General features: G+C 46.5%; 2 long non-coding RNA genes across 2 annotated transcripts; both read left to right on the forward strand.

Moving 5' to 3' along the window:
- Positions 1 to 658: 658 nt before the first annotated feature.
- On the forward strand, positions 659 to 7,105 carry LOC112075637 (uncharacterized). Its single transcript, XR_002895018.2, has 4 exons — positions 659 to 1,092; positions 2,676 to 2,797; positions 6,918 to 6,972; positions 7,053 to 7,105. It is a non-coding gene; the product is annotated as an uncharacterized lncRNA (long non-coding RNA).
- Positions 7,106 to 11,250: 4,145 nt separating this feature from the next.
- LOC112075639 (uncharacterized) lies at positions 11,251 to 59,049 on the forward strand. Its single transcript, XR_011477446.1, has 7 exons — positions 11,251 to 11,343; positions 11,629 to 11,792; positions 13,291 to 13,383; positions 24,892 to 24,940; positions 31,774 to 31,879; positions 47,610 to 47,775; positions 58,987 to 59,049. It is a non-coding gene; the product is annotated as an uncharacterized lncRNA (long non-coding RNA).
- The last annotated feature ends 7,809 nt before the right edge of the window (positions 59,050 to 66,858 follow it).

Below are 66,858 nucleotides of genomic sequence, written 5' to 3' on the forward strand. Positions count from 1 at the left end.
GTACTGGACCTGCTAGACATCACATCTGGTCTCTCTGTCCAGTGGTGTACTGACCTGTTAGACTCACATCTGTCTCTCTGTCCAGTGGGTACTGACCTGTAAGACTCACATCTGTCTCTCTGTCCAGTGGTGTTACTGAACCTGTAGACATCACATCTGTCTCTGTCACATGGTGTACTGACCGTAACATCACATCTGTCTCTGTCCAGTTGGTGTACTGACCTGTAGACATCACATCTGTCTCTGTACAGTGGTGTACTGACCTGTAGACATCACATCTGTCTCTGTACAGTGGTTTACTGTATCCTACTCGCTGTGTTCATGGTTATTAATGAAAGTGTTTGGCAGGTTTTTTTCTGAATCTTCAGCTAATTATTATCCACTTGCCTGTGAGGGTTGTCTTGTTTCAACTTGCAGGCTGTGTGTTTGAGTTCAAGAGTCTTGTTTCAACTTGCAGGCTGTGTGTTTGAGTTCAAGAGTCTTGTTTCAACTTGCAGGCTGTGTGTTTGAGTTTTCAAGAGTCTTGTTTCAACTTGCAGGCTGTGTGTTTTGAGTTCAAGAGTCTTGTTTTCAACTGCAGGCGTTGTTTGAGTTCAAGTCTTGTCAACTTGCAGGCTGTGTTTGAGTCAAGAGACTTGTTTCAACTTGCAGCTGTGTTTTGAGTTCAGAGTCTTGTTTCAACTTGCAGGCTATGTGTTTGAGTTCAGAGTCTTGTTTCAACTTGCAGGCTGTGTGTTTGAGTTTCAAGAGTCTTGTTGCAAGCTTGAGGCTGATTTGATGCTCCTCATTGATCTCTGAAATCTATTAGCCTTTATTTTTAACCCTAATTGTGTAATGAATATCATTTATTTGCTATAATACGTCTTACTAATTCTGTTTTCAATGGCTTGTATTGATCCCGGCTCCGTCCGGCTCCAGGGTAGATTGGAGGCTGTAGGTGAATGATAAATGTTTTGCAGGCTGGTGATGTACATTGAAAGAGACATCAGGCAGGCCCACGCCAGGAAGAGCTACAAAGCAGCAATGAATACCTGTCAAAATGCCTCGATCTGCTCATCCGTCACGTCGTGCTGCAGCTGCCAGCCATTCTGGGTAAATCAATCACAATAACACAAAAACCACAAGCACTAAGAGGAGATGAGGAGAGGAGAGGGGAGGGGAGGGAGAAGAGAGGAGGGAGGGAGATGAGAAGAGGGAGGGGAGAGGAGAGAGAAGAGGGGAGGGAGAAGAGAGGAGGAGGGGAGATGAGAAGAGGGGAGGGGAGGGGAGAGGAGTGAAGTGAAGTGGGGTGAGGGAACTTGCATCAATGGCTGGATGGAGCAAGCCAATTTGATTCTCCCTCTTTTTAATTACCTTTCTGATTGAATTTTAAATCACCCAGCCAGGTATTGTACCTTTCCTGACGTTTAATTTGTTAAATCAGTGCTGCTAACATGGCACGTCTCCCCATCAGAGGGCCGGAAGCCGAACCCAACTGGTTCAAACCGGTCCGGGCTCATTCTCCTCTAAGATCACTGGAGGGAGAGGAGAGAGAGGAGAGGAGAGGAGAGAGAGGAGAGGAGAGAGGAGGAGAGGTATGGGGACGGATGGGGAGATCACAGGGAGAGGAGGAGATAGGAGAGGGGGAAGGGTGGGGTGGGTGGGGAGAGAGACTGAAGGGGAGGAGAGGTGATGAAAAGGGAGAGGAAAGGGCGGGGGAGAGAGAACCCTCTCTCTGTACTCTGTAGATGACATTGCTGTCTGTCTGTCACCCCTCTGTACTGTGTAGATGACATGCTGTTGTTCTGTCACCCCTCTGTTACTGTGTAAATGATGTGCAGTCTGTCACCCCTCTGTCCTCTGTACTGTGTAGATGACATGCTGTCTGTCTGTCTGTCTGTCACCCTCTCTCCTCTGTACTGTGTAGATGACATGCTGTCTGTCTCTCACCCCTCTCTCCTCTGTCCTCTGTACTGTGTAATGACATGCTGTCTGTCTGTCTCTCACCCCTCTCTCCTCTGTCCTCTCTACTGTGTAGATGACATGCTGTCTGTCTGTCTCTCACCCCTCTCTCCTCTGTCCTCTGTACTGTGTAGATGACATGCTGTCTGTCTCTCACCCCTCTCTTCTCTGTCCTCTGTACTGTGTAGATGACATGCTGTTCTGTCTGTCTGTCCTCTGTACTGTGTAGATGACATGCTGTCTGTCCTCTGTACTGTGTAGATGACATGCTGTCTGTCTCTCACCCCTCTCTTCTCAGTCCTCTGTACTGTGTAGATGACATGCTGTCTGTCACCCTCTCTTCTCTGTCCTCTGTACTGTGTAGATGACATGCTGTCTGTCTGTCTCTCACCCTCTCTCCTCTGTCCTCTGTACTGTGTAGATGACATGCTGTCTGTCTGTCTCTCACCCCTCTCTTCTCTGTCCTCTGTACTGTGTAGATGACATGCTGTCTGTCTGTCTCTCACCCCTCTCTCCTCTGTACTGTGTATATGACATGCTGTCGTCTCTCACCCCTCTGTCCTCTACTGTGTGGATGACATGCTGTCTGTCTCTCACCCTCTCTCCTCTGTCCTCTGTACTGTGTAGATGACATGCTGTCTGTCTGTCTCTCACCCTCTCTCTCCTCTGTCCTCTGTACTGTGTAGATGACATGCTGTCTGTCTTCTCTCTCCTCTGTCCTCTGTACTGTGTAGATGACATGCTGTCCGCGCTGGGCAGTATAGTGGGCAGGAAGCATCCCTCCACTGTTCAGGCCAAGCAGCTGAAACAGAGTGTACCCATGATGACTGTGATGCTCCACCTCCTCACCTCTCAGGTAACCCTTCCTACTGTACACAGGTATGTCACGAAACTGTCTGTTAGGGCTGGCCACTATACCGTATTCTACCATATACCGCTATTGATGCACGGACCGGTTTGGGTTTTTACTTAAGCAGTAATGCACCTCGGGGTTTGTGGTATATGGCCAAATAACCACAGCTAAAAAATGTTCTTATACACGACGCATCGCGGAGTACAGCCTGGACACAGCCCTTAGCCGTGTATATTGGCCATATACCACAAACCCCGTAGGTACTTTATTGCTATTATAAACTGGTTACCAATGGAATTAGAGCAGTAAAAATACATGTTTTGTCATACCTGTGGTATACGGTCTGATATACCATGGCTGTCAGCCAATCGGTATTCAGGGCTCGAACCACCCAGTTTATAATTTAACTTATATAACGGTATTTGAATGTTTGTTTGTTAAATGTTAAACGCAGTGTGTAACATCCCTTTTTATAGTTTACTTCGCTACTTGAGTCATCTCCTCTACTCTCTCTCTCTCCATGCAGCTTTCCACACAGACCTAGCCCCGCCCCACACAGACCTAGCCCCGCCCCACACAGACCTAGCCCCGCCCCACACAGCCATAGCCCGCCCCACACAGACATAGCCCCGCCCCACACAGACCTAGCCCCCCCCACACAGACATAGCCCCGCCCCACACAGACCTAACCCCGCCCCTGTCACTTAAGGAGCACATTTGTTGTTCCTCGACCAGGGGACACTGGTTCAGTCTGCATGGTCACTGCAGCACATACAACAATGTTGATGACAACGACGCTGTTTTCACTTTGCTTCTTAATATAAATCCACTAGTGTTTTATAATTACACTATTATTTTTGTTTCTTATATCTGCAAACAGCTAGTTTGTATTTTTATTAGCAAGTTGGCCTAAATTGTGTTAGCCTCTAATGCTAATCGCTCTTTAGCTGGCTAGCTAGCTATTAATAAATGTACTGAATCAGAGCAAACGTAATTAGCTATACTGCCTGATAATACCAGTGATGGTTTAGACCTAAATCAGCCTGCTGTCTAAATCAGAGGACTACGCGAAGCATGAATATGTTAGCTACATGAAGTAGCTAAGAGAAAACATTAAATGTAGCCAAAGATGATATTGTCTCCCTTAGGAAACCCTTAGGTTCCTACCCTGTCACAATAACTCCTCCCTGCACTTTCATTCATTGTCACGTCAAACAACACTGTATCATTATATTCTAACTATATAATTAGAATAATCATTATATTCCATGATTCCAACGGTTCACCCAACTTTTTTGCTCTAAATGCAAGCCAAATCACAATTGGAACATTTGGTTAAAAATAAGGCCTAGATTGTTTGCCCATACTGTTCAGCCCTACAGTACGTGGCAGTGTGGAAATGATCTCAAAAGAGTGCAGGAAATGCAGAAATTTATGAAAATGCTGAATTTTGGGGGGTTTGAATTGAACAGGATAAAACAATTAGAATGGAGAAAGACCCATTGAAATCACAAAATAGCACTGCGTTCGGCCACCCCCCCTTCTGTGCGTTCGGCCAACCCCCCCTTCTGTGCGTTCGGCCACCCCCCACCCCCCCTTCTGTGCGTTCGGCCACCCCCCACCCCCCCTTCTGGCGTTCGGCCACCCCCCCTTCTGTGCGTTCGGCCACCCCCCACCCCCCCTTCTGTGCGTTCGGCCACCCCCCACCCCCTTCTGTGCGTTCGGCCACCCCCCCACCCCCCCTTCTGTGCGTTCGGCCACCCCCCCCCCCCCTTCTGGTGCGGTGCGGCACGGCGCCACCCCCCCACCCCCCCTTCTGTGCGTTCGGCCTCCCCCCCTTCTGAACCAACAGTTGCATCTTCAGATGAATGCACTGACTGTAAGTCACTCTGGATAAGTGCTTCTGCTAAATGACTCAAATGTAAAAAAAAAAATAAAAAAAATAAAGCACATTTACAACTTCTATTATTCAAAACCATAAGATACTTTCATGTCGTCCATTTTTTTTTTTAATGACCATGATATTATTGTTTGGTCATATCGCCCAGCCCTGCTTTGTGTGTGTGTGTGTACAGATCAAGTACGGTACGTGCGTGATTGCGAAATGAGATCACTTGTTTAATAAGATGGGACCTCAGTCAGTTATAATTGATTCACAAGCTAATGTCCAGGATGGGTCAGGATCTCTGACACTATTGAATAACTCCCAATTGTCTGTTTGAACATCTTATAGCATCTCTCCATCATAAAACATACAGCACACTGCCTAGAGGCTTCAACTGATGCTTATTGATACATTTCTGAAACCCTTCTGCGGTTATGTCCACTCCTACCACCTAGAGCCAATGAATCAGGGGGTTAGCTTTAAGAGCTGTGAGTCTCTCTCCTCATGCAAACCAACAGAGATCATAATCAACTTTATCACAGGCAGAGTAGAGCAGGGAACTGTGCCAGAGACCACGGCTCATCTGAGCACTGCCGCAGCTAATTGGATTAGAATGCTGCAGTCGAACAGTCACACACACACACACGCACACACACACACACACACGCATCAAGTACTGTGTGCAATGAGCGTCAATAACCTTGATACGTAATTGAAGTTGCTTGGTTTTATGCTTACATACAGTATCTGAGCTGTTTGGAGTGGTGAAACTGATGTGGTTGTTTACCAATATGCTTCTGGTTCACCTGGATACCTGTCGGCTGGCCAACACTGAGAGGGTGTCAAATAATAAACCAGCTTAACAAGGAGAAGTTGAAATATTCACACCCCACCTACTGTACATCTGACGTCAAAGTGTGTTTTCTATGTTACTGTGGCAAAACAGATTTAGATATCAAAGTCATAGCTGATGCACTATTGAAGTTTACATTTAGGCTAAACTTTTAATCATCTTTTCCAAAGCCATGATTACTAATAGATAATATATCCAGAGATGTCACATAAACGTCTAGAAAATGCATTAAAGGTTGTTATTTTCATCCCACTCTGCCTCACAGACAGATTATTGCCAGTTGCCAATAGACATGGTGTGGAGATTGGATTTAGTGGTGACTGTTTCAATTGAGCAGAAATGATTAATATGACTAAATCTTAGCGAGAGAGATGCTTGTCAACAAGCAGCCTGCTGGATGAAACCATGCAGTGATTAAATATCGCTCCTTCATTTCCCTGCCATTCTTCACGGAGACTAGACAACACCACCACAGCCTTGAGCGTCTCATTAGAAAAGTAATAACTTGTCACTCTCATAGATCCCCCCTCTGCCATTGCCTCATTTTACAAGGTAACGCATTTACTAGTCTGTTAAATGGGGTCACTGTGTTATTTATCTGTGATGTGACAGATAGCTGTCCCTAATAGCGGTGGTCCTTGCCATGCGTGGGTATTAACATGGTGATATTAAAACTAACTGTAGCTGGACTCTGATGTGAGTCTGGTCTTACTGATGATATTAAAACTAACTGTAGCTGGACTCTGATGTGAGTCTGGTTTACTGTATGATATTAAAACTAACTGTAGCTGGCTCTGATGTGAGTTCTGGTCTTACTGATGATATTAAAACTAACTGTAGCTGGGCTCTGATGTGGACTGATGCTCTGGTTTACATCTATGTGTCAGTCACTTTACTACAGGCCACGTCTGCCCTGGAGCTCGTTATCAATACATGTATGGAGCAGTCCTTTAATGTTGTTTGGAGTGTTTGTTTTAGTGGATGCACTCTCTCCTCTCTCTCGTGTGTGTGTGTGTGTGTGTGTGTGTGTGTGTGTGTGTGTGTGTGTGTGTGTGTGTGTGTGTGTGGTGTGTGTGTGTGTGTGTGTGTGTGTGGTGTGTGGTGTGTGTGTGTGTGTGTGTGTGTGTGTGTGTTTGTGGTGTTGCACTGCTGGACCTGGTGAGAAAGAGAAAACGACGCTCTACTGTGGGTTGACAGCTCAGTGGGGCTTACGAAGCCTCTGCTTACAGGAGCAGAGAAAGTAGGCAGGGAATTAAGAGTTAGAGAGGAGGACAGGTTGGCTGAGGTCAGAGAGACAGAACTTACTGTAACTGGGACACAAGTGTAATATCTATCTCCCTTTCCCTCTCTCTCTCTCTCTCTCTCTCTGTCTCTCTGTTTTTTAGATATTCAGGCCACAGGTGTGACTGAGGAGTTTTCTTCAAATTTGGAGCACTGCTGGTAAGTCATTGAGACAGCGATTGTAGTGGTTATAGTCCCATGGCCTTCTGCACCCTCATTTCTTATGTTTTGTCTTCCAGAATCACATAACATCTATTGATGCCAGTGAGACCAGTTTGGGCAGTGCAATAGGTGAGTGAATATCACGCTTGCTTTATCACTGGTTATTAGTAGTATAGGTTTCATCTGGAGAACTGCCCATATAAGTCCATACTGTAGGTGTAACCTGCTGCTTGATTCCCAGACAAGCAGGTTCAGAGAGCTGATCAGGAAACACTCTGTCAGCTGTGGAGGCCATCACCCAGCACCCAGCCCTGCTGATGCCCCATCACTGTACTGTGAGTAGGATCCTAGTCCCTAACCTCTTAGCCCCTTAGCCCAAACTCCTTAGCCCCTAGTCCCTAACCCCCTAGTTCCTAGCCCTAGTCCTAATCTCATAGTCCCTGGCCCTTAGCCCCTAACCCCTAACCCCCTAGTTCCTAACCTCTTAGCCCTAACCCCTTAGCTCCTAAACCCTGGCCCCTTAGCCCCAAACCCTTAGCACCTAACCTCTTAGCCCCTAGTCCCTAACCTCTTAGCCACTAACCCTTACCCCCTAACCCCTTAGCCCCTAGCCACTAACCCCCTCACCCCTTAGCCCCAACCCTTAGCCCTAACCTCTTAGCCCCTAACCTCTTAGCCCCTAGTCCCTAACCTCTTAGCCACTAACCCTTACCCCCTAACCCCTTAGCCCCTAGCCACTAACCCCTCACCCATACCCCAACCCTTAGCCCCTAACTCTTAGCCCTATCCATTAACCCCTTAGCTCCTAACCTCTTAGTCCCTAACCTCTTAGCCCTAGTCCCTAACCTCTTAGCCCCAACCCCTTACCCCCTAACCCCTTAGCCCCTAGCCATTAACCCTTAGCTCCTAACCTCTAGTCCCTAACCTCTTAGCCCTAGTCCCTACCTCTTAGCCACTAACCCTTACCCCTAACCTCTTAGCCCCTAGCCACTAACCCCCTTAGCCCCAACCCCTTACCCCTAACCCCTTAGCCCTAGCCATTAACCCTTAGCCCTAACCCTTAGCCCCTAACCTCTTAGCCCCGTAACCTCTTAGCCCTAACCCCTTAGCCACTAACCTCTTAGCCCCTAACCTCTTAGCCCCTAACCTCTTAGCCCCTAGCCACTAGCCTCTTAGCCCCGATCCCCCAACTCCTTCGCTCCTAACCCCTTAGCCCCTAGTCCCTAACCTCTTAGCCACTATCCCCTAACCACTAGCCCCTAACTCCCTAGCACAACAGTCTCTTTTCACCCTCTAGGCTCTATTAACGCCCCATCACTGTACTGTGAGTCTGGCCCTGTGGTCTGCAAGGCGCCTGCAGCAACAGCAGCTCCCTAAGCCCTAGGCACTGCAGCCTGCAGCAACACTGGCCTCGTCCAGAAACAACCCTTGACCCCTAACCCCTAGGCACTGGTCCACTCAGATGTCCACTCAGCTTCTCGACACTTATGTAGATCTAAGGACTAGTGGTTAGGGGTTGTCTACCAGCCCTGTACTTCCCTCCCCAACACAGGGCCCTGGCATGGGGGGTTGACTTGGAGTAGTCATGTATGGTGTTGGAGAGAGACTGTCAGTCCAGCAGACCATCAGTTGTGCTGTCTCAGAGGAACTCCAGCAGAGTGCAGCTGGGCCTTGGTCTGGTCTGAGGAGACTGTGTAATGAATATTGACATACAGGAAGGAGCTGGGCCAGGCACGGCCTGAGTCCTAAATGGAGCGCTATTCCCAATATACTATTGGCCATGGTCAAAAGTAGTGCACTATAAAGGGAATAGGGTGCCATTTGGGACGCAGACAGGAAGTAATGAGTTGAAGAGGCTTGATGTTCCTGTGAAGAAGAAGAGCAGCTCCTCTGATACTAAGAAGAAGAAGAAGCACAGCTCCTCTCATACTGAGTAACATGAGAAGAAACTTGAATTACATGTCTGACACTAGTCATTAGATTCCGCTGAGCGTTGTCTGTCAGCGGTGGGGTTTTGGGAAGGGAGCAGTACACACACACACACACACATGCATGAGTACACACACATACACACACAGTTTAATGTTTCCTTTTGTTCCCGAGTGGCGCAGTGGTCTAAGGCACTGCATCTCAGTGCAAGAGGCGTCACTACAGTTCCTGGTTCGAATCCAGGCTGTATCACATCCGGCCGGTATTTGGAGTCCCATAGGGCGGCGCACAATTGGCCCAGCGTCGTCCGGATTTGGCCGGGGTAGGGAGTCATTGTAAATAAGAATTTGTTCTTAACTGACTTGCCTAGTTAAATAAAGGTTAAATAAATTGTTGGAACAAGCTCTCTGCAGAGGTGAACCACAGCAATATCGGATCTAGTCATCTGTTTTTAGTTTGATCTATTTATACTCTTGACTGGCTGTTGCCTGATAGAAAAGCTTCTTCTGAGTCAGACAGACACTTAAAAACAGTTTGCACGGCGGAGGGAGAATGTGTGCTAAACAGAATATAATGGGAAATAGGCGACAGCAAAGCACAACAGTCTCTTCTGATGGATATATTCTAATAAACAACAAAGGTGCTCAATGGATCCATCCCAAATGGCACCCCAATCCCCTTATACAGTAGTGCACTGCTTTTGTCCAGGGCGCATAGGGCTCTGGTCGAGGGTAGTGCACTATATAGGGAATAGGCTGCCATTTGGGATGGATCCATCAAGACACAGTACATCCTTTATACCCACCTCAGGCTTCTTATTCTAATGTTGTCTCCTGTTTAGATTACATCCTCGTTGAGACTAGAACAGAACAGAGCGTTTACTGTTGTTTCTATGGAAATAGTCCTCATCATAATAGACGAGAACAAAACAGAGCGTTTACTGTTGTTTCTAATGGAAATAGTCCTCATCATAATAGACGAGAACAAAACAGAGCGTTTACTGTTGTTTCTATGGAAATAGTCCTCTCATATAGACGAGAACAAAACAGAGCGTTTACTGTTGTTTCTATGGAAATAGTCCTCATCATAATAGACGAGAACAAAACAGAGCGTTTACTGTTGTTTCTATGGAAATAGTCCTCTCATAATAGACGAGAACAAACAGAGCGTTTACTGTTGTTTCTATGGAAATAGTCCTCATCATAATAGACGAGAACAGAACAGAGCGTTTACTGTTGTTTCTATGGAAATAGTCCTCCTCATAATAGACGAGAACAAAACAGAGCGTTTACTGTTGTTTCTATGGAAATAGTCCTCATCATAATAGACGAGAACAAAACAGAGCGTTTACTGTTGTTTCTATGGAAATAGTCCTCATCATAATAGACGAGAACAAAACAGAGCGTTTACTGTTGTTTCTATGGAAATAGTCCTCATCATAATAGACGAGAACAAAACAGAGCGTTTACTGTTGTTTCTATGGAAATAGTCCTCATCATAATAGACGAGAACAAAACAGAGCGTTTACTGTTGTTTCTATGGAAATAGTCCTCATCATAATAGGGATGGATCCAATTGTTATTTAAAAGCGCTCACATCAGGTGTTTATGATCGAAGGACAGGGGCAACATGATATTTACATCGAGATTGGGAGTGCTCACATCAGGTGTTTATGATCGAAGGACAGGGGCAACATGATATTTACATCGAGATTGGGAGTGCTCACATCAGGTGTTTATGATCGAAGGACAGGGGCAACATGATATTTACATCGAGATTGGGAGTGCTCACATCAGGTGTTTATGATCGAAGGACAGGGGCAACATGATATTTACATCGAGATTGGGAGTGCTCACATCAGGTGTTTATGATCGAAGGACAGGGCAACATGATATTTACATCGAGATTGGGAGTGCTCACATCAGGTGTTTATGATCGAAGGACAGGGGCAACATGATATTTACATCGAGATTGGGAGTGCTCACATCAGGTGTTTATGATCGAAGGACAGGGGCAACATGATATTTACATCGAGATTGGGAGTGCTCACATCAGGTGTTTATGATCGAAGGACAGGGGCAACATGATATTTACATCGAGATTGGGAGTGCTCACATCAGGTGTTTATGATCGAAGGACAGGGGCAACATGATATTTACATCAGAGTTGGAGTGCTCACACAAGTGCTCGATTTCATTGCTCCTCCCTTTAATAGACAACATGTTTTAAAGAAAAGACGTGATTATACATTTGCATGTGATGAATAAATGACTTGTAGGTGATGTATAATAGGAGTCAAATGGAAATACTGTCTTATATTAGGTTTATGTGTTGTTTATTTGATGTTTATGGTTTATTTGGTTTAAGAAAATGTTTTATCTCTTCAAGGTTGTTGTTGCATTCTTCCTCCACTGACTTCTCTTGCCTTCAGTAAAAACGGTAAGGAACGGCTGGGTCATGTGCTCTCCATGCTTAACATCTCAGGACATAGATAGGCAGTCTGGAACGTGCCCATTCTGCAATGTTCCTATCTAGCATGGCACACAGCAAGGCCCTTGGTCTAAAGTTAACCACAACTGCATGTGCTTGGTATTGTAGTAAATGTTTTGATTTGTATGTAAGGTAATATCAGCTCTCTCACTGCAGAGGGTCTGCATGGATCAATAATGCTGTGTGTGTGTGTGTGTGTGTGTTACATGCTCTGTGCTCTGTGTTGTGTTGTAGTGGAGTGGCGTATCGTCAGCTTGCGGGTTCTGTCAGAGATCACACTGCTGCTGCTGAGCCAAGAGGCCGTGGAGGAGGGGAGAGGAAGGAGGAGAGGAGAGAGAGAGAGTGCAACTCTTCAACTGGCAGACTACTGACTCTCATTACAGAGCCCTTCTTCCACAGTGAGTATGCTCTCTCCGCATCTCTCTTCTCTACCCTCTCTATCACTCTGCTCTCCCCTACCCTCTCTATCACTCTGCTCTCCTCTACCCTCTCTATCACTCTGCTCTTCTCTACCCTCTCTATCACTCTGCTCTTCTCTACCTCTCTCTCCTGCATCTCTCTCCTCTACCCTCTCTATCACTCTGCTCTCTCTACCTCTCTCCTGCATCTCTCTCCTCTACCCTCTCTATCACTCTGCTCTTCTCTACCCTCTCTCCTGCATCTCTCTCCTCTACCCTCTCTATCACTCTGTCTTCTCTACATTTTCCCTCTCTCTCCTGCATCTCTCTCCTCTACCCTCTCTATCACTCTGCTCTTCTCTAACTTTTCCCTCTCTCTCCTGCATCCTCTCCTCTACCCTCTCTATCACTCTGCTCTTCTCTACATTTTCCCCTCTCTCTCCTGCATCTCTCTCCTCTACCCTCTCTATCACTCTGCTCTTCTCTACATTTTCCCTCTCTCTCCTGCATCTCTCTCCTCTACCCTCTCTATCACTCTGCTCTTCTCTACATTTTCCCTCTCTCTCCTGCATCTCTCTCTCTACCCTCTCTATCACTCTGCTCTTCTCTACATTTTCCCTCTCTCTCCTGCATCTCTCTCTCTACCCTCTCTATCACTCTGCTCTTCTCTACATTTTCCCTCTCTCTCTCCTCCCCTCTTAACTCCCCTACCCTCTCTCCCTGCTCTCTCTCTCCGCTCTCCTCATCCTCTCCCCTCTCTCTTATCTCCCCTACACTTTCTTTCATCTCCCCTCTCCTACCCCCCCCTCTCTCCTCTCCTCTACCCTCTCTCTCTCCGCTCTCCTTTACCCTCTCCTCTCCTCTCCTCTCCTCTCTGCTCTCTCCTCTACCCTTTCTCTCTCTACTCTCCTCTACCCTCTCTCTTCTCTACTCTCCTCTCACCCTCTCTCCTCTCCTCTACCTCTCTCCTCTCTCTCTCTACTCTTCCTCTACCTCTCTCTCTCTCTTCTCTCTACTCTCCTCTACCCTCTCCCTTTGTGCCTCCCTGTCTTCAGCTGCTTCTGCAGACTTCTCAACTTTAGCTCATTTAAAAGCTCTGATGACATGGATGAATGAATGACCAGAAACTGAGAGGCAGCCCAGCTCCACTGTTCATCTGGGCCTGTGTGTGTGGAGTGCAGTCAAAGTAGTGAACCTTCTTGTTTTGGCAACTTTATTTGGCCAGTTCCCTAGTGGAGAAATAAACGTTTGAAATAAACGTTTTAGATTTATTGAAATGTTTTTTTCGTTAGTAATTTAGATTTATTGAATTCAATATTTAAGCCAGTCCCCATATGTGTTTGCCAGTGCTCTGCAGAGGATTTCTAGATAGTTAGTAAAACATCTATACACCTATCAACAATCTGTTGAACTAACTAGACCCTAAACCTTTCTGTAGGGGACTACCCAAATAGCTATCCATATAAAGTGTGGCTGATGTCTCTCCTGTGTTGTACAGGTATGAATCTCTCCTGTTGGAGCCAGACCCAATCCCAGTCTACGCTCTCAAGCTGCTGGTGGCCCTCACAGAACACAGCAGCCCCGTCAACAGGTAAAACCTTCTAAACCGGCCTCCCGAGTGGCGCAGCGGTCTAGTCACTGCGTCGCAGTGCTTGAGGCGTCATTACAGACCGACCGTGACCGGGAGACCCATAGCCGACCGTGACCGGGAAACCCATGAGGCGGCGCACAATTGGCCCAGCGTCGTCCGGGTTAAGGGAAGGGTTCGGCCGGCCCGGGATTTCATTGTCTCATCGCGTTCTAGCGACTCCTTGTTGCGGGCCGGGCGCCTGAAAGCTGACTTTGAGCGCCTGCTGGACGGTGTTTCCTCTGACACATTGGTGCGACTGGCTTCCGGGTTAAGCGAGCAGTGTGTCAAGAAGCCGTGCGGCTTGGCAGGGTCGTGTTTCGCAGGACGCACGGCTCTCTAGGGGAGTTGCAGCGATGGGACAAGACTGGAACTACCAATTGGATATCACGATATTGGGGTGAAAAAGGGGTAAAATAAAATAAATAAATAACTTCTAAACCAGGGATCATCAACTAGATTCCGCCGTGGGACGTTTTGTTTCTGGAGTGGATGGTCGGGGGTCCGGAACATAATTACTAATCATTTGTAGACTGCAAACTGACCGCAAGAAGCCCAAACAGATATAATATTAGACTAAACATAATCATTTCAAACCTTGTTTACATTTGTATATAATCACGTATCTCTCTATTATGTGTGGGAATACTTGGGAACAGATTTCAAAATGAAAATAGCTTGGAGCTGATTTCCTGGTGTTTTTACAGTCTTTTATGTCCTACCATGGAAAAAAATATATATATTTTGTGCTCAGAACATTTTAGTTGCCAAATAAAACCATTCAGCCCCGCGGGTTGCCAGCTGGGGAACCATGTTCTAAACCATCTCCAGATAGACAGACTAGGACTGTCATCTTGATGAAAACCAAAGAGTCTAACGAACACAATGTCATCTTGATGAAAACCAAAGAGTCTATCCAACACAATGTCATCTTGATGAAAACCAAAGAGTCTATCCAACACAATGTCATCTTGCTTGATGAAAAAACCAAGAGAGTCTATCCAACACAATGTCATCTTGATGAAAACCAAAGAGTCTATCCAACACAATGTCATCTTGATGAAAACCAAAGAGTCTATCCAACACAATGTCATCTTGAAGAAAACCAAAGAGTCTAACCGACACAATGTCATCTTGAAGAAAACCAAAGAGTCTAACGAACACAATGTCATCAGCCCTTTTCTTGTGGCAACAGGTTACACATCTTGCTGTTGTGATGGCACACTGGTACATTAAGTTGGTAAAAAGTCTCTCCTTCCCTCCCTTGAAGCTGTAAACCAGAAGCTGGTTTTGGACACATCAGATCATTCATGTTATTATTACTACCAGAGAAAACAAAATCATTAAGTCAATAATTGTATTATTTATCAGTATTCTAATACATAGTTTAATATGCTTGACCTTTCTGCAGCATCAGCATGTTGAGGGGTGTTCCAGAGTTGTGGCCTCATGTAGGGAGCAGTGTGGAGCTCAGGCCCAACACTGTGCACTGTTTACCTATTAACACACTGTAGATCCCCCTCCTCCCTCTGTAGCTGCCTGCCTGCGGGGCACAAACTCACAGTACATGGCACATTTAGAATTCAGCTCACACCACGTTTCCTTGGCTTGTCAGAGCCGTTTCCCCCCCTCCTCCGTTCAGTTATCTGAATCATAGGGGAAAGTAGAGCATAAATAAGTGCAAACTTAAGAGAAATACTCACATAGAGACATTATTTAATTGCAGTAGTTGATGCATAAGCACACAGACACGAGGCATTGGCTTGTGCTTATTGAAAGAAAGCTACACTGGTAATGTGATGTTAAAGAGATTCTCAGGAGGTAGGACTCCACTGATATGCTGCAGCAGTAACACACTCACACATGTAAACACGGTCGCATGCAAGGTCACACACACGCGCACACTCACACACACTGGGCTGAAGGAGGGGGAACCGTTCCCTGGGAAAGGAAAGTCATTGATTGATTGATGATTGGGTGTGTCCAACTAGAACCAGCCTACAGGAGAGGTGTGATGTCAGCGCCATGTCGCTGCTGTTCAGGGGAGAACAGTGGAGCTGATAGAAGGAGAACAGGAGAACAGAACAGGGGGGTTAACAGCTCCCGGGGGAGTTTAAAGGAGTCTTTCACCAGCTGGTGGCAACACACACCTCAGCAGTATGTCTGTCATCCTGCTCAATGGCTTTCAGATCATACTGAACCTGGAGCACAAAGAGGAAGACGTAATGTCACTTTTCAACGGGAAATCTGAGAATGTCCTTAAACAACCCGTCCACTCGCTCCCTCTTTGAAGACTTTGTCTGGATCTCAAATGGAACTCTATTCCCTATATAGGGCACTACGTTAGAACAGGACCCATAGGGCTCTAGTCAAAAGTAGTGCTCTATGTAGGGAATAGGGTGCCATTTGGGATGTATAGTATGTTGTAGGTTGCTATAGCTAGCTAGCTAGCTGCTGCAGTTGTATGAGTTTCCTGCGTAGTGTTTAGTATTAACCATGGATATTCCAGTGTTCATCAGAGAGCCAGACTGTCCTCTAACCTAATGGCATGCAGCAGGCAGGCAGACAGGTCCTTTGTGTGCTTGGGTTTTGTAAGGAATATTGATCTGTTACAGAGGAAAGGTCAGACTAAGCCTAAGTTAGGGACTGCTCTGCTTAGCAGAGGTGGGAACGTGATGTTACTGAAAGATGCAGAAGAAGTCGTTAGAATGAATAAGATTTCACTCTGCTGCATAATAAACTGTGAACACCACCACTGCACCATAGTAAGGCGATAGCAGCTTGGTCTGTATACTAAGTAAGGTATTATACGGGTTTACCAATGAATGAAGCCATGTAGGATGATGAAATAGTTGAAGAGCAGTAGATGTCAGGCTGGTCTGGTGCTGGTAGTATACTGTATCTAAAGCATGTTGCCATTGCCTCCCCTCCTCCTCTAGGCCCTCTCATCTGGGTCGATCCTTAGGATGATGAAATAGTTGAAGAGCAGTAGATGTCAGGCTGGTCTGGTGCTGGTAGTATACTGTATCTAAAGCATGTTGCCATTGCCTCCCTCCTCTAGCCCTCTCGTCTGGGTGATCCTCATGAAACAAGGGTACTCTGTTCCCTACATAGTACACTACTATGGACCAGGGGCATGTGGGAGCCACTGTCTGTGATGAATTGAGAGCTGATTTCTCTGTGTTTCTGTACTGCCTGCCTGGTCGTTGAGAAGGTGATGATGGACACCAGCTGGGTGCGCTTACATAGTTTTATCTCTGATCTCCAACACATCCCAGACTGACTGCCATTTCTGTCAAGGCTCTGAACACAAGCCAGCCCCCACACCTCCCTCTGTCTATCTGGCACTGAGAGAGCCAACTGAACTATTCAAATTGATGTCAGCAATCTGCTACACATTCCTGTTGGTTGTATTTCCCTTGTCTGAGACGAGCTATTACATTTACAATGAGAAATTAAATTGCATTTACCACTGCTTGATAAAGTCCTAAAAAAGTGCAGAGCTTTCTCCTTGATGGGTTCTTGCCTAAATTAGATTGCAAATTGGGACATTAACGGGGCTTCATACAAGTATGTCTTTCCCCCTCATTATCAGGTTTGATACAGAGTTCAAACTTTCCAATTATCTGAACCTTTGGCCGTTGTTGCCTTTGTGTGGGCTCAGTCAGTCTGCCTAGCTGTGCCCGCTTTAGCAAGTGAAGCAAAATCAGTTCTATCTGCGGGAACGCTTTTACACCCTGATTAGCAGGAATTTGAAAAATGCTTTTATCCCAGCGGATGCCAGCCTCACAGCTACAGGAAGCCGGCATGCTACCGCTAATAAAAAGCTGATCCTTTCTAATGAGCAGGTTAACGGAGGTTACACGCTGACTACATCAAGGCTACGCTCATCCTGGTATTTTTATTTGATTTGACTGAAGTTTGATATCGTGCTATTGGTCAACGCGGTACCGTTGCCTGGTAGTCTGTGCAGACACAATGAGTGATTGGTCAGTGGGATGAACAGGCATGGGTGTTGCTTTGAATGTGTCGCAAATGGCAGCCTATCGTGCAGTACTTTGGACCAGAGGCCTATGGGCCCTGTTCAAACGTAGGGCACTCTAAAAGGCACAGGGTGCCATTTTGGTCACAGACATTGTTAAAAGCCTGGGATCCCCAGGTGTCCTCTCCTCCCTCCTTTCCTCTCCTCTGTCTGCCACCTGTGCTGCCTGCATGGAGACCTCTGCTCCTCTCTGTTGATTGGAGTGGACAGCAGAGTTGAGTGCGGTCAGAGGAATAGAGCAAAACCTCATCCCTGACTGGGTGTGTTCGTGGGTGTGTTCGTGTGTGTGTTTGTGTGTGCGTTCGTGTGTGTGTAATCAGCTCTGACAGCTGGTGTGTGTAATGGAGGAATGGGAGTGTTACCTCGTACTATCAGTGTCACTGGCCGGTCTGAAGAGCTGACTGGGCTTGAGCTGTATTGGTTTGACATGGCTCAGTGGCAGGCAGCAGCTCTGTTCATTCAGCCTCAGCTTCTCCCTCTGACAGGCAGCAGAGATGACCTGCAGGACTGTCTGTGTCACACTCTCTGACAGTCAGGGGAGCCATGTGTAGCAAAGTGGATGGGAACAGTGCAAAGTAAAGGATAGAGACGGCCTCACAATGTTTCCAGAGTGAGGTTGGAAGATGTTTTACTGGCACGAATGTACACTATTACTGTACACTCCACCTTTCAGACTTTAAATGATTACATCACTATATACAGTGCCTTCAGAAAGTATTCATACCTCTTGACTTCTCCCACATTTTGTGTTACATTTTAAATTCCGTCTGTATCACAATACCCGATAATTACAAAGTGTCACCCCCTGACCTTAGAGAGCCTTTTTTATTCTCTATTAGGTTAGGTCAGGGTGTGACTTGGGTGGGCAAATCTATGTTTCTATTTCTTTGTTGGCCTAGTATGGTTCCCAATCAGAGGCAGCTGTTTATCATTGTCTCTGATTGGGGATCATACTTAGGCAGCCCTTTTTCCCACCTTAGATTGTGGGATCTTGATTTTGTATAGTTACTGGGTAGCCAGCAGAACGTTACGTTCGTTTATATTTTGGTGTTTTTTTGGTGTTCATCAAATAAAGAAAGATGTACGCTTACCACGCTGCACCTTGGTCTCTTCATTCCATCAACGAACACGACACGAAGTGCAAAGCCAGAATTTGTTCTTAACTGACTTGCCTAGTTAAGATAAAGGTAAAAATCTCAAATCTAAATTAACATGTTTTAGACATTTTAGCAAATTTATGGCAAATGAAATACAGATATCTAATTTACATAAGTATTCACACCCTGAGTCAATACTTTGTAGAAGCACCTTTGGTGGCGATTACAGTTTAATTCTTCGTTGCAGATTTTCTCAAGCTTTGTTAAGTTAGATGGGGAGTTGCGGTGACCAGCATCTTCAAGTCTTCCCACAGATTTTCAATGGAAATCAAGTCTGGGCTTTGGCTGGGCCACTCAAGGACTTTCACATTATAGTTCTGAAGCCATTCCAGTGTGGCTTTGCTGTATTCTTGGGGTCCTGTTGGAACGTACATCTTCGCACCCAGTCTAAGGTCTTTGCACTCTGAAGTGGGTTCTCATCAAGGATTTGCCTGTATTTTGTTCCCTCTGTCCTTACCAGTCTCCCAGTCCCTGCCGCTGAAAGCATCCTCATAGCATGATGCTGCCACCATGCTTCAGGGTAGGGATGGTGTTAGAGGGGTGTGAACTATGCATGGTTTTCTCCAGACATATCGCTTTGCATTCAGGCAAAATAGTTACATTTTTGTCTCATCAGACCATAGGATATTTTGTCTTTATGAGTCATGTGCCTTTTTGCAAACTGCAGGTGTGCTGTCATGTGCCTTTTTCTTAGGAGTGGCTTCTGTTTGGCCACTCTCTCATAAAGCCCMGATTGGTGAAGTGCTATAGAGACTGTTGTCCTTCTGGCAGGTTCTCCCATCTCAGCCAAGGAACTCTGTTGTTCTGTCAGAGTGGTCATTGGGTTCTTGGTCACCTCCCTGATCAAGGTCCTCATTGCCCTGTTGCTCAGTTTGGTCAGATGGCCAGCTCTAGGCAGGGTCTGGGTAGTTCCATTTTTTGTTGTTTTTACATTTCTCAATGATGGAGACCACTGTGCTCTTGGAAACTTAACACTCTAGAACTTGTTTTATACTCTTCCCCAGATATATGCCTCATCACAATTCTATCTCGGAGAGATACGGACAGTTCCTTGGTATAGTTTCTGCACTGTCAACTGTAGGACCTTGTATAGACAGGTGTGTTTCTTTCTAAATCATGGCCAAACAATTGAATTGGCCACAGGTGGACTCCAATCAAGTTGTAGTGGCATCTCAAGGATGATCAAAGGAAATTGGATGCACCTGAGCTCAGTTTGGAGTGTCATAGCAAAGGGGTGTGAATACTTATGTAAATGAAATGTTTCTGTATTTCATTTACAATACATTTGCAAACATTTCAAAAAACATGTTTTCACTTTGTCATTATGGGGTATTGTGTAGATAGGTGAGAGAAAAATATATATAAAGGAATAATCCGCCCCCAGAAATAAAATCATGAAACTCCTGTCAATTTGGTGAAAGCCTATGTTCTATCGCTGGGTAAAATAACAGATATCCCCGTGATTTAACTTCTATTTGGTCCGTCTTAGGAAATCGTGTAGAAATGCGTCTTCACTACATCATTCTCGTCATAAGGGTTAACACACTATCAGATTTAATAACGCCTTTAAAACAATGACCTGCTCTCCAGATTGCCAAATCAGTATATAGAACACATACATCCATCTATATACTCATGACAAAGTAGAGATTTTGCTTAGATGTACCCAATCTAAACAGTGTAGCAAATTATTCAACTTCAAGTACCATGTCGCAATGCCCCCTGTGTGTCTGTGGGAAGCAGAGATATTACAGAAAGGAGGAGATAGGAATCCCACTGGGCAATGAATGGAGAAACGCCCCACCCAACTGACTGTCGAGCTAGCTAGCTAGCTGGCCAGCCAGCCCAGAGAGAGAGAGCATTGCATTGAGGGTTTTGTAGTAGACTTGAGCTGCAACAGATTTCCAAAAACTATTTTCACATGTTTCTACCAACCGTGTTATAATGACCAAATTATTATAACTTGTTCCCAAAAAATATATTCAAATATGAGTGTTATTTAACACTTAATCAATATGAATCAGTGGTTTGGGCTGGATTATCCCTTTAATCCATTTTGAATTCAGGCTGTAACACAACAAAATGTGGAATAAGTCAAGGGGTAAGAATACCTTCTGAAGGCACTGTCTGTACCTAATCTTAAAGCTAGAATCCTTAATTGAAACAATAACAAAGCGATCACCAGCCTCTGTTTTGGGAAAAAGCTTAGAGATGGTCCTGGAGAAATATAACCACACTCAAATTCATAGACAGAGCTATGGATGCAAGGACTGACCATCCATGATATCAGAATTATAGATTTAACCATGTTTTGAGGCTATACAGTCGTTATTAACATTTGCATTGTTAACATTGGGGTAAATTAAGCTTATTTTGGGTTCTGATGGGGTATGACAGTTGAACTAAGCACATGAGGCATTTATGAGTTATATTCTTCAAGAATCAATGGGGACATATCATTGATTTACATTTTAATGTATGTAGTATCTAAGGATTCTGTCTTTAAATACTCAGCATAATGGTAGTGGCAAAACAAGACACCATCGGATGTTCGTTTTGAGAGAGAGAGAGAGAAAAAAGGGCTTTTTAATATAAAAATCCAAATCCCAACCAGGCAGCTGCCGGAGGATCTGTGATAGCAGACAGACTGTGTTAAATGTCATCCACACATTGTGCCATTATTAAGGAAGCGTGACAGGTTGAATCAGAGCTGTACTCAGGCACACTCTCAACTTCATCAGATTGTAAATAAGATCAGAAGGTTGTCTGCAGCCGTGGAGAATGTGTGCAGAGCGTATCTTATTATTTTGCCCTATAGCCACTCCAGCCTGGCTGGGCAAATGCCACTTCATCCACGCAATCTGCGTCTACATGAAAAGGAGAGTTTTTATCCCCTAACGTTAAGGACAGTCTGTAGATTCTGTATGGCACAGAGATGTATTAAAGTTGAGAAATGAGGTGTACTGTACACGCATACTGTGTGATGCATTAGTTGTCATTAGCCCAAAACTTGTGTAGGATAGTGTTTAGAGAGCCATGGCTTTGACCCAGATAGTGTCCACTGCTGTTGATATGGTTTCAGTTCAGTTCTTCCTTCTCTATAATAAGTCTTCAACAGGCCTGTATCAGTATTACTGGCTGCCTTGACAGGAACTGATTTTGGTACTTCAGTTTCTCTTAACGTGACAGTGATGCAGGGTGCTATCGATTTAGAATGATGTGGAACTGGGAATGCTAACCATGCAGGCTGGGGGTGAGACACTACCACCCTACAGATGGACCTGATTTGTCTCAAGAAATATCCCTCCATTTCTCTGATTTAATGGCTGAAAGCTATGTGAGTCATCACGACACAGGGAAAGGGTTTTCGTTGGCTGGGCCCCCGATGTAGCCTAAGTTGGGCTATAATTTAATGTCACTTCGCACACAGGATGCCTTCAGTTCAATGTAGATGCGTCCCAATTAGCACCCTATCTCCTATATAGTGCTATATAGGGTGTACTTTGGGATGCAGGCTCGGCAATCTGTGAGGCTTGGAGAAGAAGCCTGGCTATTTACACTCCTCTGTCACCCCGTCAGGGAGATAAAGCTTGGCCATTCATCAGTTCTGGTTACACCTCTGTCTAGTTTACTCTCTGGGAGTAAAGTGGAATTACGACCCAGGTCCTCTGCTCACCTTTAACTCTCCATATTTGTTCCTGTTTTGTTTTATGAGCACAATTTAATGTTAATGACGTGTCATCACTCAGGTTCACACGGAGATCGATGGGAGAGGGTTGTTTCTGAACTACAATAATGGAGGAGGTCAGGGAAGAGTGGAGGGAGGTCAGGGAAGAGTGGAGGGAGTGGAGGGAGAGAGGAAAGAGTGGAGGGAGAGAGGAAAGAGTGGAGGGAGAGAGGGCAAGAGTAGAGGGAGAAGCGGAAAGTGGAGGGAGGAGAGGGAAGAGTGGAGGGAGAGAGGGTGGAGAGGAGAGAGGAGGAGAGGGTGGGGCGAGAGAGGAGAGGGTGGAGGGAGAGAGGAGAGGTGGAGGGAGAGAGGAAGAGTGGAGGGAGAGAGGGAAGGGTGGAGGAGAGAGGCAAGAGTGGAGGAAGAGAGGCAAGAGTGGAGGGAGAGAGGGAAGAGTGGAGGGAGAGAGGAAGAGTGGAGGGAGAGAGGAGAGTGGAGGGAAGAGGGTGGAGGGAGAGAGGAGAGGGTGGGGCAAAGGAGGAGAGGGTGGAGGGAGAGAGGGAAGAGTGGAGGAGAGAGGGAAGGGTGGAGGGAGAGAGAGGCAAGAGTGGAGGAAGAGAGGAAGAGTGAGAGAGCAAGAGTGGAGGAGAGAGGCAAGAGTGGAGGAGAGAGGAAGAGTGGAGGGAGAGAGGGAAGAGTGGAGGAGAGAGGAAGAGTGGAGGAGAGAGGATGGAGGAGAGAGGAGAGGGTGGAGGAGAGAGGGAAGAGTGGAGGGAGAGAGGAAGAGTGGAGGAGAGAGGGAAGAGTGGAGGGAGAGAGGGAAGAGTGGAGGAGGAGAGGGGAGAGTGGAGGAGAGAGTGGAGGGAGAAGTGGAGGGAGAGAGTGGAGGGAGAGAGGAAGAGTGGAAGGAGAGAGGAGAGAGTGGAGGGGTGGAAGGAGAGAGGGAAAGAGTGGAGTGTGAGAGGGGAGAGTGGAGGGTGAGTGGGAAGGAGAGAGGGAAGAGTGGAGAAGGAGAGGGAAGAGTGAGAAGGAGAGGGGAGAGTGGAAGGAGAAGAGGGAGAGTGGAAGGAGAGAGGAAGAGTGGAAGGAGAGAGGGAAGAGTGGAGGTAGAGAGGAGAGGAGATGGAGAAGGAGAGGGAGAGTGGAAGGAAGAGGGGGAGAGTGGAGAGGAGAGGGGGAAGAGTGGAGTGTGAGAGGGCAGAGGGGAGAGTGGAAGGAGAGAGGGGAGAGTGGAAGGAGAGAGGGAAGAGTGGAGTGTGAGAGGGGAGAGTGGAAGGAGAGAGGGGAGAGTGGAGGAGAGAGGGAAGGTGGTGCAGATAAGTGGAGATATGGATGGGGGGACAGTTTGTATCTCATATAAGTATGTCTGTTATATAGTACACTGCATATATACAGGTGTAGCATCTTAATTTGATCACTCTTTTGTTACAGAAATGTTCCTGCACCACAGGAAATGCAGATGAGCTTCGGGATTTACATACATTCACTGAAAGCCCACACTAACATACGCTTATATTAACAGTATTGCACTTTTCATGTAGCCTAATAACCTAACCACCAATCAAGCAACATTATAGATTAAGGTTAAAATCCTGTTGCTGCAATATTATTTTGCTGTGACAATTCAGGTCAAATTAAAATCCTACATCTGTAGGCAAACTAATGTAGGCCCCTACAACAAACTTGATATTGTGTAGTTAGTATGAAAGCAGATTGGACAACAACTAGGCCTGGTCAATTTGTGTGTTGTCATCTGTATTTCATGTTCTAGTTTTCTCCTTTCTCAGTATGTTCAGGTTTCCTGCTGACTTCTATGTGACTTTCAACCTCAAGAGGATGTCTCTCTGGTTAATCACAGGCTTGTGTTGTCCCTCTGCACTTTATTGGGAGATTTACTCCTAGCGGCAGTGCTATTTACTCTTATCTGGTGTTCTGCACAATGGCTTAGCTGCCTCACATAAGCTACACTACTTTAGAAACATTTGATGGAATTCTCTTTGGAGGACTGAGGACACCATATATGGAAAACTGGGAAATAAATGTTTCCCAGCCGTGCAATACATCATTGTTATGTAAAAACTCCCTCTAATACGTTTTCTATGGGTGACCTCTAGTCTTGTTTAAATGTGTCTAGCCTGCCTGCCACAATGTTTTCTTCCTTTGAGCACCTCTACACACAAGCTGTAATTGGTTGTGAATCAAAAGGCTTAATCAATAAGGGAGCTGTGGAGAGTCATTTTCAATAAAGATGTACATTACTCCTGGGTGCCGAGGTGTCAGAAGGCTCCTTTCTCCCCGCAGAAGATTAGTCAGAGGTCCTTTTCTCACATGACTGATCTTAGAGGCGAGGCACGCTGCGTTGCCTTCACGCACACACAAACACACACTGAAATACTCACATAGGTTCAGTAGGCCTCAGATTCAAAGGCAATGCATGGACCCTAATGAAGATGAAACGTCTCTCTGTGCTATGAAGGTACCTAAACCTGCCTCTGTGTTTCTCTCACTCTCTTTCTCTCTCTTTGTCTCTCTCTCTTCTCCCCCACTCTCTCCATCTTTCTATCTCTCTCTTTCTCCCTCTCCTCTCTCTCTCTCTCCCTCCACAGCCTGGTCAGAGACAGCAGGATCCTACCTGTTGTCTTTCAACTCATGGCGGTAAGTTAAGAGCCCCACTTAAAATGCTGCTTTTTTTCTCTATACTAAAATCATGTGTTCCAGGAAACTGCTTTGGTGTGCGGTTTTATTTATCACTTGTGTTTCCTGCCCGACTTTTCATTTCCAGGCTCAAGAAAAAAGCTATCTCCTAAAAATATAAGTGGTTTGTCAAATTCCCACCTCCACTCTACTCTGAGTCTGTGTCTCTCTCCGTCTTTTAGATGGCCCGAGGTGGAAACTAGTGGAAAGGAATGTTAGGATGAAAGCCATATTACAAACCACCTTGCTTCCTCCTCCCCCACCCCACCTCGCTTTTTTATCCTCTGTCATGAAAATATACGAGTCCCATTGGGTGGAGAAGACTTTGGGCTATTGGAACATAATTCAAAGGCTGTTATGTGGGGGAATTCTGCTGGGCCAGACATTTTAGCTCGTAAAAACGCCTCCCATCCACCCCACCCCCATCCCACCGCCTGCCTACTTCTCTCTCTCTCTCTGTCATTTCAGGCCGAGCCCGTTTTGCACCAGCAGCGCTCGTTTGCCAGGGTTCTTTATTGATTTATTATGCAAATGAGTGTGCTGTGCGGTGGTGACCCATCACAGTACGTTGTGTAATTGAGTGGCGGAGGGAGCGGAACAGCCTTTTGAGGGGCTGTGCTTAATGGAGTGAGAATATGAAGTGGTCGTCGTCCCCCAGCTCCTACAACAGGTTACATATTCATCAGACCAGAACGCTTATTTCCAGTAAACAGCCAATTCCCCCTTGACCTCAATCCGCCAGTAACTGCTCTGCACTCTTTAATGAACTTATCGCTTGGGTGACTTCTCAGACAAGTTGCCACTGCATGTAAGAACACTTTGAGAAACATCACACAGACGGAATCAGTTAGCTGTTAGGTTGATTGTCTTCACGTGTTGTGTTGCTTTCCACGGGTCTCTTCTTCTATGTTTTGGAGGTATTGTTGTGTTGCTTTCCACCGGTCTCTTCTTCTATGTTTTGGAGGTATTATTGTGTTGCTTTCCACGGGTCTCTTCTTCTATGTTTTGGAGGTATAGTTGTGTTGCTTTCCACGGGTCTCTTCTTCTATGTTTTGGATTCATAATAGGTTGTGTTGCTTTCCGGACGGTCTCTTCTATGTTTTGGAGGTTTAGTTGTGTTGCTTTCACGGGTCTCTTCTTCTTGTTTGGAGGTATTGTTGTGTGTTGCTTTCCACGGTCTCTTCTTCTATGTTTTGGGGTATTGTTGTGTTGCTTTCCACGGTCTCTTCTTCTATGTTTTGGAGGTATTGTTGTGTTGCTTTCCACGGGTCTCTTCTTCTATGTTTGGAGGTATTGTTGTGTTGCTTTCCACAGGTCTCTTTTTCTTGTTTAGGAGGTATAGTTGTGTTGCTTTCCACGGGTCTTCTCTTCTATGTTTTGGAGTATTTGTGTGTTGCTTTCCACGGGTCTCTTCTATGTTTTGGAGGTATAGCGTGTGTTGCTTTCCACGGGTCTCTTCTTCTATGTTTTAGAGTATAGTTGTGTTGCTTTCCACGGTCTCTTCTTCTATGTTTTGGAGGTATTGTTGTGTTGCTTTCCACGGGTCTCTTCTATGTTTTTGAGGTATAAGCCTGTGTTGCTTTCCACGGGTCTCTTCTTCTATGTTTTAGAGGTATAGCTGTGTTGCTTTCCACGGGTCTCTTCTTCTATGTTTTGGAGGTATAGGCCAGGCCTAACCATGATAGTACCAACTAGGACGTATGTAGACTTTCTCACATGTATGTCATCATTACATTTGGAGGACCTAATGTTCTGAATTAGTGATTCAACGAATAAGTTCTGGAATGCGTTAGAAAAGCCTCCATCCACACAGTTTAACACTATACAATGCAGTGTTACATACGCAGCCATACAGGAAGGAGAGCCATTTAGTGTGCATTACCAGCCGATCAGTGTCATGCAGGTCAACCACTTAACCACTGCTCTATCCAATATAGACCCAGTCTGGACTCTATCACACACTGTAATCCTCCTCTCCTCTCCACCGCTGGAGGGTTACAATTCATATAGTGCCTAGTTCTTATACCTACAGGACAGACACTATGGCCAGTCCATTACAGGCTTTACAGATACATAGTGACAGGATTAAATCAGCTCTTCTCACTCTCACTTGACTGTAGTCACCATGTGTGTGTAGTGAGTGTACCAAATGGAAGCCTATTCCCTATCTGGTGCACGACTTTTGACCTATGGGCCCTGGTCAAAAGTAGTGCACTACATAGGGAATAGGGTGCACTTTTGGGATGCATACCATACCTTTTAACTTTACTCTGAACTTGGCTTGCCTTCTCCAATCCAATGGAAGCTGATATGCGGGTTAGGTCGGGATCGTATCAAATTGCCTTTTCGCGACACAGTTAGTGCAGACTGCAGTAGTAATGGCTGTCTACTTATTTACTTTTAAGGCCAGCTCAGCAGTTTCACGGACTGACATTGATTCGGGCCAGAGACGGCATGAAAGTGGTCCGCGGACAGAGCCGTAATGCACATCACTAATGAGTGTGGCGAGGAAGCCAGTGGGGATTGACAGTGGCATTGATTGAGTTTGGTCCAACATCAGCAGACTGATCCTTAAGCAAGTGTTTAGGGAGCTTGACTCTGGTTACAACAAGAGCCCCAAGTAACACTGCTAGGTTCTAGCCTTCCTTTCCTGCTATCCTGAATCTAATGTCTGGAGACTGAAGCTCACGCCTAGTTTGTTGTGGCTGCTGCAATGCATCATGGTCTTTTACTGATGATCATGATTGATTGTGTTAAGCAGAATGCTTGAGACTGCTCAATTGTCTCTATTTGAACAGCTTTGTTTTAAAGGTTAATGTCGGCATAGAAGTAAATGAACACAGATGTTCGGTGGCGTGGAGCCCCTCACTGTTGCAGGATGGCTTTATCTCTCCCTTCCCCTGATTGTCGTGCCTCTGCCCCATATTCAATTTCATGTCATCTGACAGTGTAAATCTAATTGGAAGAAAATCCATTTTGCCTGTGTGTGGGGGGGAGGTAGGTAGGAATGTACAGTCGGTGGACTCTGAGTTTGTGAGCTCTAAGAGAGAAAGGAGAATCTAATAGAATCAGAGGTTTATACAGCTAGCTCTGATTGCTGTTGCTGGTATTAGGAGAATAGTTGTGCTCCCCTCTGCCATTCTCATTAACAACAGCAGAGAAGAAAAGTCTGCATTGCGACAAATATTGATCTGGAGACCAAATTACAGCTTGAAAGAAAGTCAAATAGCAGACATAAACACTGCCTTTTGTTGTACTGCAAAGTTGCTTTTCAGAGCTTGTTTTACATTGTGGGACATACTGAAGAAGAAGAATCCTTTTTTAATCCATTTTCCTTGCAATCAACAGAAATTCATTGACTGCTTATCCCCTCGCAAAGACACAAACACACACACACACACACACACACACACACACAACAGCACCCCCCACACAACCACACACACACACCACACACACACACACACACACACACACACACACACACACACACACACAGCACACACACACACACACGATTGAAGTTAGTTCAGAAGAGGCAGCCAAGCCAGCTACATAGGAGTTTGAGGTTCGTGATTGGGCCTGTGATTAGTGAGGCTCCAGTCTAGTTCCATGCTAAACCAACACTGAGAGACATACGTTGAGTTGAGAACTGAAGTGATTGTTGGTTCAGACTGTGTGAGGCCAGGGACAGCCAATGGTTGGTATGTTTGGGATTGTTGATGAATGGATCTAAGTTAGCATTATAGATGGATACAAGTCAAGTGCAGGCAGACAGCACAATTCCATTTACCATCTGATAAAAGAAACAGAAATTGAGGCACTGCTTTTTCGGAGGTGATTAAAAGTAGTTTTTCTTTCCGTCCTTATTTTTTCAGTATTGTTCTATCTCCTGCTTTGGATTCAATCTCGTATCTGTCAGAAAATGACGCAGCCATACATCCATATACGTTTCTCCTATTTGTGTTCTCTTATTTCTATCAATCAAACGCACTTTGTGTTAACAAACAGTTTTAGGAATTAGTGAGTCAATCATTTTGACGCCATCAGTGTTAGTTCTCTAGGCCACCCATGTATCTCTTCATTAAGGGCTGTTGATATCTGCATGACCCCTGCTCTTCTCAAGTGGCCTAGCAGAGAAATCAGGTGGAAAAGCGAGTTCTGGCCTTGAGATTCCATGGCTAATTTATCCAGGAGACTGAGAGAATCCCTGAGCCACTGGCCCAACTCTGTTGCTTCCTCTCTGCCTTCCTGTCAGCTGTAAACTGTGGAAGCCCCTTGAACAATAATTATGGCGCATGGAGTGTTGTGTGTGTGTGTGTTGTGTGTGTGTGTGTGTGTGTGTGTGTGTTGTGTGTGTGTGTGTGTGTGTGCGTGTGTGTGGTGTGTGTGTGTGTGTGTTGTGTGTTGTGTGTGTGTGTTGTGTATGTGTGTGTTTACTCTGGCTAGATCTACAGCCCAGACATAGCTCAGGCCTTCATTGCCTACCTACTTTTATGTTCCTAATCCCCTGCACCCTGCTCACCAGATAATTACACACCATTCACCAGGCTCATCCCCTGCACACTGCTCACCATTAATTACACAACCTTCACCAGGCTCCTCCCTGCACCCTGCTTCACCAGATAATTACACAACCTTCACCAAGGCTCGTCCCTGCACACTGCTCACCAGATATTACACAACCTTCACCAAGGCTCAATCCCTGCCCTGCGAGCAGATAATTACACAACCTTCACCAAGGCTCATTCCCTGCACCCTGCGAAGCAGATAATTACACAACCTTCACCAAGGCTCATCCCCTGCACCCTGCTCACCAGATAATTACACAACCTTCACCAAGGCTCACCCCTGCACCCTGCTCACCAGATAATTACACAACCTTCACCAAGGCTCCTCCTGCACCTGCTCCCAGATAATTACACAACCTTCACCAAGGCTCTCCCTGCCCCTGCTCACCAGATAATTACACAACCTTCACCAAGGCTCATTCCCTGCACCCTGCTCACCAGTATACAACAACCTTCACCTAGGTCATCCTCCCCTGCACCCTGCTCACCAGTATAATTACACAACCTTCACCAAGGCTCATCCCTGCACCCTGCTCACCAGATAATTACACAACCTCACCAGGCTCATTCCCTGCACCCTGCTCACCAGATAATTACACAACCTTCACCAAGGCTCATCCCCTGCACCCTGCTCACCTAATTACACAACCTTCACCGAGGCTCATCCCCTTACCCTGCTCACCAGTAATACACAACCTTCCACCAGCGTCATCCCTGCCCTGCCACAGTAATTCACCCTTCACCAAGGCTCATCCCCTGCCCTGTTCACCAGATAATTACAACCCTTCACCAAGCTCATCCCCTGCACCCTGCTCACAGATAATTACACAAACTTCACCGACTCATCCCCTGCACCCTGCTCACCAGATATTACACAACTTCACCAAGGCTCATCCCCTGCACCCTGCTCACCAGATAATTACACAACCTTCACCAAGCTCACACCCTGCACCCTGCTCACCAGATAATTACACACCTTCACCAAGGCTCCCCCGCACCCGCCACCAGATAATTACACAACTTACCTAGCTCTCCCCCTGCACCCTGCTCACCAGATAATACACAACTTCACCAGCGCTCTCCCCTGCACCCTGCTCACCAGATAATTTACAACAACTCTCCCAGGCTCATCCCCTGCACCCTGCTCACCAGATAATTACACAACCTTCACCAAGGCTCATCCCCTGCACCCTGCTCACCAGATAATTACAACCTTCACCAAGGCTCATCCCACTGTACCCTGCTCACCAATAATTACACAACCTTCACCAAGGCTCATCCCCTGCACCCTGCTCACCAATAATTACAACCTTCACCAAGGTCGATCCCCTCCCTGCTCACAGAATTCCACAACCTTCACCAGGCTCATCCCCTGCACCCGCTCACCAGATAATTCACAACCTTCACCAAGGCTCATCCCCTGCACCCTCTCACCAGTAATTCTACAACCTTCACCAAGGCTCATTCCTGCACCCTGCACCAGATAATTACACAACCTTCACCAAGGCTCATTCCCTGCACCCTGTCACCAATAATTACACCACCTCACGACAAGCTCTCCCGACCCCTTCTCACCGATAATTACACAACCTTCACCAAGGCTCATCCCCTGCACCCTGCTCACCAGATAATTACACACCCTTCACCAAGGCTCATCCTCCCCCACATCCCAAAGTAACCTCTACCTCCTCCATCTCCCTCCTCCCTCTCCCCAAGCTCCCCCATCTCCCTCCTCCCTCTCCCCAAGCTCCCCTGCTCCTCTCCTGTCCTTCATCTAGCCCTCAGCCAGGTCCTGAAGATGCTTCCCCTCTCAAAAGTTAAGATGCTAATGACTATTCTTCATTCAAGCTCAGCTATTTCTTCAGTCATCATCAGATCTCGGCCCTTACGATGGCACACACAGGTGTATCTAGACCCTGTGAAGGAGAAAGGGATAATGTAAGCAGCAGATGATAATGTAGTCAATACAAATGCAGAATGTTAGCTACTGTGCTTCAGTTTTCAGAATAAGACAAGTACTGTGGGTGCATGGGACATTAGTTGTGAAAACAAGAGTACTGCAGAAGCATTGCTAAGGCAGATTTGCTCAAATCCATCCCTAAGGCTCTCAATATTTGAGGATTGCCCTGAAAGACTGTGTGCTTCCATGGGTTTTTGCCCTTCCTTTCCCTCGCCCCCTATTCATTTCTCCTGTGTGTTTATTCCATGTTTTGTTCTTTCCAGGAGCACCAGGACAATATCCTGGGTGGAACCATGCAGAAGGCCATGGCTCTCCTCAGCAACCTGACTGGACAGAAAGACGTGGACCTACAACCCTTCTACCAACAAGGTACGGTGCACTGCCTCACACAAATGAATGCATTGTACTGTATCTAGGCCTAACAGTTTCCGCCCCATTTACAAAGAACACCGTGCACACGTCCCATGTGGTTCCGTGTGACTTAGTTGGTAGAACATGGCGCTCGCAACGCCAGGGTTGTGGGTTCAATTCCCACAGGGGACCAGTATGAAAATGTATGCACTCACTACTGTAAGTCTCTCTGGATAAGAGCATCTACTAAATGACTAAAATGTAAATGTAAAGTGAGGACTCAGACCTTCAACCGCTCTATCAGCAAGGTACGGTGACTGACATAAACACATGTCTTTGATGGGTTAGTGCAGCACTGTGTGTAATACAACACCCAACAGTTTCTCCATCATTGACAAAGACAATCATGCACAGGTACAAAACAGCCTGTGTTGATTCCTCTCCTGTGTTCAGTTACTGGAGTCTGTTTCCATGCCAGTAACGCCACCCCTTTACCTTCGGCTCAGACCGCTTATTACATCGGGATCCTGTGGTGCCTTAAGCCGTGTGTGTGTGTGGTGTGTGGTGTGGTGTGTGTGTGTGGTGTGTGTGTGTGTGTGTGTTTGTGTGTGTGTGTGTGTGGTGTGTGTGTGTTTCGTGTTAGCGTAGCAGGCAGGCTTTTGGTCTCCCAGCAGCAGCTGAGGAAGGAGGAATGAAAGCCTCTCCTCTTCTTCCTCCACTCTATCCATCAGCAGGCTGGGCTGTGTGTCCTGTTGTGGTACTCCTATCAGTTCATCTCCTCCCTGTCTGTCCACAGATGGCCCGCACCCACCCGTCTGCCTCTCTCTCTCCTTTTCTAGCTCTACACTCAGCACTCATCTGATAGAATCAGCCCAGCTGCCGAGCAGCCATTTGTCTGCCTCCTTTACCCGCTCGGCTCTCCTGCCTTGGCAAGTTTTCTTTCTCTGCCATCGCTTTTCAATGCCCAGCTGGCTGCCCGCTGCAAAAACCAGGCGCTCCATAACACTCAATTATTGAATAATAGATTCATTTTGCTATGGCTGTACTGTGTTGACAGTTCTCATTAGCTAGTCGGCACAGTTAGCCCGCTAGCGCCACACGGTATCTCTCTCCCACCGCCGAGCGGCATGGAGCTGAGAGAGCCTGTCCTGTCCACCCTGTCATGGTTCTGCATCTCAGGGGGGAGTCATAGATTCACAGCCAGGCTTCACATTCAACATGCACATCCTAGGAGAAGGCAGGGGCACCTTGCAGATAGCAGGACTAATGAAATGGTAGGAGAAGGCAGGGGCACCTTGCAGATAGCAGGACTAATGAAATGCTCCTCCTAGGGCACCTTGCAGATAGCAGGACTAATGAAATGCTCCTCCTAGGAGAAGGCATGGGCACCTTGCAGATAGCAGGACTATAGAAATGCCTCCTAGGAGAAGGAGGGACACCTTGCAGATAGCAGGACTAATGAAATGCTCCTCCTAGGAGAAGGCAGGGCACCTTGCAGATAGCAGGACTAATGAAATGCTCCTCCTAGGAGAAGGCAGGGACACCTTGCAGATAGCAGGACTAATGAAATGCTCCTCCTAGGAGAAGGCAGGGACACCTTGCAGATAGCAGGACTAATGAAATGCTCCTCCTAGGAGAAGGCAGGGGCACCTTGCCAGAAGCAGGACTAATGAAATGCTCCTCCTAGGAGAAGACAGGGTCACCTTGCAGATAGCAGGACTAATGAAATGCTCCTCCTAGGAGAAGGCAGGGCACCTTGCAGATAGCAGGACTAATGAAATGCTCCTCCTAGGAGAAGGCAGGGACACCTTGCAGATAGCAGGACTAATGAAATGCTCCTCCTGAGGCACCTTGCAGATAGCAGGACTAATGAAATGTGCCTCCTAGGAGAAGGCAGGGACACCTTGCAGATAGCAGGACTAATGAAATGTGCCTCCTAGGAGAAGGCAGGGCACCTTGCAGATAGCAGGACTAATGAAATGCTCCTCCTAGGAGAAGGCATGGGCACCTTGCAGATAGCAGACTAATGAAATGTGCCTCCTAGGAGAAGGCAGGACACCTTGCAGATAGCAGGACTAATGAAATGCTCCTCCTAGGAGAAGGCAGGGGCACCTTGCAGATAGCAGGACTAATGAAATGTTCCTCCTAGGAGAAGGCAGGGGCACCTTGCAGATAGCAGGACTAATGAAATGCTCCTCCTAGGAGAAGCAGGGGCACCTTGCAGATAGCAGGACTAATGAAATGCTCCTCATAGGAGAAGGCAGGGGCACCTTGCAGATAGCAGGACTAATGAAGCTCCTCTAGGAGAAGGCAGGGTCACCTTGCAGATAGCAGGACTAATGAAATGCTCCTCATAGGAGAAGGCAGGGGCACCTTGCAGATAGCAGGACTAATGAAATGCTCCTCCTAGGAGAAGGCATGGCACCTTGCAGATAGCAGGACTAATGAAATGCTCCTCCTAGGAGAAGGCAGGGGCACCTTGCAGATAGCAGGACTAATGAAATGCTCCTCCTAGGAGAAGGCAGGGCACCTTGCAGATAGCAGGACTAATGAAATGCTCCTCCTAGGAGAAGGCATGGGCACCTTGCAGATAGCAGGACTAATGAAAGCTCCTCCTAGGAGAAGGCATGGGCACCTTGCAGATAGCAGGACTAATGAAATGCTCCTCCTAGGAGAAGGCATGGGCACCTTGCAGATAGCAGGACTAATGAAATGCTCCTCCTAGGAGAGGCGGCACCTTGCAGATAGCAGGACTAATGAAATGCTCCTCCTAGGAGAAGGCAGGGGCACCTTGCAGAAGCAGGACTAATGAAATGCTCCTCGGAGAAGGCATGGGCACCTTGCAGATAGCAGGACTAATGAAATGCTCCTCCTAGGAGAAGGCATGGGCACCTTGCAGATAGCAGGACTAATGAAATGTACTCCTAGGAGAAGGCATGGGCACCTTGCAGATAGCAGGACTATAAATGTACTCCTAGGAGAAGGCATGGCACTTGCAGATAGCAGGACTAATGAAATGCTCCTCCAGGAGAAGGCATGGGCACCTTGCAGATAGCAGGACTAATGAAATGCTCCTCCTAGGAGAAGGCATGGGCACCTTGCAGATAGCAGGACTAATGAAATGCTCCTCCTAGGAGAAGGCATGGGCACCTTGCAGATAGCAGGACTAATGAAATGCTCCTCCTAGAGAAGGCAGGGACACCTGCAGATAGCAGGACTAATGAAATGCTCCTCCTAGGAAAGGAGGCACCTTGCAGATAGCAGGACTAATGAAATGTACTCCTAGGAGAAGGCAGGCACCTTGCAGATAGCAGGACTAATGAAATGCTCCTCCTAGGAGAAGGCAGGGGCACCTTGCAGATAGCAGGACTAATGAATGTGCCTCCTAGGAGAAGGCAGGGGAACCTTGCAGATAGCAGGACTAATGAAATGCTCCTCTAGAGAAGGCATGGGCACCTTGCAGATAGCAGGACTAATGAAATGCTCCTCCTAGGAGAAGGCATGGGCACCTTGCAGATAGCAGGACTAATGAAATGCTCCTCCTAGAGAAGGCAGGGGCACCTTGCAGATAGCAGGACTAATGAAATGCTCCTCCTAGGAGAAGGCAGGGCACCTTGCAGAAGCAGGACTAATGAAATGTACTCCTAGGAGAAGGCATGGACCTTGCAGATAGCAGGACTAATGAAATGCTCCTCCTAGGAGAAGGCAGGGGCACCTTGCAGATAGCAGGACTAATGAAATGTGCCTCCTAGGAGAAGCAGGGACCTTGCAGAAAGCAGGACTAATGAAATGGCCTCCTAGAGAAGGCAGGGGTACCTTGAAAAACAAATGATAGTCTCACTAAGCGCAAACCAGGTGGATGGCGTATCGCTGCAGAATGCTGTGGTAGTCATGCTGGTTAAGTGTGCCTTGAATTCTAAATAAATCACAGACAGTGTAACCAGCAAAGCACCCCACACCATCACACCTCCAAATGTGGACTCATCAGACCAAAGGACAGATTTCCACCGGTCCAATGTCCATTGCTCGGTGTTTCTTGGCCCAAGCAAGTCTCTTCTTCTTATTGGTGTATTTTATTAGTGGTTCTTTGCAGCAATTCCACCATGAAGGCTTGATTCACGCATTCTCCCCTGAACAGTTGATGTTGTGATGTGTCTGTTACTTGAACTCTGTGAAGCATTTATTGGGCTGCCATTTCTGAGGCTGGTAATTCTAACAAACTTATCCTCTGCAGCAGAGGTAACTCTGGTCTTCCTTTCCTGTGGCGGTTCATGACAAGAAACATTAAAAGTTCTTGAAATGTTTTGTATTGACTGACCTTCATGTCTTAAAGTAATGATGGACTGTCATTTCTCTTTGCTTATTTGAGCTGTTCTTGCCATAATATGGACTTGGTCTTTTACCAAATAAGGCTATCCTCTGTATACCAACCCTACCTTGTCACAACACAACTGATTGGCTCAAATGCATTAAGAAGGAAAGAAATTCCACAAATGAACTTTTAACAAGGCACACCTGATAATTGAAATGCATTCCAGATGACTACCTCATGAAACTTGTTGAGAGAATGCCAAGAGTGTTCAAAGCTGTCATCAAGGCAAAGGGTGGCTACTTTGAAGAATCTCAAATCTCAAATATATTTGGATTACTTGTGTTATTTCATAGTTTTGATGTCTTCACTATTATTCTACAATGTAAAAAATTGTATGAATAAAGAAAAACCCTTGAATGAGTAGGCGTGTGAAAAACTTTTGACAGGTACTGTATGTGAGAATGCCCCAAAAAAATGAGGTCCCAGACGCCACTCAAAGATTGTCAATGTCCCACAGTCGCTGGACTCTGGTGGCATCTCAAACTCTTGGGGTCAAAATGTGGATATATTTTTGTCATTTGAGTAATGGAGGCGGTGCAAAACTTTGAACTGAATGAGCCCATGCCTTATGCAAAATGATGAGGTGTGGATACGCCCAATACTATGTTGCCACATGTCATCAGGTAGCTTGTCACCCATGTCTTGCTCCCATGCAGAGTTTGTATTTGCCAAGGAAGGCGGATTAATATTCTGTATTATGTGGTATAATCTGGAGATTCAGATACGGGTTAAGATCTAAGCACCTCTCGACTGGACACTATGAGGGCTCGAGTGGAAAGGGAAATGTTCTTTAGCAAAGCTGTGAGTTTGCAGGTACCTAAAAAAGTGGGTATTGGGAATATTATTATCAGTATCGAATGAGACTAATGTGTTGTCAACAAATAGGTCACAAAAAAACACCAGACCATTCCTATGCCAGAACTGGAATGCCGTGTCAATCTGCTGGGAAGAGATGATTAGATGTTAATGGAGAGAAGCAACTTACTTGTTTAAGGCTAAAGTGATTACGGAATTGGGACCAGATTTTAAGGAATTTCTTGACAATGGGATTGAAAACATGGGTGCCAAGGTTCATGGGCATTGGGGAGCACAGGAGCGAAACAGGAGAAGTTGGAAGGCTTGACTGTAACTCCATGATGACGCAAGTTTTACCATCCTTATTTTCAAATGTAGAAACCCAATAAACACATTTTATATATATTTGCTGACCAGTAGTAGTGTAAAAAATTGGGAAGGCCCAGTCCGCCTGCGGGCTTAGGTCTCTCTAGATATACCTTTCTCATTTGTGGATTTGACTTATTCCAAATGAAGTTGGAAATGCAGCTGTCCAGTTGTTTGAACATCAATTTTGGCAGAAAAATGGGAATAATTTGTAATAAGTACAAAAACATAGGTGGTACAGTCATGTTAACAGAATTCTTCCGACCTGCTAATGAAATGGGAAGAGACGACCACCTTATGAAATCCTGCTTAGTGCGCTCCAGGAGTGTTTTGAAGTTGTTTCAACAGAGCCTTTAATGAGTGTGTGACCTTTAATCCCAAATAAGTAAAGACCTGATGCTCCACCTTAAACGGGAAATTGGCATACCCAAATCCTTCTGCTAACTGATTATTGGGGAGGAGCAGACTTGTTAGGTTTAACTTTTAGCCAGATAATGTCCAAAACCTTGTAGCATGTCCAAGAGATAGGGTATAGACTCCACAGGGTTAGAGATGTACAAAAGAAGATWGTCTGCATATAAGGACACCTTGTGAGTTATGTCGCCCCTTAATATTCCCTTAATCCTCTCCTCCGCACGCGGGCCGATAGCAAGAGGCTCACTAGCCATATCAAATAGGAAAGGGGATAAACAACAACCCTGCCTGGCCCCCCTGTGGAGAGGGAAGTAGTTGGAGGTAACATTGTTGGTGCGAACAGAAGCCACTGGGAATCTTAATCCAGGAAAGGAATGACGGGCCAAACCCAAATCTCTCTGTACTGTAAATAGATATTCCCACTCAACCCGGTTGAAAGCCTTATCATCAGGAGAGATGACGACCTCTGGCTGTTGAGTGGACAGAATAGAGAACGTTAAATAGCTGGCGCATAATATAGAAAGATTGCCTACCTGAGATAAATCCGGTTTGGGCAGAGTCACTGTCTCTAAACGGCAATACCTTAGTGAGAATTTTATAATCACAGCACAAGAGGCTTATAGGGTGGTATGAGCCACAGTCTTCTTGTCCTTTTTAAGCAAAGCCAAAATAGTCGCTTGGGTAAGTGTTTGGGGCAGTTTCTGATTAGAAAGGATGTCATTGTACATTGAGCTGAGGATAGGGGATAGTTTTGAGGAGGTTTATAAAATTCAATAGGGAAGCCATCAGGCCCAGGAGCTTTACCGCTCTGCATGGACTGGATTGCCAGAGTAGCTTCCTCATCACTTATTTAGGCATCCCATGTTAGTTTGTTCATCAGAATTGAGACAGGGGGTGTCCAGAGTGTCTAGAAATGCATGTATACGAGATGTGTCAGGAAGTTCTCTGACGAATAAAGCGCAGAGTAGAGTTGCTTAAATTGGTTGTTGATGTCTTTGGGATTGGTAGAAGTTAAATCAGCTGCAACACAGATTTCAGGTCTGGTGCTGTTAGCAGCGGATTGTTGAAGCTGGTGAGATAACAAATTGCCAGCTTTCTCTCCTTGTTCATAAAATGCCTGCCTAGACTTAAACAGAAGCTGCTCCGTTTGTTTAGTGGAAAGCTTGTCAAATTCCAATTTGGTGTAGCAGTCTCTATATCTGTTGTCCACATCTAGAATGAGTTGAGATGGCTCCAATAAGCGTTTAGTGTGCTGTTGTCATACTCTGTGTATGAAATTATTTGCCCTTAGATAAGGTTTTATCGATACTACCATGTTAAAGTGAACCTCAGTAGAGCTCTATCCAGAGCCAGCATAATGTAGTTTACACATAGGGAAGGGATTCTGGAGCGAATCACCTCAGTTCTCTAATTTATCTTTCTTATGCAATATGCATATTTTAAGGAGGTATATGTTCCGGCTACTACCCGCCGGCCCCCCCCCCCACCCCCCCCCCCCCCACCGTGGCCAACCCCATCCACTTGGGATGCCTTCAAATCAATAAAACACAGTATAATTCAACAATTGTATGAATGTAACCCTCGATTGAACATGCTAATGTTCAATCAAGCCAGAAGACAGACACATTTCTGGCTAACGCTTGGTAATTAATACCTGCAAGGTTCGTTTGGCTGTACAACCTGCGGACCCGTGCCAGCAGCCACTAAGCACCAAAGAGGGCCAACCAGTCTAATAGTAAAGAATAATACACGTGATCCTTTTGGGAGTACAAACGTGTAACGTTAGGTATTAAACATGCTCACAGTATACTGGTAGGGTATCCTATTAAGGCATGGAAATAGAGATACCTTAGTGGCTAAACTTATGTAGTGACTAGGCTAATTAGTATCGCACCACCTAGCACCGAGCACCGAGGCCTCCAGCCGCAGCTAGTTGGTAAAAGCCAATTGTGCCATGTACTGTAAATAAAATACTATTCAAACTACATTATCCTTGTCAGAACATGTCACCATATACATACCATCATTGTTCATAACATTAAGTTACTGGAAGAATAATTGTCTTTTTTGGCAACAGGGTGGAGGCACGATTCTAATCAAGAGATGAGTTCACTAGTTGGTCCTTGTGTAAGGTCAGGGGCAGAGTACAAGACTAAAATGGCTAGTTAGTCGTATGCCACCTGTCCTCCTGTGGATGTAGGTTGGGTTCACGAATGTCTTCTGCTCGCCGGAGGGAGTAGTGATCTTCAGCACCTCTGGGTAGAGAATGCCAAACTTGGTGTCCCGACAGCAATGTAGGAGCCCCCTCATCTTGTTGAAGGCCGACCTGTTCTTCATGACTGCCGCCGTGTAGTTCGTGTAAACGCGGATCTTCTGGCTGTCATGGGTGATAGGAGCCGAAGGACATCCTCTTTCTCTTGAAATTTGTGGAATTTGGCTATGATGGGTCTGGGCGGCTCCCCATTCTTCGGTGCGGACTGTAAGCTTCTGTGTTCACGGTCATGGGTAGGGGCGTAATCGAGGCCTAGGATTTCCTGAAGCAGTTTAGCTATGAACAGGGTAGGCCGCCTACGGTCTCGAGTCCCTCTCTCATGACGAAAATGTGACCGTTCCCCCGGCGCTGTCTGTTCTCGAGGTCCTCGACCTTGGAAGTAAGTTTGACGACATCTGATGATAGCCAGATGACTTGCTCTTCCAGTGTCACCACTTTGTCAGAGTATGTATTTGCGTCGCCCTCCAGGCTATTCAGACGGGTGTCCTGTTTTGCCAAGTCTTCTTTAACGGAGTCGATCTTTGTGTTGACCTCGGTGGCGAGGGTGGCTATTTGTGCAGATAGGTCAGTGGATAGTGACTCCACCTGAGCCAGCACAGTCTGTTCAGACTTAGTGATATCCTCCATTACCTTGGCTTGGTCGGGGGGGTCAGAGTCCGTGTCAGTGTCCGCTGAGCCCGATGCTTTAGTAGAGGCCTGCTCTTTTGTGACTCGTGGCCGTTGTTGTTTCGACATTTCACGATGAAAATGACAAAAATTTCAAGAAAAAAAATCTGGTTTGACTCCTAATAAAATTTTACTAAATTAACACGGTAGGGGAGGTGTTCGTGAAATATTAATAGTAAATTGTTCGCCCTTGTCACGACTTCAGCCGAAGTCGGTTCCTCTCCTTGTTCGGGCGGCGTTCGGCGTTCGGCGGTCGACGTCACCGGTCTTCTAGCCATCGCCGATCCACCTTTCATTTCCATTTGTTTTGTCTTGTTTTCCCACACACCTGGTTTACATTCCCTCATTACGTGATGTGTATATAACCCTCTGTTCCCCCCCATGTCTGTGTGTGGAATTGTTTGTTGTAAAGTGTTTGTGCATTTCTAACTGGTTTGCGACAGGTTATTTTAACCCGTATTTTGTTGTTTCTGGGTGCAGTTTGTTTTGCCTAAATAAACTGCTCCGGTTGTTACCTATGTCTGCTCTCCTGCGCCTGACTTCCCTGCAGCCAGTTACGCACCTCTTACAGCCCTGGACAGGAGCACCGAGAAAACGCGTCTTCACATGTTGCTGCTCACCAGCGCCCCCTCGCAAGTCACTGCTTTAATGTTAGCAGAAAACAACAGGGTGTTTTCCAGGGTCACTCCAAGGTTCTTTGCACTCTGGGAGGGTGACACCGTGGAGATGTCAACCGTGATGGAGAGGTATTGGAGCAGGCAGGCCTTCCCCGGGAGGAAGAGCAGCACAGTCTTGTCAAGGTTAAGCTTGAGGTGTTGGGCTGACATCCAAGCTAAGATGTCTGCCAGGCATGTAGAGATGCGTGCCGCCACCTGGGTGTCAGACGGGGGGGAAGGAGAAGAGTAGTTGAGTGTCATCTGCATAGCAATGATAGGAGAGACCATGTGCGGATATGATGGAGCCGAGTGTAGACTGGCAGAGAGATGCTGCTAACAGATGATGCTACTTAATCATGGATACTTCATCTTCTACTTAATCATGGATATGTAGATTATTCAATAAACACACGTTGCTATACATGGGTACAGTAAAATAGAGGAAGAGGAAGATGGCAGTGTGTGAGCTTTTAATTTATTAGGTGAGTGGGAGGATTATCAGTACAGAATGAACCTTTGTTTTGGCTCCACTTATACTGACTGAATGCTTCTGCTGCATAGTGACAATGTTGAATGGTTACTCATTATATTACTGTGGAGCAGCACAACATGTAGCACCTGCTCAGTGGAGAATGTATTCAGAATGCTATGGAAATGGGTTAGCTGTTAGCTACGGGAGAGTCAACTCTGTGGTGTGGTGGAGTTTTGCAGGTGTGTCAAACGGTTCGTACCTCTGTTTGTGTCAGTAACTGTATTTTGTCTGCATGTTGCATCATGCTGGAGCGCGGGGCTGGGGCCCTGTGAATTATAGGTGTGAGTGTCAGAAAGCTTTCAGGTCCCTGGCTGTAATTGCTACCTAGCAGAACAGGAAAGAGGAAACCCCTCAGTCTGTCAACAAAAGCCCCGCTCCCCGCCCCCCACCTCCCCCTGTCAACCAATAGGAATACCACTTCCACTCCAGGGCTCGACGTTCGTCCTTCAAAATAGGGGGCGACTTCCTCTCTTTCCTCCTTTACCCTTCTCATTACAGGGGGGTCACTTGCGAGTGACTTTATGAAGTCAGCATCATTATGCACCAATCAGGTCCTTTTTTGAGGAATGTGTTGACCCAGCACTAAATATAACCCTGGTAATTAGAGCTATCTCTAGCAGCTCTCCTCTCTCTGTCTCCGTCTCTGGCTGTGCTAGTGGCCCACTCCAGATCAGGCTCACGAAAACGCAGGCAGGGGAAAACTGGTATAATTGGCTTCTTTTAAGAGAGAGAGAGAGACCGAGAGACTGAGGGAGAGTGGACGAACGCGGCAGGGCCGGTTGTGTGTGTGAGAGAGAGAGACAGCCGGTGAGTGGATGAGATGAGTTTTCTAATTGGCCAGTGTGGAGATAAGGGACCCCTGGGAGTGCTGTGTAGTGCCGTGCGGAGCCAAGCACGAGGAAGTAGAGTAGCAGCACAACAGCCAGTCTGCTTGTTGTGTTTTAATACACTGAGTGTCTTTCCATGACAGACTGACCAGGTGAAAGCTATGATCCCTTATTGATGCCACTTGTTAAATCCATTTGAGTCAGTGTAGATGAAGGGAAGGACATGGGTTAAAGAAGGATTTTTAAGTCTTGAGTCAATTGAGACATGGATTGTGTATGTGCGCCATTCAGAGGGTGAATGGGCTAGACAAAATATTTAAGTACCTTTGAATGGAGTATGGTAGTAGTTGCCAGGCGCACCGGTTTGAGTTTGTAAAGAACTGCAAAGCTGCAGAGTTTTTCATGCTCAACAGTTTCCCATGTGTATCAAGAATGGTCCAAAACCCAAAGGACATCCAGCCAACTTGACAACTGTGGGAAGCATTGGAGTCAACATGGGCCAGCATCCCTGTGAAACGCTTTCAACACCTTGTAGAGTCCATGCCCCGACGAATTGAGGCTATTCTGAGGGCAAAAGAGGGTGTAACTCAATATTAGGAAGGTGTTCCTAATGTTTTATACACTCTGTGTATATTGTATACACTGCACAAAGTATCTGTTTCTCTGAGGGGTTTATTCAGACCTACAGTCAAGTATCTGTTTCTCTGAGGGGTTTATTCAGACCTACAGTCAAGTATCTGTTTCTCTGAGGGGTTTATTCAGACCTACAGTCAAGTATCTGTTTCTCTGAGGGGTTTATTCAGACCTACAGTCATTTAATTGTTGCGAGCCATTCATCCTATTACGTTTCACTATGGCAACTGAAGCTTTCTGTTGAGATCTGGATAGCTGAACTGTAAAGGACAATGTCCCGCCTGTCTGCTTTTCTGCCTGGTGTTTAGGCCATTCACCACAGTAATTATATTGTCCGTGGCATAATGCAAGGCATTGTGGAGATATTTCTGAGTTATCTTCAGAAATGCAGAGTGAGAGAGAGAGAGAGAGAGAGAGAGACAGAGAGAGAGAGAAAGAAAAACAGAAACACTGACAAATGTCTCCTTCCAAAAAGCCTGGAGTGGTAAACACAGATAAACAGTCTTGCTGCCTCAGGTCACCACACAGTCAAAACACAGCACTTCCAGAAGAACCTTGTCGTTCATGGAGAGGCTTGAATATAGCCACACACACACATTTGTACTCTACCCACACAGACCTTTTCCAGCGAGCCCTTCATTCTCTAGTACGGCCTTTGTGTGTTTCTCAGCAGGCAGGCAGATAGCTATACGGACAGACAGACAGGCAGACAGGAAGACATGCAGATAGACAGACAGACAAACCGATAGACAGGCAGGCAGGCAGAAGGGTTGTTGTCAGGTACTCTCATTAGCATGGTTATAACCCCTCCCATTTCCAGGTAAAAGACACTCTTAAAGGCCTCCCGAGTGGCTCAGCGGTCTAAGGCACTGCATCGCAGACCCGGATTTGATCCCAGGCTGTGTCTCAGCCGGCTGCGACCGGGAGACCGATGAGGCGGCTCACAATTGGCCCAACGTCGTCCGGGTTAGGGGAGGGTTTGGCCGGCCGGGATGTCCTTGTCCCATCGCTGTCTAGCGACTCCTGTGGCGGGCCGGGTGGAGTGCACTGTTACGAACCCCCTTTTCCCAGCAGTCTAGGGGGGGAGGGAAACGAGACCCGTAACATATCTCATGCAAATCACAACAGTGAAAAGGAACAGTGACAACTAAAAGAAATCCACAGACAACCTAAAATGGGGCTGAGCTGGACCCAAGGAAAGAAATCATAAATATCCCAAAACCCCTAAGCTAGACTTACTGGGTAAAGAACAGCTAGCTAACTAACCAATAAAATACAGTGGGCGGTCTGCCCAGTTCTAACTAGGGTATTTATTCGCCCAAGGGCGACTTGGCTGGTTATCCCCCTTTGCCACCAACCAACCAACAATAATACACAACAGCAGTACATACTCACATGATAACAGACAACTAAACTTTGGGGTATGAAAGAATATGTGGTCTTCAGCAAATCCAGAGGGAGAGGGAGAGAGAGAGACACTGGGAAAACTACTGACTGGGTTTATAAACCAAGGGAAAAGGGATGTGATTGGGTAAGGGAAACAGGAGGAGGTGTGTCTTCAGATTGATGCGACTGATGACTGTCACCTGTTACTAGGACAGAGGAGAAATACAAATACCCCCCAGGATACCTGTATCCGTAACAATACGCTGACACGGTCGCCAGGTGTACGGTGTTTGCTCCGACACATTGGTGCGGTGGCTTCCGGGTTAAGCAGGCATTGTGTCAAGAAGCAGTGCGGCTTGGCGGGTCGTGTTTCGGAGGACGCATGGCTCTCGACCTTCGACTGTCCCGAGTCCGGGAGTTGCAGCAATGGGACAAGACTGTAACTACCAATTTGATATCACATAATTGGGGTAAAAAGCAAAAATACAAAAGCAAAAAACACTCTTATTAAAGAAGAGCCTTCCTATAGGAAGAGGAGCGTTGTTGAAGACTGTTTTGTATTATTATTCATCATCAGGATATTATTCATCAGAATGGTTCTCCACAGTACATTGAATATGGACGCCACTCTCACTGGCACTCTGTCCGTCTGTATGCCTTTCTCTGTCTCCTCTCGCTCACTCTCCCCCTCTCTCTATTTCACTCTCCCCCTTCTCTCTCTTTATTTCACTCTCTCCCTCTCTCTCTCTCTACTCCTTTCATCATTTCCTCTGAAGCAGCACTAATGCAGCCGTCCTGCCGTAGCCAGTTTGTTGAGCAATCAGACAATATCTGCCCAACATTGAGTAAATTTTTCTGAGGCAAATCTATTCGGAATATATTTAAGCCTAGTTATTTTCTGAGGATTTTTGTACCGTCCTTCACATTTTATTTATGTATAACTGGGAGTTTTTTTTGACTGCATGGTTTATTGTTGTTAGGTGATTTTTGTCAAGGTGAAATCTGCTGCTCTTTGTATTCCAGATGACACATAATGATGTATCATATTATCACTGTCATTCTCCCTTGGTAGGTGTACCTATCTATTCAAAGCCGGATGGTTCCACTGAAGACAGGTGTTTATTGTGGAGAGAGCGTTGCTCTCAGATGGCAGGGTTCGACTAGCTGCCGTGATCCGGGGTGACCGGTCAGACAGAGAAGAGCGCTCTTGAGAAACTGTCTGAAAAGGTTATTCTGTCTTTAAAGACGAAGCAGATTGTTCATACACTTTTAATATTTCAACAAGGCATGGCAAATAAAGCACTAGACAGGAGAAGGCAAAGGTTTTGTGTCAGCGGAAAGAGATGATATCTTTCTGTAGTAATTGGGATGGAGGAGAAGTATGATTTGTAACTCAGTGATATAACTGTATCATACAGAATGTCTGGAGGGGCATCCTCCATGTGCAAAAAGCACCCAGTTCGCATTTACGTTTTCTGTCATTATTAGTCTATTTTCTAGCATAATTTTGCTACCAATGGCAGCATCTTGAGGTTTATATATGATCTAATATCCTGTATAGATCATACTGGAGGAAGTAGCCCATCAGTCAGAGAGAGCTACTCTCTGTGATGTATCATAAAGGGCCTTCTCTCAAGGCCTGAAACTGGTTTATGTACTTCATCAATGGAAGAGAAGTGCAACTTCACTTTAAGTAGAGTGAGTTGTATTGAGGCCTTGTAAAACACCAGCTTGTACTTTAAAACTCTGTGTGGTGGAGCCATTGGTTCTTGGTATTTATGTCCTCTGGGACCAGCTAAAGTCTCTTGTCTGTGTTCCAAATGGCACCCTATTCCCATAGGGCTCTGGTCAAAGTAGTGCACTATATAGGGAATATGATGCTATTTGGGACACATCCCTTGTTTGATCCTCTTCATCTTGTGTGTGTTGTGTTTTACTCAGGTCTGGTCATCCTTCATGCTGTGTGTTGTGTTTTACTCAGGTCTGGTCATCCTTCATGCTGTGTGTGTTGTGTTTTACTCAGGTCTGGTCATCTTCATCCTTCATGCTGTGTGTTGTGTTTTACTCAGGTCTGGTCATCCTTCATGCTGTGTGTTGTGTTTTACTCAGGTCTGGTCATCCTTCATGCTGTGTGTGTTGTGTTTTACTCAGGTCTGGTCATCCTTTATGCTTGTGGTGTTGTGTTTTCTCAGGTCTGGTCATCCTTCATGCTGTGTGTGTTGTGTTTTACTCAGGTCTGGTCATCCTTTATGCTGTGTGGGTTGTGTTATTTCAGGTCTGGTCATCCTTTATGCTGTGTGTGTTGTGTTTTATTCAGGTCTGGTCATCCTTCATCCTTCATGCTGTGTGTGTTGTGTTTTACTCAGGTCTGGTCATCCTTCATGCTGTGTGGGTTGTGTTTTATTCAGGTCTGGTCATCCTTCATGCTGTGTGTGTTGTGTTTTACTCAGGTCTGGTCATCCTTCATGCTGTGTGTGTTGTGTTTTACTCAGGTCTGGTCATCCTTTTATGCTGTGTGTGTTGTGTTTTATTCAGGTTCTGGTCCACTTCATGCTGTGTGTGTTGTGTTTTATTCAGGTCTGGTTCCTTCATGCTGTGTGTGTTGTGTTTTATTCAGGTCTGGTCATCCTTCATGCTGTGTGTTTGTGTTTTATTCGGTCTGGTCATCCTTCATCCTTCATGCTGTGTGTGTTGTGTTTTACTCAGGTCTGGTATCCTTCATGCTGTGTGTGTTGTGTTTTACTCAGGTCTGGTCATCCTTCATGCTGTGTGTTGTGTTTTATTCAGGTCTGGTCATCCTTCATGCTGTGTGTGTTGTGTTTTACTCAGGTCTGGTGGAGGTGGTCTGCAGTGTCTTCAGCAAGGCAGCCATCCTGTAGTGGAGAGAGAGGAGAGGCCTGGGAGGAAGAGTAGCCATGATCTCCTGTTGTCTCTACTGGACACTCTGCACAATGTACTGACCAGCACATCCAGAGTGGTGCGCATTGCACTCCAGGTATGCTAAACGTACAGTATCCAGGGCTGCACAATTACTCCACTTCACATCGAATCATGTGCAATATCCATATCGCAAGAGATCCATATTGCATGCAATACCTTGAAGCACCACTCAGCCGCGTGTAACGTCTGTTTTCATCGTTTATTCTGTTTGTCGTCTCTCTCCCTTTCTCTTGGGCTGCTTCCCACACATACCCAGCCCCGCCCCCTGTCACTCAAGCCGCACAGCTCCTCCTCCTTCCTGTTAGAGTCGTTCTATGTTTGCACAGCTCCTCCTCCTTCCTGTTAGTCGTTCTATGTTTGCACAGCTCCTCCTCCTTCCTGTTAGAGTCGTTCTATGTTTGCACAGCTCCTCCTCTTCCTGTTAGAGTCGTTCTATGTTTGCACAGCTCCTCCTCCTTCCTGTTAGTCGTTCTATGTTTGCACAGCTCCTCCTCCTTCCTGTTAGTCGTTCTATGTTTGCACAGCTCCTCCTCCTTCCGTTAGAGTCGTTCTATGTTTGCAAGCTCCTCTCCTTCCTGTTAGAGTCGTTCTATGTTTGCATGCTGCTCTGTTAGGTCATTGCAGTCAACAGATTGTTTCTAACAAGAACGGATGCTGCTTTTCACTTTGCGTCTTAATATAAATCATTCTATTTCTATGATTCCAACAGTTCACTCAAGGGTTTTGGTGTCAAATCGCAATATTTGGTAAGAAAATCGCAATTAGATTTTTGGCCCATATCGTGCAACCCTACCTGTATCCATAATCTATTTTTGAACAGGCCGGTGAAGTGTGTGTGTGTGTGTGGGTGTGTGTGTGTGTGTGTGTGTGTGTGTGTGTGTGTGTGTTAGGGATCCCCATTAGTCAACACTTCTTACAAAAACAAGTAGTGATGAAGTCGATCTCTCCTCCACTTTGAGCCATGAGAGATCAACATGCATATCATTAATGTTAGCTCCCTATGTACTTTTAAGGGCCAGCCGTGCTGCCCTGTTCTGAGCCAATTGTAATTTTCCTAAGTCCCTCTTTGTGGCACCTGACCTACACGACTGAACAGTAGTCTAGGTGCGACAAATCTAGGGCCTGTAGGACCTGCCTTGTTGACAGTGATGTTAAGAAGGCAGAGCAGCACTTTATTATGTACAGACTTCTCCCCATCTTAGCTACTGTTGTATCAATATGTTTGACCATGACAGTTTACAATCCAGGGTTACTCCAAGCAGATTAGTCACCTCAACTTGCTCAATTTCCACATTATTAATTACAAGATTTAGTTGAGGTTTAGTGAATGATTTGTCCCAAAAACAATGCTTTTAGTTTTTGAAATATTTAGGATTAACTTATTACTTGCCACCCATTCTGAAACTAACTGCAGCTCTTTGTTAAGTGTTGCAATCATTTCAGTCGCTGTAGTAGCTGACGTGTATAATGTTGCAAGTGGCATGTCATTAGTAAAGAATGAAAAAGTAAGGGGCCTAGACAGCTGGCCTGGGGAATTCCTGATTCTACGTGTATGTGCGTGTGTGTGTGCGTTGGCGGAGGGCTTGAGTGTGTGTAGGGCACTCAATGTCCACCTATCACATCTAGGTGACTCACAGTGAGGAAGTAGCTATATTTGTGGCGTACAGCAGGTCAGCCACCAGGGGGAGACTCGTCAAGGCCTGGTGACAGACGGAGAATACATCACGAGGCGATGGCTCCATCTGCTGGACGTGCCAGGTCTTGACGGGCTCTCCGGCCAGGACTAATTGGGGCTGATTGGGGATTGGTGAGTAATCAAGGGCTGATTGCTCACCAACTGTACAAGTCGCATAAAGTTGCCAGAAGGGCAGCACACAAGGGAGAGACTGGGGGAGGAAAGGACTCCCGTATAGTTGGGGACGGTACCAGAGGTAACAGGAGGAAGTTCAGTTTTGATCCCCACAGGATACAGCAAGACCCGGAGCCCAGAAGACGGTATCCTGGAGAGGGTCTCTTGGGGGAGACCTATTCTTTTCTTTTGGACTTTTATTTTAATAAACACCTTTGAAACTGAGCTAATCCTACTCTGTCCGTGTCTGATCTGTGTAAACGTTTTGACCCAACCCCCTGGTCTGCCACAAGTGGTGGAGAATGCAGGCATTCTGATAACGTGGTCAGATCAGGGTTGACGTTTACACAGCATCAGCATGGACGAGTTGATAGCTCAGTTCATCCGGGCCCAACAAGCCCAACAGGCGGTTCAGGAACGAACGCTGGAGGAACAGTGGCTACAAAACGTCCACCTCATTGAGGAAATCAGGAAGCTACAAGGAGGAGCGTCTACTGAATCACATCCAAACAAGTTTTTAATCAAGCTAACAGAAGATGACGACATCAAAACCTACCTCAAATCAAATGTTATTTGTCACATACACATGGTTACCAGATGTTAATGCGAGTGTAGTGAAATGCTTGTGCTTCTAGTTCCGACAATGCAGTAATAACCAACGAGTAATCTAACCTAACAATTTCACAACAACTACCTTATACACACAAGTGTAAAGGGATGAAGAATATGTACATAAAAATATGAGTGATGGTACAGAACGGCATAGGCAAGGTGCAGTAGATGGTATAGAGTACAGTATATACATATGAGATGACTAATGTAGGGTTCAAATATACCTCTGTATATTTGAACAGACAGCACTATGGGAAGGATGGCCAAGGCAGAAGTGGGCCAGTCTACTGGCGAGATACTCAGCCGCTACAGGTACAGCCTGGCCCATCGGGCTCAACTATTCCACGACTGGAGGTTCGTAGCCGACGCATCCCCCCGAGCCCAGATGAGCGACCTACTGCGAGTCACCAGGGGGTGGCTCCTAACCGATGTATCCACCCTCTCCATCCTAGACAAAGTGGTCCTGGATTGCTTCCTACGGGCACTACCCCACGACATGAAGAGGGCAGCGAGTCTATGTGCGCCCCAGACCTTGGAGGGCCTCCTGGAAGCAGTGGAGATGCATCAGAACACTCAGGCCCTGCTGAGTGGAAGCCGGGCCGAGTCGGCGACATGTTCGAGGAGTCGGAAGGACAGACCCACTGCTGTGTACCCCGAACCGACAGTCGGCAGGGCCAAGAGACCGCAAACCCGTGGAGAGACGGCTGGGGTAGGGCCAACCCGCCACCGACGACCCCATGTAGATGGAGACCAAAGAAGGTGTTTTGAGTGTGGCGCCTGGGGGCACACTGCCTGGAATTGCCCGGCTCGAGAGGAGTCGATGCCATCAGCAAGCCCCGGAGGCGAGGTGGGTCACACCACGAATCAACTGCACCCATGGTCCCGGTGAAGGTTGACGGACATGACACGGAAGCTCTATTAGACTCCGGAAATATGGTTACTCTCGTAACCACGAGCCTGCTGAACCAGGATACTGAACGTGGTAGGGAGATGTCCATTTCCTGTGTTCACGGGGACACAAAGCGGTATCCAACCGTATGAGCCAACATCGTGACGACACAAGGGAACTGCCAGATGATGGTGGGTGCAATAACAGAGTTGCCGGTACCTCTCCTACTGGGACAAGATTGTCCGCTGTCCGCGGCCCTGTGGGGGCACAAGCTGAGGAAGAAGGTACGAGCCGACCGAAGACGAGAGCGAGGACGACCTATCGCCTGTGCGGCCCGGAAGCAAACGGTTGATCAACCTGTATCTACGCGTCCGGAGTTGGAGTGGGTGCCGGAACCCGACCCGCCTAGGGAACCACGGGAGGAAGAGCCCAGACTCCCCCTCCTTGATTTCGAGGGGCCAGTCGAGACACCCCCTTGGGGCCAACTGAGGGGACAATTCGTGGGAGGATCCTAACTTGAAAGCCGCCGCAGCTCAAGTGATAGCGGTGGATGGACAGCTACTTCCGGGGGTGAGTGACTGGCGATACCCCCATTTCCAAATCAAGAATAACCTTTTGTATCAGGGGGAACTTCAAGAGGTATTGTTGCTGCCCCGACGGTACGTGGGAACCGTTCTTCAGCTGGCCCACCTGTTGGGTGTGCACCTGGGAATGGAGAAGACCCGGGAACGGATCGCCGCCCAGTTCCACTGGCCCGGGATGAGGAGGGCCGTGGAATATTACTGTCGCAGCTGCCCGGAGTGTCAAATGACTGCCCCAAAGGCACACTTCCGAAACCCACTGGTCCTCCTACCGATCATCGGGGTGCCCCTTGAACGCATCGCCATGGACATAGTGGGACCCCTGGTACAAACAGCACGAGGACACCGGTACATCCTGGTAATAGTGGACTATGCCACCCGGTATCCTGAGGCCATTCCCCTACGGGCGGTATCCAAGGGAATCGCCCGGGAGCTGTTCCACCTCTTTAGCCGGGTGGGCATCCCGAACGAGATCCTGAGAGACCAAGGTACTGAGTTTTAATCCCGCCTAATGAAAGATTTGTGTACTCTCCTGCAGATCAAGCAGATCCGGACCTCCGTCTTCCACCCGCAGACGGATGGGCTCGTTGAGCGGTTCAATAAAATGCTCAAACAAATGCTGCGGAAGGTCATCGAGCAGGACGGGAAGAACTGGGACCAGCTACTACACCACCTAATGTTCTCAATTCGAGAAGTACCCCAGTCCTCCACTGGGTTTTCCCCTTTCGAACTCCTCTACGGGAGGAGGCCAAGAGGCCTACTGGACCTCGCCAAGGAGGTGTGGGAAGCCCAACCGACCCCCTTACGCAGCGTGGTAGAGCATGTGGAGACGATGAGGGAGCGGATGACAGCCATATGGCCAGTCGTGAGGGAACATATGGAGAAGGTCCAATGCGCCCAAGCCCAGGTCTACAATCGGAGAGCCCAGCCCCTAGAATTCCAGGTGGGAGACAGGGTATTGGTCTTAATCCCCACGGCCGAAAGTAAGTTCCTGGCAACATGGCACGGGCCATACGAGGTGAGCGAGAAGCTGGGACCTGTCAATTACCGCGTACGGCCGCCGGGGAGACGGAAACCCCAACAGATTCACCACGTGACCCTGTTGAAGAAGTGGCATGAGAGGACAGCCTTGCCGTGTTATGTTCGAGACCCAGGATGCCAACGGTACCAGTGGTGGACCCGAGCAATGAGGACCTCGACCCAGCCCAGAAGCAAGAGCTCAGGGAGCTCGTCGATCGAAACACGCCGGTGTTCTCTTTTGACCCAACCCCCTCTGTCACAATTTACAGTACCAGTCAAAAGTTTGAACACACCTACTCATTCAAGGGTTTTTCTTTATTTTTACTATTTTCTACATTGTAGAATAATTGTGAAGACATCAAAACTATGAAATAACACATATGGAATCATGTAGTAATGAAAAAAGTCTTAAACAAATCTAAATATATTTTAGGTTCTTCAAAGTAGCCACCCTTTGCCTTGATGACAGCTTTGCACACTCTTGGCATTCTCTCAACCAGCTTCACCTGGAATGCTTTTCCAACAGTCCTTGAAGGAGTTCCCACATATGCTGAGCACTTGTTGGCTGTTTTCCTTCACTCGCGGTCCAACTCATCCCAAACCATCTCGATTGGGTTGAGGTCAGGTGATTGTGGAGGCCAGGTCATCTGATGCAGCACTTCAAATCCAATTGTATTTGTCACATGCGCCGAATACAACAAGTGTAGACTTTACCGTGAAATGCTTACTTACAAGCCCTTAACCAACAGTGCAGTTCAAGAAGAAGATTTTTACGAAGCAGACTAAAATAAAAAGTAACACAATAAGAATAACAATAACGAGGCTATATACAGGGGGCACCGGTACCGAGTCAGTGTGCGGGGCTACAGGCTAGTTGAGGTAATCTGTACATGTAGGTGGGGGCGAAATGACTATGCCCAGGTAACAAGCAAACAGTGAGTGTACAAAAGGGAGGGGGGATCAATGTAAATTGTCCAGTGGCGATTTTAGGAGTTGTTCAGCAGTCTTATGGCTTGGAGGTAGAAGCTGTTGAGGAGCCTTTTGGTCCTAGCAAAGCACCCCCACACCATCACACCTCATCACCATGCTTCACAGTGTCTCTGAATGTCCTTGAGTGGCCCAGCCAGAGCCCGGACTTGAACCTGATTGAACATCTCTGGAGAGACCAAAAAAAGAACTGTGCAGCGACGCTCTCCTTCCTAACCTAACAGAGCTTGAGAGGATCTGCACAGAAGAATGGGATAAACTCCCCAAATACAGTTGTGCCAAGCTTGTAGCGTCATACCCAAGAAGACTTGAGGTGCTTCAACAAGTACTGAGTAAAAGGTCTGAATACTTATGTAAATGTGATATTTCCGTTTTTTGTTTTTTTTTACACATTTTATAAAAACCAGTTTTTGCTTCATCATTATGGGGCATTTTGTGTAGATTGAGGAGGGGAAAACAACTATTTAATGCTGTAACGTAACAAAATTTTGAAAAAGTCAAGGGCTCTGAATGCTTTCTGAATGCACTGTATTTTATATATTTGCCTCTTCTCAACTTCCAGTAGGATGAGCAGTAAGAAGCAAATATATCTCATTGAAGTTCATCTTTTAGACACTAAGGATCCACAAGGTCCCCCACCCGAGGGACACTTCATTGTCTCCCACTGGCCCTCATTAGCTTTAGTTGTCCTCTACAGAGCCTTCCTCCACTTCCTGGTATACATATTTATGCAGCCCGGACATTGGGAGAGCAGAGGAGACGAGAGGAGAGGGGAATAACATAATGGAAATCAATTCTCTCACTGGAATGAAAAAATGCAAAGCTCATTAAAAGGGCTTCTGCACAAACCAAATTCATTTAGGTAATAATGATAAGGAAGGAAGAATATGTGGCCAGTGTCGTCTTAAAGTTGTCTCTCTCTCTCTCTCTCAGATTCACTCAGAATTAATATTTTAAATGGATGAGGAAGTTAATCGAGAAAGTTCTACATGCTTCACAATTAAGCAAAAGAAGAAGAGCTGAAAAAATAGCATGGAATAATAATCACATTAACTGCAGACAGCCAATCTTCCTTCCCAAAGTTTTGTGCTGACCGAAAAACCTGCTTAAAATAAGCCAGCAGTCCCTCAGAAGGAAAGAGGAGAGGAGGGAGAGGACAGAGGGGAAAGGAGAGGAGGGAGAGAGAGAAAAGGAGGGAGAGGAGCGGGGGGGGGGTTGAGAAACCAGAAGAGAACCAGATGGAGAGTGTGTCTTTCAGTCTAACCCAACCAACCAGCAGAATGGGTCTGGGGGGAAACAGAAGTTTGAAAAGGACTTGTTTGGTATTATTTTTATTTGTTCTACATCTATTTCCATCCACCAAAGGGAACAGCCAGTTTGTCATAGAAATGAAATCTACCTCCCAGGAGGTGCTTTTAATGACTGCTGTTAAGGCCAGTCATTTGTTTTAAAGGAGATTTGAAGATTTGAATATGTTAGCGTGAGTCTAGTGGTGCTACAGCTGTCCAACAGGACTAGTAATACTGTTCTACTTTACTATGCCTCAGAACCAACACGCTGCCTGAAAGTGTCAACAGGACTTAGTAATACTGCGTTGCTACCTGTACTAACCTAGAACAACCACTGCTACAGCTGTGCCAAACAGGACTAACGTAATACGTAGTGTCTAGCGCACGTGTACTAGCCTAAAACAAAGCACTGTTACACCTGTCCACAGGACTAGTAATACTATTCTACTGGTACTAGCCTTAACAAGAACTGTTAAGCTGTCCAACAGGACTAGTAATATCGATTGCTACTACTGTACCTAGCCTAACAACACTGTTCGACAGCTGTGCCAAACAGGACTATGTAATTAGCTGTTCCTACATGCTGATAGCGCTAAACAACACTGTCGTCAAGCTGCTCCAACCAGGCCGTATGTAAATACTGTTACTATCTGTGCTTAACGCTCTAAACACACACTCGCTACAGCTGTCCACAGGACAGTAATCATCGTTCTAACTGTACTAGCCTAACAACACGTTGTTACAGGCTGATCAACAGGACTTAGTAATACTAGGTTCGTACTGTACTAGCCTAAACAAGCACTGTTACTAGCTTCCACAGGCACTAGTAATAACTATTTCTAATCTGTAGCCTAGCCTAAACAACACTGTTACAGCTGTCCAACAGGACTAGTAATACTTTCTTCACTGTACTAGCCTCAAACAACAACTGCTTATACAGCTGTCCAAGCACGGACTAGTAATACTGTTCGTGACGTCTAGCTAAACTGCTACAACAACCACTGCTGATACAGACTGTTCCCCAACAGGACTAGTAATACTGTTCTCCTGTAGCTAGCGCTAAATCAACCACTGCGTACAGCTGGTCCAACCAGGACTAGTAATACTATGTTCTAGCTGTACTAGCCTAAACAACACTGATAAAGCTTAGCGCTCAACAGGACTAGTAAACTATTCTATTTTTCTAGTACTAGCCCTAAACAACCACTGCTACCAAGCTGTCATACGGTCTAGCTGGCTACCTACAGCCAACACTGTTCGCTACAGGACTAGTAATACTGTTCTACTGTACTAGCCTAAACAACACTGCTACAGCTGTCCAACCAGGACTAGTAATACTGTTCTACTGTACTAGCCTAAACAACACTGCTCAGCTGTCCAACAGGACTAGTATACTGTCTACTGTACTACCTAAACAACACTGCTTACAGCTGTCCAACAGGACTAGTAATACTTTCTACTGTACTACCTAAACAACACTGCTACAGCTGTCCAACAGGACTAGTAATACTATTCTACTGTACTAGCCTAAACAACACTGTTACAGCTGTCCAACAGGACTAGTAAATACTTCTACTGTACTAGCCTAAACAACACTGTACAGCTGTCCAACAGGACTAGTAATACTATTCTACTGTACCTAGCCTAAACAACACTGTTACAGCTGTCCAACAGGACTAGTAATACTATTCTACTGTACTAGCCTAAACAACACTGTTACAGCTGTCAACAGGACTAAGTAAACTTTCTACTGTACTAGCCTAAACAACACTGTACAGCTGTCCAACAGACTAGTAATACTATTCTACTGTACTAGCCTAAACAACCACTGTACAGCTGTCCAACAGGACTAGTAATACTATTCTACTGTACTAGCCTAAACAACACTGCTACAGCTGTCCAACAGGACTAGTAATACTGTTTCTACTGTACTAGCCTAAACAACACTGCTACAGCTGTCCAACAGGACTAGTAAATACTGTTCTACTGTACTAGCCTAAACAACACTGTACAGCTGTCACAACAGGACTAGTATACTATCTACTGTACTAGCCTAAACAACACTGTTACAGCTGTCCAACAGGACTAGTAATACTTCTGCTGTACTAGCCTAAACAACACTTGTTACAGCTGTCCAACAGGACTAGTAATACTTTCTACTGTACTAGCCTAAACAACACTGCTACAGCTTGTCCAACAGGACTAGTAATACTTTCTACTGTACTAGCCTAAACAACACTGTTACAGCTGTCCAACAGGACTAGTAATACTGTTCTACTGTACTAGCCTAAACACACTGTTACAGCTGTCCAACAGACTAGTAATATGTTCTACTGTACTAGCCTAAACAACACTGTTACAGCTGTCCAACAGGACTAGTAATACTATGTTCACTGTACTAGCCTAAACAACACTGTTACAGCTGTCCAACAGGACTAGTAATACTATTCTACTGTACTAGCCTAACAACACTGCTACAGCTGTCCAACAGGACTAGTAATACTGTTCTACTTACTAGCCTAAACACACACTGCTACAGCTGTCCAACAGGACTAGTAATACTGTTCTACTGTACTAGCCTAAACAACCTGCTACAGCTGTCCAACAGGACTAGTAATACTTTCTAGCTGTACTAGCCTAAACAACACTGCTACAGCTGTCCACGGACTAGTAATACTTTCTACTGTACTAGCCTAAACAACACTGCTACAGCTGTCCAACAGGACTAGTAATACTGTTCTACTGTACTAGCCTAAACAACACTGCTACAGCTGTCCAACAGGACTAGTAATACTATTCTACTGTACTAGCCTAAACAACACTGTTACAGCTGTCCAACAGGACTAGTAATACTTTTCTACTGTACTAGCCTAAACAACACTGCTACAGCTGTCCAACAGGACTAGTAATACTATTCTACTGTACTAGCCTAAACAACACTGCTACAGCTGTCCAACAGGACTAGTAATACTATTCTACTGTACTAGCCTAAACAACACTGTTACAGCTGTCCAACAGGACTAGTAATACTGTTCTACTGTACTAGCCTAAAACAACACTGTACAGCTGTCCAACAGGACTAGTAATACTGTTCTACTGTACTAGCCTAAACAACACTGCTACAGCTGTCCAACAGGACTAGTAATACTATTCTACTGTACTAGCCTAAACAACACTGTACAGCTGTCCAACAGGACTAGTAATACTGTTCTACTGTACTAGCCTAAACAACACTGTTACAGCTGTCCAACAGGACTAGTAATACTGTTCTACTGTACTAGCCTAAACAACACTGTACAGCTGTCCAACAGGACTAGTAATACTGTTCTACTGTACTAGCCTAAACAACACTGTACAGCTGTCCAACAGGACTAGTAATACTGTTCTCACTGTACTAGCCTAAACAACACTGTACAGCTGTCCAACAGGACTAGTAATACTGTTCTACTGTACTAGCCTAAACAACACTGCTACAGCTGTCCAACAGGACTAGTAATACTGTTCTACTGTACTAGCCTAAACAACACTGCTACAGCTGTCCAACAGGACTAGTAATACTGTTCTACTGTACTAGCCTAAACACAACACGTTACAGCTGTCCAACAGGACTAGTAATAACTGTTTCTACTGTACTACACCTAAACAACACTGCTACAGCTGTCCAACAGGACTAGTAATACTGTTCTACTGTACTACCTAAACAACACTGTACAGCTGTCCAACAGGACTAGTCATACTGTTCTACCCAGGACAAGACTCTGCACTAGTTCTCTCAGACCTCAGCCATTAATTTGGCAGATGTGGATGAAACCTAGCTCAACACAGTGCGTGCCTGCCTGTTCGCCTGTCCGTCTGTTTGTCTGTCTGTCTCAACACCCTTACTCATCTCTCTGTTTTACCTCTTTCCTACAGTAATTGATTTCTGCATTTTCTTTACTGCTGAGACGAAAACAATAACCTAGTGTTGTTGTCAATCAACAGTTTTGATCTGAAGGCAGTCAACTGATCTCTCTCTCTCTCTGTGTGCGTGCTGCTACAGGGAGCTGAGTCCCCAGGGAGAGACCAGGCTGCAGAGGAACTCCTGCTCATCAACAAACCTCTGCAAACTCACATCCCGCCTCATCAGATGGTAAGACCTGTCTGTCTCTCGTCTGTCTGTACCTGTCTGTCTGTCTGTACCTGTCTGTCTGTCTGTACCTGTCTGTACCTGTCTGTCTGTCTGTACCTGTCTGTCTGTACCTGTCTGTCTGTACCTGTCTGTCTGCCTGTTAGTACTGCATGTGTGATTATTACAGTTTAAAAAACAGTAGTGTATTTATATAGGATATCCAATAATACTTATATAAGTTGATTGAAAAGTGCTGGAGCCCTCAGATCAAGGGGTTTGGAAAAGAGTGCTAGCCACTGCCAGGTAAATGCTGGTTCATCTTTGACAATATTATTCAACATGACGCAAATATGTTAGGAAAAAGTAATGATCCATTCCCAGTGTATTTTTGATGTGATTTATCCATTTCCATTCTAATTGAGTGTAGCTAGTCTTATGATAAAACATAAAATAGTCACCTGAAATAATTAATTTGAAATAATATTAAATGACATTTTCATTGTCAGTCATGCCTTTTGACCAAGCCCCTGAAAACTTGACCTGTTGCTGATACAACATCATAAACTGAGTGGATTCTGAACGCATCATCAATAATGGACGACCCATTGTGGTTTAATGGTTTCTGCTGGTTCTGTGATATGAGAATCTATAGAAATAGATTTATGAATAATGATGACAGCGTCAGAGAAAGATGGGTCCTGCGTTTTAAAATGAAGAGTTGGGGTTATTGGATAGATATTGCGTTACATACTTAATTTTATTATTAGCCCCATCATTCCACTGTGAAATAGGCTTTTTTTTTTAAAGCATTTGGGATTTTTGCCGGCCTTCGTATTTCTCAAAATTATTTCTCATTCACTGCTAACTTTGGCCTTGAGGTTAGGAGAAGGTAACTCAATTTCATAAAGTACCAGGGGCTTGAATGATTGACAACTTCCAGTGGACAAGTTGTATCTGTTGCACATGGTAGCGCCACACTCCTACACAGTACACACACATAGCAAAGCAAAGAGTTCACAGAGTACACACACACACACAGAGTACACACACACGTACACATACACACACGTACACACACACACACACACACACACACACACACACACACACACACACACACACACACACACACACACAACACGGAGTACACACACACCATATTGCCTCCCCCCTAGAGTACCTCTGGTCCACCATACTCTCAGTTGGTATTTCTGAGTGAGTGAAGTGAGTGAACACACACACATAGGAACACTCTGCAAGCCTCCCCTCTGGCCATGTAAATCACACAGATGGCATAGGAGAACAGACCCACTGGGAGGGCCTTTTAAACGCTTTATGCCAGCACGCCCCGTGGTGCTGCATGGAGCCCACTCTGTGTTTACCCCTGGCCACAGACACGCAGACAGCCTGTACCCAGGCCCAGGCTTCATCCACCTCCACAGCCCCAGTCTCAGCCCCAGCCAAGCTGTCCCTCTGAGCCGTAGGGGAGTGACTCAATCTAGCAGCCCCCTGCCTGCCTGCCTGGCTGGCTGCACCCACCCACCCACCTCCCTCCACCACAATCACTACCACCACCACCACTCAGTACACCAGCAGCCCAGACTGCTAGCCTTGTGTCAACATATTTCTGCATAAAAACAGTGAGCTGAGAGTATGACAATGTGCCTGCCTGGAAGTCAGCGACCTGCAGTTGAACCACACTCAACCTCTGTCTGAACAGGCTTCTGTTTGACTGGGGCTTTGTTTGTGTGTTTGTGTGTGTAAATTAATACATTTGTTATGGGGGGGGGGGAGTATGTTGTGTCATTATGGGGGGGGGGGCTGAACAGAGTGTGTCACAACAGGGTCTGAAACACAAACCTGCTCTCGGTGACCTCCACTTGTCACAAACAGATTGCACACTAAAAACAGCCATGACTTGGAAGGAGACAACCAAACCTTTGATCAGTGTTATACTGCTGATATAACCCTGCCTCTTTTTACAGCGATAGCAAAGGGTTTCATGGGAATTTATGCAAATACATACAATTTAGCATGAGCTCCCAAACTCTGTGCCTGATATGCAATTTTACAGCGGCTGTAAATTAACATTTGCTCCGCATAATGAAGAATGTTTATGAATAAATCTAGCCCTTCACCAGCACAGTTCATCAAGAAGACGTATGTGTTTTGAGGTAGAGAGAGGCCTTATTGAGCACATGTTAAATGCAGACTTCAACAACACAGGCAGGTGTCCTAGTAAATACACCTCAGGATCCCTCTCAATGTTACTTACTGACAAAGAACTGAAGTATGGATGGGAGAGTTTGTGTGTGTTTGCGTCTGTGTGTGCGTGTGTGCATGTGTGAGTGAGTGAGTAAATGAATACATTTGTTGAGGGGAGGGGAAGTATGTTATGTCATGATGGGAGCAGTACTCTGAGGGCAGCAGCAGCACTCTGAGGGCAGCATTAGAGGGCAGCACTGCCACACGTCAGTCCACTAGTTGCTCCCCTCTCCTCTTTCAGCCCACTTTAATAGCTTTGATTTCATGCATTGGATTCATTGCATGTTATTTCTTATCCTTCTTTAGATGCATCTACTACCACTGTTGAGTAAACAGGATATTGATGTAAAGCCTGCTGAGCAGGTGTTAACTCTTGTCTATTTTGACTTGGTATTGGCATCTGAACAATACTATCAGCACAAGACTGCACAGTGAGACTAAAGAGCCTTTCAGTGGTGGGTTTGGCTTGCGCAGGGAGTTTAGAATGCCGGGCCTTTAGGGATAGACCTGGGGGCGGGCTCTTTCTGGATCATTGTTTGGGATTTCGGCATTCGGCTTGTGCTGAGCGGCGGCCGGCGTACAAAAGAGGGGCAGGATTAGGCCCTCTCTGCGCCCCTGGCCCCTTAGCCCCATGGGACTGAGGCTGAGTGGAAGAAGGCAGCAACGGATCAGCGGTGAAAGGAGCCTAAACCCCCAGTGATTACGCCCCTAGCTTTTAGCTTTTACTGAAATAGAGGACTGGGTGGGGACTGGAGGGAGAAGCCCTGAGCTGAGCTCAGTTTCATTACTAGGTCACAGTGATGTGATGGGTTCCTATAGAAGGTCCATTGCTTATAACCCAAAGTGTCTCTCACTCGCTGATGAAGCTTCAAAGCCCCCTACCCTAGCCCCCTAGCCTAGCCCCTTAGCCTAGCCCCTTAGCCTAGCCCCTTAGCCTAGCCCACTAGCCTAGCTCCCTAGCCTAGCCCGCTAGTATAGCTCCCTAGCCTAGCCTCCTAGCCTAGCTCCCTAGGTCTAACCCCTAGCCTCTAATGTCCACAGCAGGCACTCATCAGGGCAGGGCCACTATACCTAGCTCCCTAGCCTCCTAGCCTCTAATGTTCACAGCAGGCACTCTCATCAGGACAGAACCACTATACCTAGCCCGCTAGTATAAGCTCCCTAGCCTAGCCTCCTAGCCTAGCTCCCTAGTCTAACCCTTAGCATCTTGTCAACAGCAGGCACTCTCATCAGGACAGGACCACTATACCTAGCCTGCTAGTATAGCTCCCTAGCCTAGCCTCCTAGCCTAGCTCCCTAGTCACCCCTTAGCCTCTAATGTCAACAGCAGGCACTCTCATCAGGACAGGACCACTAACCTAACCCGCTAGTAAGAGCTCCCTAGTCTAACCCCTTAGCCTCTAATGTCACAGCAGGCACTCATCAGGGCAGGGCCACTATACCTAGCCTAGCCTCCTAGCCTCTAATGTCAACGCAGGCACTCATCAGGGCAGGGCCACTATACCTAGCCTAGCCTCCTAGCCTCTAATGTCCACAGCAGGCACTCTCATCAGGACAGAACCACTATACCTAGCCCGCTAGTATAGCTCCCTAGCCTAGCCTCCTAGCCTAGCTCCCTAGTCTAACGCCTTAGCCTCTAATGTCAACAGCAGGCACCATCAGGGCAGGGCCACTATACCTAGCCTAGCTCCCTAAGCTCCTAGCTCTAATGTCAACAGCAGGCACTCATCAGGGCAGGCCACATACCTAGCCTACTCCCCTAGCCTCCTAGCCTCTAATGTCAACAGCAGGCACTCTTCAGGGCAGGGCCACTATACCTAGCCTGGTCCCACATCTGTTTGTTTTGTATAGCCAACTCATATGTTTGTTATTGCCAAATAATGATCATAGGAGTTTGCTATACAGCACAACCAGACATGATACCAGGCTACTATTACACCTAGTTGTACAGAGAGTCCTCCCATGGATGGTTCCTCAGTCAGTCAGTACTGTTTGACACAGGAATATAGAAATGGAACAGAAACTATGGAACTGCCTATCACAGTAACCCCCCCATACGTACCTTCAGCACAGACCAGCGTTATTTTTATCAGTCTCAGGATACATTCTAAATCTCCTTCCGAGACGTCATCATGGCTCTTATTCAGCACCAATATGGGCTGAGCTGTCCATGGAATAGCAGCATGGCAAAGCGAGTGTCCCAAATGGATCCCTATTCCCTTATAGTGCACTACTTTTGACCAGGCCCTATATAAGGAATGGGGTGCCATTTGGGACGGAGACACTCAGTGCAGAGTATGAAGAAGTGGAATGGAAGAGGGAAGGGAAGACGAGACAGCTGAGTTAATGGAGATTTCTCCCACTGATTGATATGTCACTCATCGCTGTCATGGCAGCCTGTCACTATCAGTGGTATCTGACACCTGGCAACATGAAGAGAAGGGAAATACAGAGATGATGATGACAGGGAAATGATGAAGGAACCAAATCCAGTTTGAGACCAGATTGAACCAAAGAATGAAGTGAAAATTGAAGCGGGATGTTTGTCATCTCTTGGAATGGTTATTTTCTAGACTCCGCTGATGGAGGCTGTTCCTCAGAACCTTGTGTTGTTGTGGTCTGATATTACACTGGTTGTAAAAGTATGTTTTTAGACAACTTTTTACTGACCAGAAAAAATACATATTAAATGGTTAAAATCTGGTTCTCTGACGTCTCTACAACCAGAATATGATGTCATTATGACGTCCCATACCAACGTTTAACCTGCTGTTGACTAGGTTGTAGTTAGCCTGCTAGTGGCTAGGCTGTAGTTAGCCTGCTAGTGGCTAGGCTGTAGTTAGCCTGCTGGTGGCTAAGCTGTCATTAGCCTGCTGGTGGCTAAGCTGTCGCAAGAAAGGAGGATGACACACAAGGAGCAAGCTGTAGGTTATGGTTTAGATGTGCCGGGGCTGGACCAAAAGTGTGTTCCAGGTAATGGGTGCTGCATCTGGGAGTAGCTGTCTGGCGAATACTGTTCGTCACGGAACAGAGACCAGGTAATGTTGAATGTAGATGGTTACTGCGTTTTATAGGCAGACTTCGTAGTCGAGCTCTACTGTACGCGTTTAGTTCAAAAGATCTGTTGTGGTTTCTGGCTCGTTAGGGGAAAGTGGTTCACGCGGTAAGCACCTGTAATGAGAGTGAACACAACTTTGAAGCGCACGTTTGACTGTATTAAACTGGCCCTCCATCGATGCCGACGCGTTCGCCGCGCCGTGTTTGTTGTGGTAATTGCCCCCGCAAACCGACTATCCTGGACAAACCTGTTGACATGCCCTACCCACAGCAGGTTTAACCTACAGGCGCTAGCACCAGCGTGCGCTGAACTGAGACAGGTAGTGGGACGAAGGGCTGTGAGGGAGAAGGGCGACGGCGTCATAATAATGGCGTGGGGATGGAGGGTAGAGAGTGGGAAGTTGAATGGGAATGGGTATTTCAAATATATGAACGCATGTTTTTTGAATACTCATGTCATTTATTCCATTAGCAGGCCATTATTATTAGCTGTTATCTCGCTCCTCAGCAGCTTCCACTGATCTTACAGGCTAGCCACGCAGGCGGCTTAACGGACAGCCCTAGCCACGCAGCAGGCTAACGACAGCGCAGAAGCCACCAGCAGGCTAACGAAGCCTAGCCCGCCTTCTGAAAAAAACCTTACACTCGATCCTCCGATGTTCAAAACTACAGACAGTTATGCTACTTCTTTCTTTGTTTCTCTCGCATAAACTCTTGAACGTGCCGTCCTTGCGCCAGCTCTCCCTGCTATCTCTCTCAGAATTGACCTTCTTGGATCCCAAATTCTAGTCAGTTCAAGTGTACTAGTAATCAACTGAGATGCTCTTTCTCTGTGCTCACGGAGGCGCTCCGCATGCTTAAAAGCTACTCTCTCTCCCTGCTGCTCATCACCTAGACCTATGCGCTGCTTTGATACTGTGAACCATCAGCTCTTCATCCTCCGAGTTGCACCTCCGGTCTGCTCCTCCTCTCAGTCTGGCACCTCGCGGAGACATACAAAAAAACCTTGAATACTATCACACATACCTGAAGTCCAAGGACAAGTGGATTCTGACGAGCGTATACAGGTGATCGTACTCGTGGCGGAGGAATCTGTCTCCGCACCACGTGGCTTCTCACCACCTGTGTCGCATGCCGGGCTCTGTTCTAGGCCTCTCCTATTCTCGTTATACACGCAAGTCACTTGGCTCTGTCAATATCCTCACATGGTCTCTCCTATCATTGCTATGGCAGACGACACACAATTATTCTTTCTGCCTTTCCGCGCTTCTGATAACCAGGTGGCGAATCGCATCTTGTATGTCTGGCAGACATATCAGTGTGGATGACGGATCACACCTCAAGCTGAACCTCGGCAAGACGGAGCTGCTTCTTCTCCGCGGGGAGGACTGCCGTTTCGATGTCGCCATCACGGTTGACAACTCCATTGTGTCCTCCTCTCCAGAATGCTAAAGAACCTTGGCGTGATCCTGGACAACACCCTGTCGTTCTCACACTAACATCAAGGCGGTGAGCCGTTCTGTAGGTTCATGCTCTAAAAACATTCCGCAGAGTGACCCTGGCCCACACAGGAAGCGGCGCAGGTCCTAATCCAGGCACTTGTCATCTCCGCGTCTGGATTACTGCAACTCGCTGTTGGCTGGGCTCCCTGCCTGTGCCATTAAAACCCCTACAACTCATCCAGAAGCCGCAGCCGCGTCTGGTGTTCAACCTTCCAAGTTCTTCACGTCACCGCCGCTCCTCCGCTCTACTCCACTGGCTTCCCAGTTGAAGCTGCGCATCCGCTACAAGACCATGGTGCTGCCTACGGAGCTGTGAGGGGAACGGCAATCTCCGTACCTTCAGGCCTCTGATCAGGCCTACAACCAAACAAGGGCATGGCGTTCATTCCACTCTGGCCTGCTCGCCTCCCTACCTCTGAGGAAGTACAGTTCCCGCTCGCCCAGTCAAAACTGTTCGGCTGCTCTGGCACCCCCATGGTGGAACAAACTCCCTCACGGACGCCAGGTCAGCGGAGTCAATCACCACCTTCCGGAGACACCTGAAACCCCACCGTGCTCTCAAGGAATACCTAGGATAGGATAAAGTAATCCTTCCAAACCCCCCCCCTTACAGAAGAGTTAGATGCACTATTGTAAAGTGGTTGTGCCACTGGATATCATAGGGTGAATGCACCAATTTGTAAGTCGCTCTGGATAAGAGCGTCTGCTAAATGACTTAAATGTAAAAATTTAATGTAGCCGGCCAGCAGGCTAACGACAGCCAAGTCCACCAGCAGGCTAACTACAGCCTAGCCATTAGCAGGCTAACTACAGCCTAGCATTAAGGCAGGCTAACTACAGCCTAGTCACCAGCAGGCTAACGACAGCCAAGCCACCAGCGAGCTAACAACAGCCAAGCCACCACAGCAGGCCTAACGACAACGCTACGCCACCATGGCATGGCTAACAACAAGCGGCTAGGCCCACCAGCAAGGCTAAC

The sequence above is a fragment of the Salvelinus sp. IW2-2015 genome, unplaced genomic scaffold (assembly GCF_002910315.2).
Source record: "Salvelinus sp. IW2-2015 unplaced genomic scaffold, ASM291031v2 Un_scaffold3310, whole genome shotgun sequence".
NCBI classification, from domain to species: Eukaryota; Metazoa; Chordata; class Actinopteri; order Salmoniformes; family Salmonidae; genus Salvelinus; species Salvelinus sp. IW2-2015.